Below are 72089 nucleotides of genomic sequence, written 5' to 3'. Positions count from 1 at the left end.
CAGTCAGTGGTGTCATTTCCAAGTGTGCCACCACTGAATCGCTTCACCACACTACCTACTTCTGCTGCATACCACTGCACAGCTACCTGCATTCCAAGCCAAGCTGGACACCACACCAAGTCTGAGTGCTGCTGGACACTCCCCCACAACCACCATGGTAAGCGCTGCTCCTGTCTGGAGCACCACCACCACCTCACCACCTGCTTGGAGCACCGCCACCGCACCACCTGCTTGGAGCACTGCCACCGCCACTGCTCCATCATCTTGGACCACCACCAACACTCCTGCTACTAGCACCGCCAGGGCTCCTCCACCTAGGAGCACCGCCACCGCTCCACCTGATTGGAGCACTGCCACCGCCACCGATCCACCTACTAGGACCACCGCCAACACTCCTAGGAGCGCCACCACCACTGCTCCACCTGTTTGGAGCACTGCCACCACTCTACCATCTTGGACCACCGCCAGCACTCCGGCTAGTAGCACTGCCAGCGCTCCTTCTGGTAGGAGCACCACCACCCGCCACCACCAAGCATCATCAGCAGAGGGGTGATCCCCATTCCCTCTTTGTGCAAAGCCAAAGTTCAACCCGGTTGAGACGGTCAAAAAGGTCACACAGTGCCAAAAGGCCCCGGCAGGAGACTCCAGTACAAAAAAAAGAAGAAAAAAACAAAAACTTTGTCCCTCCCCCCTCTCCTCCTTCTGTGTCTCAACCTGCCTCCAGTTCCATCCCTGAGCTCCCTTCCCCCACTACTTTCGTCGCCCCTTCCCCTAGAACCCCTTCCTCGCCTTCCAGCCGTTCCTCGTCTCTCCACACCCCCAAAGTGCCACCATCTTCCCCAAATGTCGTTCCCAATAACCCCTTTTTTTTAAATAAATGTAAAATTCTGGTTTACCATAATACTGTTTGGTTATTGTGTCTTTCGCCGCCTACACACACTGCGCCGTACACTTTGCATTTTTGCCACCACATAGCTCCATTACTGACACATGTTTTTTGTGTCATTCTTGGACATATGTGTAGTCAAAAACATAAATATATGACTTGTATTTTCACCACCATTAGTGTCTTCAGTCTGCTAATATTGCAGACTGAATAGAGGGTGGTGTTGATTGCAAGGCATATCTATTGTTACCTTGCCAGGTATCATAAAAAGTGAATTGAGGATGGTGTGTTTTTACCATCATCATTTCACTATTTGTGACACAAGGCCAGGGGATTCTAGATATACCTTGCAATTAACCACATCCTCTATTCAGTATATGGTGTCTAAACTGAGGAGATGATGGAGAAAATACACGTCATATGTATAATACTCTTGTATCATAACTATTTATCACACCTCGTCAGGTGAATACACATGAGTTAACCTGCAGCGTCGCTTCAGTCTGTATTATCTATTACACGCAGACTGGAGCGATGCTGCATTTTAACTCATATGTGTATTCACCTGCCCAAGTGTGATAACATTCTGAAGTCAGGATGCGTTATTTTGGGCGTCCTCACTTCAGCATGACACCAGAACTGGGGATTGTAGAAGTTGTATAAACTTTATTATCTCTCCAGTCTGCATTCATACTCAAGCCACAGTGGAGATCCTACAAAAAATATTATAGTCACATGGTCAGGTGTCATAAAGAGTGACGGATGCTAGTGCATCCCCAAATCACTATTTTTAACATCAGGCCAGGTGACAGAAATATTAGTTGTATTATCTCCACCGTCGCTGTAAATTGAACACAAGCTCAAGAGATGATAAAGGTCATACAACTTGTGTGTATGTATAGTCACCTGGTCAGGAGTGCTAGTAAATTCATGATGCACAAAACACAGCATCATGAATTCACTGGTACACCTGAGCAGTGGGTTATTGTATTGGAGTGTATAAAAACAGAGTGCACTCGGTACAGGTATCAAAACAGGTTTTTTTATTACCATACACACAAGAAAACATTTTTACAACATTTGATCTTGCCATTCCACCCGTCCTACATCAGATATAAAGTAGGCCGCAAATTGGTCCCTCATTTGGCCAACTTCAACGGATGACCTGAGAGGGTGCTGAATGAATTCAGGCTGTTATGAGTTCATTTTCCCCTTCACCATTGAGGTCTGATGAACTCCCTCTTCTGGTGAAGGAAGGTAGTGAGGCTGATTACCAAGCACTTGAGCTGGTAGAGGATGACTGGGCGACGGGGATCTCTGACTGGATATAAGGCAGCCGACGCCCTTCCTCCTCGCTGGTGATTTCTCTGTGGAATTCTAGGAGACCAGTCTGATTCCTGCTCCTCAAAAGCTAAGTTTTCTGCTTTGCCTTTTTGCATTTGTGCTTTGGTTTTAGTTTGCCTTGCTTTTCTGGATTCTGCCATTCCCTGCTGGGGTGAGCTGAATTCCTTTTTGTCGGTTGCTCTGTCTTCAGTACTGACATAGTCTTTTTGAAGCCTAGCGTCTTCGGGGCCTTTTTCCCTGTCAGTCTGTTGGCTTTTATTTTCATAGGGTTTTTCACGGATTGCAGACAGCAGCTTTCCTATCCTGTCCAGTCTAGTTAGCTTGGGCCCCATCATTTGCTCAGTCTATCTTTCTAGCTGTGTTAGTGTTTTTTCTTCTTGCTTCACCGTTATTATATGTTGGGGGCTGCCTATTGCTTTGGGGTCTGCTCTGGGGCAGTTTAGATTTCCCTTTCTGTCTTTAGGCTAGGCAGTTCTCCGGCTGTAATCGAGGGGTCTAGGGCTTCGTAGGAACCCCCCACGGCTACTGCTAGTTGTTGTTGATAGGTTCAGGGGTCTGCAATCCGATAGCTGCCAACTTCTCTGGTTTTCTGGACTTAGCTAGCATTTCTGTTTTTGCCTCCTACGGTGACTCATTCATAACAGAATCACCAGCCATACCGCAGATCCTAGGGTACTCAATAGCAGGAAAGAATTTAAAAAAAAAAAAGTGTGTATATTTTTTTCCTCTATATCTCTGAGGCCGTAGGGGGAATTTTTTTTCTCTCAATAGAGATAAAGCAATTGTCTGATCATGTGGAGCAGCTCGCTGCGGAAGTGCGGGGAATTTCCGCCTACCTTGCTCATTCACATGCTGCTGAACCAAAGATCCCTACTCCTGATGTGTTTTTTGGGGATCGGTCTAAATTTTTGAATTTCAAAAATAATTGTAAATTATTTTTTGCCTTGAGGCCTAACTCGTCAGGGAGCTCCGCGCAGCAGGTTAAAATTGTCATCTCTTTGCTGTGTGGCGATCCCCAGGATTGGGCATTTTCTTTAAAACCAGATGATCCTAGTCTGACTAATGTGAAAGCATTTTTTCAAGCCTTGCAGTTGTTGTATGACGAACCTAATGCTATTGATCAGGCTGAAAAGACCCTGTTGGCATTGAGCCAGGGTCGAGATTCTGCAGAATTGTACTGTCAAAAATTCCGAAACTGGGCGGTCCTTACTGCCTGGAATGATAATGCCTTGGCAGCTCTTTTTCGGAAGGGTTTGTCAGAAGCCGTAAAAGATACTATGGTGGGATTTCCTGTTCCCTCTGGTCTGGACGATTCTATGTCATTAGCCATTCAGGTTAATCGGCGTTTACGTGAACGCAGGACAGCACGAGAGATGTTGCCACCTGTTGAACAAGTGTCTGAACCTATGCAATGTGATAGAGTTTTGTCCAGGGAGCAACGCCAGGACTTCAGAAAGCGTAATAAGCTGTGCTTTTTTTGTGGAGATGCCTCGCATATTATTTCTGTCTGTCCTAAACGAGAGAAACGTTTTGCACACACGTTTTCTGTGGGTGGTGTTCAACCTAAGTTTCTTCTGGCAATTACTCTGATCTGCTCCCTGTCCACATTTTCCGCCAAGGCTTTTGTGGATTCGGGAGCAGCCCTGAACCTAATGGACTTGGATTTTGCTAAACGTTGTGGATTTCCGATGACACCTCTGCGGACGCCTATCCCTTTAAGGGGGATTGATCCTACTCCTTTGGCGAAAAATAAACCTCAGTTTTGGACCCAGGTGGTAATGCGGGTCGCCCCAAACCATCAAGAAAATTGCAGATTTTTGGTGTTGCATAATTTGCATGATACCATTGTTCTGGGGTTTCCCTGGCTGCAAATTCATAATCCAGTTTTGGACTGGAAATCTGTGTCTGTGGTAAGTTGGGGTTGTCGGTGTGCCCTTAGTGAGGCTCCGGTTTTTTCCACCTCTCCTCAGTCGCATGATGTTCCTGACTATTTGGCGGACTTTTATTATGTATTTAGTGAGAATGAGTCTGCGTCTTTGCCTCCTCATAGGAGTTATGACTGTGCAATTGAACTGAGCCCGGGGTGTAAATTTCCCAAGGGTCGGCTCTTCAATTTATCTGTACCCGAGCACGAGGCTATGCGATCCTATATTAAGGAGGCGTTGGAGAAGGGTCATATTAGACCATCCTCTTCACCATTAGGTGCTGGGTTTTTTTTCGTGGCCAAAAAGGATGGTTCATTAAGGCCTTGTATTGATTATCGTGCCCTCAACAAAATTACTATTAAATATCAGTATCCGTTACTCCTGATTTTGGATCTATTCTCCAGAGTTAAAGGTGCTTGCTGGTTTACCAAGCTTGACCTCAGGGGGGCGTATAATCTTATCCACATTAAGCATGGGGATGAATGGAAGACAGCGTTTAATACTCCAGAGGGACATTTTGAGTACCTGGTGATGCCTTTTGGGCTCACTAATGCCCCTTCTGTCTTCCAGTGCTTCATGAACGACATTTTCCGAGACTTTGTGGATAAATTTTTGATTATCTATCTGGATGATATTTTGATCTTCTCCAAGGATTGGGATTCTCATGTGGAACATGTTCGGACGGTGTTCCGGCTCTTGAGGGAGAATTCCCTGTATGTCAAAGGATCGAAATGCCTTTTTGGGGTACAGAGGATTTCATTTTTGGGATTTATTTTGTCTCCGTCAACTATTGAAATGGATCCGGCCAAGGTACAGGCCATTTATGATTGGGTTCAGCCCACTTCTTTGAAGGCCCTTCAGAAGTTTTTGGGTTTTGCTAATTTTTATCGGAAATTTATAGCAAAATTTTCTAGTATTGCCAAGCCATTGACTGATCTGACTAAGAAGGGTGCTGATGTGTTGAATTGGTCTCCGGAGGCTGTTTCTTCCTTTCAGGAGCTGAAGCGAAGATTCACTTCTGCCCCGGTTTTGCGGCAACCTGATGTCTCACTCCCGTTCCAGGTAGAGGTGGACGCTTCTGAGATTGGTGCAGGAGCTGTTTTGTCCCAAAAGGATCCTGTATAATCTAAAATGAATCCCTGTGCTTTCTTTTCCCGAAAGTTCTCCCCATCTGAATGTAACTATGATGTGGGGAATCGGGAACTGTTGGCCATGAAATGGGCATTTGACCACAAGAATTTGATTTACCTGGAGTCGGCCAAATGCTTGAACCCTAGCCAGGCTAGATGGGCCTTGTTTTTTTACACGTTTTGATTTTGTGGTCTCTTTTCTTCCTGGCACTAAGAATGTCAAGGCTGACGCTCTTTCTAGGAGCTTCTTTGCTGATGCTCCTGTGGTGACCAAGCCTGCTACCATCTTAGGCGAAGGGGTAGTTCTTTCTGCCATCTCGCCCGACTTGAGACGTGCTCTGGAAGAGTTCCAGGAGGACAAACCTGAGCGTTGTCCCAGTGGAAAGTTGTATGTTCCTGACCAGTGGAAGAAGAGAGTGATGTCTGAAGTTCATTGCTCTGCATTGGCTGGTCATCCAGGTATTTTTGGTACTAGAGATCTGGTGAATCAGTCCTTTTGGTGGCCCGCCTTATCTCGTGATGTCAGGAATTTTGTGCAGTCCTGTGGGACATGCTCCCGGTCTAAACCTTGTTCTCGCTCTAGTGGGTTGTTGATGCCTTTGCCGGTCCCCAGGAGGCCATGGACCCATATTTCAATGGATTTCATCTCTGATATGCCTGTCTCTCAGAGAATGACTGTTACTTGGGTGATTTGTGATAGGTTCTCTAAGATGGTTCATCTTGTACCACTCCCTAAGTTGCCATCTTCTTCTGAGTTGGTGGCCCTGCTTTTGCAACAGGTGGTTCGCTTGCACGGGATTCCTGAGAACATGACAGAGAAGTTCAGTTTGTGTCTAGATTTTGGAGGACGTTCTGTTTCAAGCTGGGAATTCAGTTGTCCTTCTCCTCTGCGTTTCACCCTCAGGCCAATGGGCAGACGGAGAGAACAAACAAGACCTTGGAGTCGTATTTGAGATGTTTTATTTCCGCTGATCAGGATGATTGGGTTTCATTTTTGCCCTTGGCCGAATTTGCTTTAAATAATAGAGCTAGTTCTGCCACTTTGATGTCACCTTTTTTTTGTAACTTTGGGTTTCATCCTCGATTTTCTTCAGGGCAGGTGGAGCCTTCTGCCTGCCCAGGTGTTGACACTGTGGTGGAGAGAATGCACCAGATCTGGGACCAAGTGGTGGATAAGTTATCTCTCTCCCAGGAAAAGGCCCAGCGGTTTTCCATCCGACATAGGACCGTTGGTCCCCAGTTTAAGGTGGGTGATATGGTTTGGTTATCATCAAAAAATATCGCTATGAAGGTAGCTTCTCCTAAGTTTAAGCCTAGATTTATTGGGCCTTACAAGATTTTGGAGATCATTAATCCGGTCTCTTTTCGGTTGGCTCTTCCTGTCACATTTAAAATCCATAATGTGTTTCATAAGTCCTTGTTGAAGAGGTTTGTTGAACCAGTAGTTCCTGGGGTGGCACCTCCGGACCCTGTATTGGTTGAAGGTAACATGCAATATGAGGTAGAGAAGATACTGGATTCCCGTCTGGCTAGACGGAGACTCCAGTATTTGGTTAAGTGGAAGGGTTATGGTCAGGAGGATAATTCCTGGGTCTCTGCCACTGATATTCATGCCAAAAGATTGGTGCGTGCCTTTCATCGGGCTCACCCTGATCGCCCTGGTGGCGTGGATGAGGGTTCGGTGACCCCTCCTCAAGGGGGAGGTACTGTTATGAGTTCATTTTCCCCTTCACCATTGAGGTCTGATGAACTCCCTCTTCTGGTGAAGGAAGGTAGTGAGGCTGATTACCAAGCACCTGAGCTGGGAGAGGATGACTGGGCGACGGGGATCTCTGACTGGATATAAGGCAGCTGACGCCCTTCCTCCTCGCTGGTGTTTTCTCTGTGGAATTCTAGGAGACCAGTCTGATTCCTGCTCCTCAAAAGCTAAGTTTTCTGCTTTGCCTTTTTGCATTTGTGTTTTGGTTTTAGTTTGCCTTGCTTTTCTGGATTCTGCCATTCCGCTGGGGTGAGCTGAATTCCTTTTGGTCGGTTGCTCTGTCTTCAGTACTGACATAGTCTTTTTGAAGCCTAGCGTCTTCAGGGCCTTTTTCCCTGTCAGTCTGTTGGCTCTTATTTTCATAGGGTTTTTTGCGGATTGCAGACAGCAGCTTTCCTATCCTGTCCTGTCTAGTTAGCTTGGGCCCCATCATTTACTCAGTCTATCTTTCTATCTGTGTTAGTGTTTTTTCTTCTTGCTTCACCGTCATTATATGTTGGGGGCTGCCTATTGCTTTGGGGTCTGCTCTGGGGCAGTTTAGATTTCCCTTTCTGTCTTTAGGCTAGGTAGTTCTCCGGCTGTGATCGAGGGGTCTAGGGCATCGTAGGAACCCCCCACGGCTACTGCTAGTTGTTGTTAATAGGTTCAGGGGTCTGCAATTCGATAGCTGCCAACTTCTCTGGTTTTCTGGATTTAGCTAGCATTTCTGTTTTTGCCTCCTATGGTGACTCATTCATAACATCAGGCAATGGGTTTACAGCAGATTCATCTAGTTCAAAGTTAGGGTGCTCTTTAGCCATCACAAAATTATGAAGAACCACACACGCCTTCACCACCTCATCCACTATTTCCAGTTTCAGATTAATGGCTGTGGCGAGAATGCGCCATCTGGAGACAAGTATACCAAAGGCACACTCTACAGTTCTTCAGGCCCTGGTCAGTCTGTAATTAAAGATTTTTTTCGTGTGGTCCAAGTCCCGGCTGGAGAAGGGTTTCAGCAGGTTTTGGCACATTTGAAAGGCCTGTCCCCAACCATTACAAATGGCTGTGGCCGACCTTCGGTGTTGGGAAGAGGCTGTGGCATGGGGAAATTTAAATGGTTGTCATGCATCCTCCGGCCCATGTCCAAGTTCTTAAAAGCCTGGGAGTCATTCCCACGGCCAAATGCCCTAATGTCCACTGCAACAAACATACAGTCTGCATCTGCAATGGCCATGAGTACTGTAGAAAAGTACTTTTTGTAGTTGTAGTACTATGATCCACTTCTTTTGGGTTTGATAATCCGGATGTGTTTCCCATCCACCGCTCCCAAACAGTTGGGGAAATTGCAGACTGTCCAGAATTTTTCAACTATTTCCATCCACTTTTCCACGGTGGGCAGGGGCATAAATTCTGGACAGAGAACGTCCCACAAAGCCCGGCAGGTGTCCACAAATATTCCCAACAAGGTGGAGATTCCAATCCGGTACTGGAAGTGGAGTGAAGATAGGCTCTCTCCAGTAGTCAGGAATCTGTGAAAGAAAAAAAATTAATATTTATGTATATGGTTTTTTAAAACAAAATAAAATTAAAAAAAAAAAATTAGTACATGGCATAACAATAATTCTGAAGGCTTTTGTAAACTACATGGCAGAACAATAATTCTGCATGCTTTAGAACAGTACATTGCAGAACAAAGAAAATTATGCAGGAATTGGTTTTTCAATATTACGTACCGTAATGTGACCAAGAGCCGTTTCTCAGGAGGAATCGCACGAGGGAGCTGTGTGTCCTGTCTCCGGATGGATTCTTGGACACGAGCAAGCAAATCCCTGAAGCTTTCTTGGGACATCCGGGTATAGTCAGTAAATTTCTCCGGGTTTGCCTGGAGCTCGCTGTAGAGGGTGTGGTACGCTCCACGGCTCTCCCAGAGTTCAATAATCGGATGTATCCACAAACGCCGCCGCTGCTGTCTTCGCTGTCTCTCTCTCTCCCTTTGTTGCTGGCAAGCAAATGCAAAAGCCTGAGCCAGCGCGATGCCCAGATCCAAGTTGAAGTGAAAACTCTTCCAGCGCAGATCCATGTTGACAAAGGAAAAAGCAAGCAAATGTGAAGAATTCAGCTGTAAACAGGGTCTACTGTATATAAAGAATTCACATGACACACGCCCACTGATGTAACATTGGTGGAGTCTGTTTCAAGAATTTTGCAAGGATTTTCCTCCTATAAAATGTGACACCTAGACAACCCATACGCATAAAAAACGCAAACGCATGTAAAAACGCATAAAAACGCATACAAATTCTGCGTTTTTTTGTCATCATGCGCACGCTGATGCTTAAAAAAAAAAATCGCTGCGCTGATATGCGTTTGCAAGCGTTTTTTCATTGCGTTTCATGTACGCACAAAACGTTGAGCAAAACGGCGCAAATGTGAAACTAGCCTTACAGCCAATGAAAACCCAAAAGTATCTCAGAAATTAGAATAATTAAAAAAATCTGGAAAAGGCTTCCTAAGGGCTAATTTCACATTAGCATTTTTTTGCGCAGCACTTCGTGCGCAATAGAAACGCATGCAAAAACGCATCATGCATTTTTGCATGCGTTTGCGTTTTTATGCGCATGCGTTTTAACCAGTTTGTAGCCATGTTTACTCTTAAAATGCATGAGTATGCAAATGCAAGCATATGTATGTCCATGCGCATGCCTGCGTTCCCATAGACTGTAATGCTTTTTTTAAGCATTCCGTGTGCAAGCGAACGCATGCGTTTTTTTAACGCCGTTGGACAGACCCAAAAATGCAACAGGTTGCGTCTAGCGCGTCTAGACGCACACTTGAAAAAAATGCATGTGCACGATAACGCAGCCGAACGCATGCAAACGCAAGACCATGCGCACACCATGTTAAACATAGGTGCGCATGACGCATGCACACGGATGCGCAAAAATCGCTAATGTGAAACCAGCCTTAGTCTGTTTCAGTAGGCTCCACAATCATGCGGAAGACTGCTGACTTGACAGATGTCCAGAAGGAAGTGATTGACACACTCCACAAGGAGGGTAAGCCACAAAAGGTCATTGCTAAAGAAGCTGGCTGTTCACAGAGTGCTGTATCCAAGCATATTAATGGAAAGTTGAATGGAAGGAAAAAGTGTGGTAGAAAAAGTGCGCAAGCAACCGGGATAACCGCAGCCTTCAAAGGATTGTTAAGAAAAGGCCATTCAAAAATTTGGGGGAGATTCACAAGGAGTGGACTGCTGCTGGAGTCATTGCTTCAAGAGCCACTACACACAGACGTAATCATGACATGGGCTACAAGTGTCGCATTCCTTGTGTCAAGCCACTCATGACCAATAAACAACGTCAGAAGCATCTTATCTGGGCCAAGGAGAAAAAGAACTGGACTGTTGCTCAGCGGTCCAAGGTGTTTTTTCAGATGAAAGTGCATTTTGCATTTCATTTGGAAATCAAGGTCCCAGAGTCTGGAGGAAGAGGGGAGAGGCCACAATCCAAGCTGCTTGAGGTCTAGTGTGAAGTTTCCACAATCAGTGATGGTTTGGGGAGCCATGTCATTTGCTGGTGAAGGTCCACTGTGTTTTATCAAGACCAAAGTCAGCGCAGCCGTCTACCAGGAAATATTAGAGCACTTCATGCTTCCCTCTGCCTACAAGCTTTTTGGAGATGAAAATTTTATTCTCCAGCAGTACTTGGCACCTGTCCACACTGCCAAAAGTACCAATATTTGATTTAAAAGCAACAGTATCATGATGCTTGATTGGCCACCAAACTAGCCTGACCTTAACCCCATAGAGCAGCTATGGGGCATTGTCATAGGACGATGAGAGACACCAGTCCCAACAATGCAGACGAGCTGAAGGCTGCTATCAAAGCAACGTGGGTTTCCATAACACCTCAGCAGTGCCACAGGCTGATCGCCTCCATGCAGTAATTGATGCAAAAGGAGCCCTGACCAAATATTAAGTGCATTTACTGAACATACATTTCAGTAGACCAACATTTCGGCTTTTAAAATCATTTTTCAAGCTGTTGTTAAAAAAAGTATTCTAATTTACTGAGATAATAACTTTTGGGTTTTCATTGGCTGTAAGCAATAATCATCAACAGTAACAGAAATAAACACTTGAAATAGATCACTCTGTTTGTAAAGACTCTATATAATATATGAGTTTCACTCTTTGCATTGAAGAACTGAAATGAACTTTTTGATGATATTCTAATTTTGTGAGAAGCACCTGTATACTTAGCTCAGAAAGAGTAAATTGATCACATCAGATGTTCCTACAAAGAAGAAATGGATCGTAGATGTAACTAGTAATGTGTGATATGGACATGTTTATTATTGTAGTGTAAAGAAGTTAGAGACTTTTTTGGACATGGAGACTGTGATCTGAAAGGAACTGTAATAAATAGCACAGGGAGGAGGACATTTTGGATATTTTTTGGAAGGTGGGGGAGAGCGCTGCAATATTTGTCGATATAGTGTATATACAGAGGTGTGAAAAAGTGTTTGCCTCCTTCCTGATTTCCTATTCTTTTGCATATTTGTCACACTTAAATGTTTCAAATCACAAAACAAACTTACCGTATTTTTTGGACTATAAGACACACTTTTTTCTCCCAAAATTTTTTTGGGGAAATGGAGGTGCGTCTTATAGTTAGAATGTTCTTAAAGTTAGCGTGGTGGCAGCAGGAGTCGAGCGATTCTTCCAGGGTTGGACGCTGCAGGGCAATGATCTCACTCCCATTCCAGCCTGGTGCGGCAGTTTCAGTGGTGCTCGGTGCAGCGGGGGGCTCCGGAGACATTATGTGAAAGCTTGAAGCCCCCCTGCAGTTCTATTGCTTCGATGCTGTGGCCTCCGGTAAAATGGCCACTGGAGGCAGTGCATGTGCAAATTGAGATCTCGGCCCTGGGATCTAGCCACCCAAGATCTCCGGTCGAGATCTCGTTGACGAGATCTCAATCTGCGCTTGGAGAATCAATTTGGCCTTCGGAAAAATGGTCGCCGATGCATGCGCAGATTGAGATTTCGGCTATGAGATCTCGTTGCTGAGATCTCAATCTGTGCATACGCCGCCTCCGGCGGCCATTTTCCTGGAGGCCACAGGATCAAGGCAATAGAACTGCAGGGCTTCAGGCTTTCACAAAATGTCACCAGAGCCCCTTGCAGCACTGTGCACCACTGAAATTGCCACAACATGTTGCCAGAGCCCCCGCAGCACCAAGCGCCACCAAAACTGCGGCACCATGTCGCCGGAGCCCCCCGCAGCACTGAGCACCACCAAAACTGCGGCACCATGTCACCGGAGCCCCACGCAGCACTGAGCACCGCTGAAACTGTCGCACCAGGCTGGGATGGGAGCGAGATCATCGCCCTGCAGCGTCGGATCACCGTAAGAATCGCCCGAATCCTGCTGCCACCAGCGCTGCCGATCCCCTGGGTAAGATGAATTCAGGACTGTAGGACGGACCCCCATTTGACGCATTAATTTTTTCCCCCATTTTCTTTCTGAAAATTTGTTTTGTGTCTCATGGTCTGGCGCATCTTAAAGTTCGAATAATACGGTAAGTATTAGACAAAGATAACACAAGTAAACAAAATGCAATTTTTAAAAGAAGGTCTTTATCATTAAGGGAAAAAGAAATCCAAACCTACCATGCCCTATAAGAGATACTTATTAACAAGACTTTTTTGTGTTAAAATGGCATCTAATAGTCCAAGAAATACAGTAAGTTCTGAAATAATTTCCCTTCTCATTTAATTATACAACTGTCTGTTATTTAGAGTAAGGTGGCTGTTAGACACATAGTGGAGGGAAGTAAACCTGAAGTAATGCTTTAGTGCACACTGGACTAAAAGGGGTTAGATCAGCCATGACAGCTTGATTATGAGCAGCTGCTTACCACATCTCCACTCATGGGTGTGGTTCACTGGGTAAAATGAGATCTGTTTTGTCTCACAGATAGGCTGTGTATATGGAGGCTTGTAGATCTCCTTGATTGAGTGTCGTTGTGGACTGTCCACCGAGCCATGGGCCCCAAGCTACACCTGATAAAACTTATCGGTCTGCAAATGACTAGACTACTAGACTTAGGGAGATTGGTGACCCTCGTGAGGTCCACACTCAAGTGAACCCCTGGAAAGAAGGTGCCCATCAGTTGAATTGACAGGGATGCTAAAGACTATCCCATGGCCAGAGTGGTAATTGAGAGTCTCAAGAAGTCGGCATGGTTCAGGATTTATTGCATCCAATTTTCATTGGCCCGGACTTTGTGTTGTTTAGGGACACGTGAGGGAGGGTTGGAGACTTTAATTACTCGGGTAAGAGACAGGTTGGCCCTAAAGAAGTCTCACCTAGCCCAAAGCCTGAAGGGTTTCACTTTTGTTTAATGGTGGGAGATGAGGAGGCAATATCCCCAGAAGACAGCATTCCTAAGATGGGGGTGACCAGAGAAAATTTTGGGTCCGCCCTACATAGGGACCTAACTGTAAAAAGAAGCATTTAATAAAGTAATTGTTAGAAACGGCATAACATAGGAGCCAGGGGCCAATACCAGATTTCCTTATTTTATGATGACTAAGACCTTATAAATGGCGGGTGTTGGATAGGGCCCATTCACATGTCTTGGATGGCCATCTGGGTGTCGCCACAACCCAAGAACAGGTCAAGTAGAGGTTCTATTGGCCCAGCTGTAACCAGGAAATCCTAAGGTATTGCAAGCCCTGTCACGATTGCCAACTAACCGCTCCCACTTCAGACTTGTGTAAACCCCTTCATGTCCTTGATGCAAAACCTGATGCAGATTGTATAATGGAGATTGTATTATCATTATCGGAAGCTGAACGAAATCTCCAAGTTCGACGCATATCAGATGTCGCGTGTTACTGAGCTGATCAAGTCTTGGGCCAGCAAGGTGCATAACCATCTTGGATTAAACAAAGAGATATTGGCAAATCCCCATGTCACAAGAAGCCAAGGAAAACAGGGCTTTCTCTACGCCCGACAGTTGTTTTCAATATGTCCGGTTGCCATTCAGACTAAGGAACTCCGCTCACCGTCCAGAGGGCCATGGACCGAATCCTTGCACCCCATAAAAATTACGCTGAGGCATAGCTGGACGATATTGTGATCTTCAGCCCACATTGGGGATGTCATCTGGAACAATTTCAGGCGGTATTTAATGCTCTCCGGAAGGCGGGGTTCTTTATAAATAAAAAAAATGTGCCATGGGAAAAAGGAGGCCAAATACCTTGGATATGTGGAAGGTAGAAGCAAAGTAAAACCCAAGAACGCAATCCAGAACTGGCCAAAACCACTCTCAAAAAATCAAGTTAGGGCATTTCTGGGAAACATGAGATACTACAGGAGTTTAATTCCAAACTTTATCATGGTTGCTGCACCCGAGTGAGCTCCTTAAGGGAACAAAATTAGTCATGGCCAAATAGACGTCGGAGGCGGAGTCGGCCTTTCAAGAACTAAAAGTTGCTCTGTGTAAGCAGCCAGTCATGATAACCTACAAGTTTAAAGAAGGAATTTGTACTCCAATTGGATTAGGAACAGTCCTCTCTCAAGAGATAAATGCACATGAGCATACTGTTCTCTACCGGAGTAGAAAATGGTGGGCATGCGAGAAAAATCAGGTTACCTGCTGGTTTCTAGCCTTGCAGGATTTCTGCATCCATGTAAAACATAGAGCCAGGAGTCACATGGTAATGTCTATGCCCTCTCGAGAATCCCATGTCTAGTACTAAAAGGTGCCAAGTCCATGGCTTTAGGCAGAGTGGGGAGGTATGTAAGTTGGCTGTTAGACACATAGTGGATGCGAGATAAACCTGAAGTAATGCTTTAGTGCATATAAGACTAAAAGGGATTAAATCGGCCATGACATTTTGATTATGAGCAGCTGAACACCCCTAGCTATGGTTCACTGCTTAAAATGAGACCCATTTTTCCTCACAGATGGGCTGTGTATATAGAGGTGTGTAGATGTCCTGGATTGGGTGCCTTTGCAAAAGGACTAAGAAGCTGGACACTAAGGCAGGTGGGCTAAACAGCACTATTGTATGGACTTGGTGCTTTATGCTTCATTTTATGCTGGACAAGGGCTGTTTTTGAGTTTCCTGTGATGTGGTTTATGAGGAGTGAAATAAACCAGCCAGACTTTAAGTAGAAACTGTTCCACTTATACCACAGATCGCTCCAAATTGAGTAGCATTGTTACAATGGTTTTGTACAATTTGTCCATAACATATATTATATCTCCATGTGTGCATTATTTTTAATCATCAACAACATATATTTTCCAGCAATTAAGTTTTCACATTCCAGGTATCATAATGCATTCCCCGTGTGGGATTTTAGATGTTCAAGAAGGTGCCTTTTTTGGGTAAAACATTTCCCACATTCTGAACAGGAAAAGGGCTTCTCCCCAGTGTGAGTTCTCTGGTGTCTAACAAGATATAATTTAAGTACAAAACATTTCCCACATTCTGAACAGGAAAAAGGCTTCTCTCCTGTGTGAATTTTCTGATGTCTATCAAGATTTGATTTAAATGAAAAACATTTCCCGCATTCTGAACATGAATATGGTTTTTCCCCTGTGTGAATTATTTGATGTGCAACAAGAAATGATTTACGAGCAAAACATTTTCCACATTCTGAACATGAAAAAAGCTTTTCCCCTTTGTGAGTTCTTTGGTGAATAACAAGGTATGCTTTATCTACAAAACATTTCCCACATTCTGAACAGGAAAAAGGCTTCTCACCTGTGTGATATTTCTGATGTCTATGAAGATATGATTTAAATGCAAAACATTTCCCACATTCTGAACATGAATATGGTTTCTCCCCTGTGTGAATTCTTTGATGTGCACCAAGAAGTGATTTATGAGCAAAACATTTTCCACATTCTGAACATGAAAAAAGCTTTTCTCCTTTGTGAGTTCTTTGGTGAATAACAAGGCATGCTTTATCTACAAAACATTTCCCACATTCTAAACATGAAAAAGGCTTCTCCCCAGTGTGAGTTCTCTGGTGTCTAACAAGATGTAATTTAAGGACAAAACATTTCCCACATTCTGAACAGGAAAAAGGCTTCTCCCCTGTGTGAATTTTCTAATGTCTATCAAGATTTGATTTAAATGAAAAACATTTCCCACATTCTGGACATGAATATGGTTTCTCCCCTGTGTGAATTATTTGATGTTCAACAAGAAATGATTTACGAGTAAAACATTTTCCACATTCTGAACATGAAACAAGCTTTTCCGCTTTGTGAGTTCTTTGGTGAATAACAAGGTATGCTTTATCTGCAAAACATTTCCCACATTCTAAACATGAAAAAGGCTTCTCCCCAGTGTGAGCTCTCTCGTGTCTATCAAGATATGATTTAAATGAAAAACATTTCCCACATTCTGAACATGAATATGGTTTCTCCCCTGTGTGAATTCTTTGATGTACAACAAGAAATGATTTATCTGTAAAACATTTCCCACATTCTGAACATGAATACGGTTTCTTCTCTGTGTGAATTCTTTGATGTGCAACAAGAAATGATTTTTGAGTAAAACATTTCCCACATTCTGAACATGAATATGGTTTCTCCCCTGTGTGAATTCTTTGATGTGCAACAAGGATTGATTTCTGAGTAAAACATTTCTCACATTCTGAACATGAAAAAAGGTTTTCCCCTGTGTGAGTTCTCTGGTGAATAACAAGACAAGATTTCATCTTAAAACATTTTCCACATTCTAAACATAAAATAGACTTCTCCCCTGTGTGAGTTCTCTGGTGTCTAACAAGGTGTGACCTCTGTCCATAACATTTTCCACATTCTGAACATGAAAAAGGCTTTTCCCCTTTGTGAGATCTCTTGTGTGCAACAAGATGTGATCTCTGTCCGTAACATTTTCCACATTCTGAACATGAATGTGGCTTCTCCCCTGTGTGAGTTCTCTGGTGAATAACAAGAGAATATTTCCGGTTAAAACATTTATGACATTCTGAACATAGATATGGTTTCTCCCCTGTGTGAATTCTCTGATGTCTGATAAGTTTTGATTTAACTTTAAAACATTTATCACATTCTGAACATGAATATGGCTTTTCCCCAGCATGAATTCTCTTATGTCTAACAATATCTGATTCCTTGTTAAAATCCCTCCCACATTTTGAACAAGAAAATCTCTTTTCCTCTGTGTGAACTTTTTGATGTTTAAAAAAAGATGTTTTGAGGGGAAAACTATTTCCATATTCTGAACCTGGATTTGGCTTCTTTGCTTTAAGAGCATTTCTTTTTTTACTGCCTCTTTTCTGACTTTTATTTCTATTAGAAGTCTTTATTGAATCAGAAGAAAGGACCTTTTCCAAAGGATCAGATGATAGATCTTCGCTGTGAAGGGATGATGGTGTACCTGGAGTAATTGCATCCACTTCAATTGTATGATGTGTGATCTGAAGTTCATCTGATTTAAAAATTAAAGATGTCATTTGTCCCTCTGATCTTATGGTACAGTCATCTGCCAAGAATAAATCAAATTATTTTTTAATAAAATATCATTGAAATTAATATTTTTTTTAACATTTTTCTTATCAGCCCCTGCAGCTGTTCTGCTATACTTGAGGGACACAAGGTACTTCTACCTTACGTTAATTACAATTCTCTGATTGATAGCCTCATTCAATTTTTATATCCTTGAGGGACAAAGGTGAAGGTTAATTGAACAATCGATGTTTGTTAATTTGGTAAATAGTTAGTCATCAGGCATTCATCAGTCCTTGCAGCTTGTTGTTCTTCAAACATTGAAGGACAAAATATGCAGGTTAATTGAACACTCGAACAATGAGAGATGTACTCCTCTCTCCTCTCCCAAAACTGTGGATAATGCCCTAAAGTACAGCTGTGGGTACTAAAAGTACCCCTCTCCTGCTACAGTGAGACTCTAGAGAACAGCAGTCAGGGCACCATGGTTCCAACAGTAGGAACACAGATTTGATTCACTACCCATCACTGAACGTATGAACCCAGGTTGAGATAATCATGTCACTTTGCCACATACCTCAATGGACTGTCAGTTTCGTATGCTTGCCGCTAACTCCTCTCTGTGGGTGTCTGCCAAAAGCAGGGTGACACTGGTTGAGATAGTTGGCCCTGGAAGCCCTAAACTCACAGAGGTTCAAATTCCTGGCAAGCCAACTTAACGGTGAAACTCTATCATTTGCACTATCTTATGTACTTGCTGGGACTGTACTACATGTTATGCATTCCTGGAATGAATCCAAGATGTTAGGTCTTGAACTGACAGGGTAAAAATAGGTTTTTTTTAAATTTATAACCAGAGTTTAAATTTTTGATGGATTCACTCTCAAGGGTCCTCATATCACTAATGGAGTCCCTATTTTATCCAGTGTGGTCAAGTTCTGATAAACATCATGATCAGATTTTTCCTTGAAAAAATGACATTTTAAAGTCAGATTTCAAACAAATTTATTCACATCTAGTAATGTTCTGTACATATCAAATTCATTTGTGGGGGAAAAAGTGAGATCTTTAGATAGAATCTCCATTTGGGTCTCACTAATTAGATAGCTGGACAAGTTGATTATCAATTTTTTCTTGCCTTCTTTCGCCTCTGTGGATATCTTCTTATTGTTATGCTTCATCCACCCCTTTTAATGTAATTACCGTCTCTAAAACCGAGTGTAATGGTTCAAAGGGACTTTCTACTAAGACTGACAAAACCAAATTTATATCCCAAGGAGGAGGTATAGGCGACGGTATAGAATTTGATCTGCTACAGGCTCTGATGAACCTGGCCACCCATCTATCGTTAGCCAGGTCATAGTTGTATAACGCGGCCAGGGCTGAGACCTGCACCTTGAGGGTACTGACTGCAAAACCCAGTTCTAACCCCTTTTGTAGAAACTCTAATATAGCCACTACCGGAACCTCCCCTCCTTGTACTGGCCCAGAAAATGATAAGAATTTTCTCCAGACTCTCTCATAGATCTTAGTGGTTATCAGCTTTCTACTACTGAGCAGTGTAGACCTTGCCCCTACTGAAAAGCCCTTCCGTTCTAAAAGTGACCTTTCAAATTCCAGGCTGTCAAATGCAGCCCAGACATTTGAGGATGAAGGACAGGTCCCTGAGTCAAAAGGTCTTGATCCTCAGGGAGGATCCATGGGTCTGTCACTGACATTGTCCTTAGCCAATAGAACCATGACCTTTTTGGCCAAAATGGAGCTATCAAAATTATCCTGGCTTTGTCTTCTCTGATCTTTCTTAAGACCACTGGTATTAGGCATATTGGAGGGAAGGCGTACAGGAGCCCTGATGTCCATTCTACCCTGAAGGCATCTATTGCATATGGATTGTCCGCTGGACTTAATGAATAAAACCTCTGGACTTTCCTGTTGTTCCTTTAAGCAAAAAGATTTATCGTGGGCTGACCTCACATGTGAACGATCTGGCTGAACACTGATTTCTTGAGAGATCACTCTCCTTGCCTTAAGTGATTGCGACTTAAGAAGTCCGCCTTCAGGTTGTCTACTCCTCTGATATGCAGGACCGACAATGAGAGGAAATGATATTCTGCTAGGCTTAGGATCCTGTCTGTTATTTGCATTAACGGTCGGAAGCGAGTGCCTCCCTGATGATTTATGTACGCTACTGCTGCCTGATTGTCTGACAGGATTCTAACATGTTGTCTCCGCAGATGCGGTAGCAGTCACTTCAGCTCCTTCTCAATAGCCAGAAGCTCCCATTCGTTTGAAGATAGGCCCCTTTCCTCTTAAGACCAGGGATTCTGGAGCCACACGGTGTCTAGATGAGCTCCCCACCCCCAGGAACTGGCATCCGTTGTGACTATCCTGGATGCCCTGTATACCCAGCGAACCCCTCTTGGTGCTGACTCGATCTGTAGCCACCATCTGAGTGACTGGACTACTGTGTTTGGGAGTGTGAGTTTCCCTTCTAAGTGACCCTGTAGCGCTAGGTCGTTCTGCAGTACACATCACTGTAGTTCTCTTGAGTGGAATTGAGCCCACTTTACCGCTGGTATGCAGGCGGTTAGAGATCCCAACAGTGACATCGCTTTCCTGAGTGTCATATCTATTTTTTTTATTGACGCTAGGACTAATTGTTTGATTTTTTTCTTCCTTTTCTTCGGGGAGCCGGCACTCCTGTACCACTGAGTCTAACACTAGCCCCAAGAAAATCTGTACTGTTGCTGGTTCCAACCTGGATTTTTTTTAGATTGAACTGCCACCCCAGAGTTTTTAAGGTCTCCATGACTATCCTGGTTTGTTCCTGACAAGTGAAGGAAACTTTTGCCGACAATCAGAAAGTCGTCTTGATATGGTATTATGAGAACATTCTTCTCTTTGAGATGGGTCGTGACTTCTGAAATCAACTTGGTGAAAACTCGAGGGGCTATTGCTAAATCGAAAGGTAGAACCCTGTACTGCAGATGGGTTATGTGCGAATCTATCTGTACCGCCACTCTGAGGAACTTGCGATCCTGTTCCCAGATAGGGACATAGCAGTATGCGTCCTTGAGGTCTAGGACCATATGTAACACTGTGGGAAGAGGAGTTTTACCGCTGACCTCACTGTCTCCATCTTGAATGAGGGAACTACCAGGTAACTGTTGAGCCCTTTCAGGTTTATGATAGTCCTCCAAGAATTGTCCGTTTTTTTATCAAGAAAAGGGGGGAATAGAATCCCCTCCTTCTTTCCTCTACTGGAACTTCTTCCAGTATGTTCTTTTGAAGCAGTAACACTACTTCCTCTTCCAGACCCCGTTGTTTCTCTTGAGAGGGCTGTACCACGGTATATCTTTGTGGCGGCCGACTGTGGAAAGATAATTTTAGACCTGACCCTATGATCTGCCGAATCCAGGTTCTGGATGAAATCTTTTCCCAGACTAGGAGGAAGTGAGAGAGCCTCCCTCCCACCTGGGAAAAGAAGTCACTGGGCGGACTTCTTGACAAAAAGCCCTCTCTTGACCCATCCTCTGTATCTAGCTATCGCCCTATATCACTTCTCCCCTATGCCTCAAAACTACTGGAACAACACGTCCATCTTGAACTGTCCTCCCTCCTCTCTTCTTGCTCCCTTCTTGACCGATTACAATCTGGCTACCGGCCACACCACTCCACTGAAACTGCCCTAACTAAGGTCACCAATGACCTACTAGCTACTAAGGCCAAGCGACACTACTCTGTCCTCCTCCTCCTGGACCTGTCCTCTGCCTTTGACACAGTGGACCATTCCCTATTACTACAGACCCTCTCATCTCTTGGTATCACAGACTTGGCCCTATCTTGGATTGCGTCATACCTAACAGACCAGACATTCAGCGTCTCCCACTCACACATCACATCCTCACCGCGCCCCCTATCCGTCGGAGTCCCGCAAGGTTCAGTCCTAGGGCCCCTGCTCTTCTCCATTTACACCTTCGGCCTCGGACAGCTCATAGAATCTCATGGCTTTCAGTATCACCTCTATGCTGATGACACACAGATCTACATCTCTGGACCAGATATCACCTCCCTACTAAACAGAATCCCTCAATGTCTGTCTGCTATTTCATCCTTCTCCGCTAGATTTCTAAAACTTAATATGGACAAAACAGAATTAATCATCTTTCCCCCATCTCACGTGACCCCCCAACGGACCTATCCATTAAAGTTAACGGCTGCCCACTCTCTCCAGTCCCACAAGCTCGCTGCCTCGGGGTTATCCTTGACAATGATCTCTCTTTCAAACCACATATCCAAGCCCTTTCCACTTCTTGCCGACTTCAACTCAAAAATATTTCACGGATCCGTACATTCCTCAACCAAGAATCTGCAAAAACCCTAGTCCATGCCTTCATCATCTACCGCCTTGACTACTGCATCCTCCTGCTCTGTGGCCTCCCCTCTAACACTCGCAATCCTGCAATCTATTATGAACTCTGCTGCCCGACTAATCCACCTGTCCCCCGCTATTCCCCGGCCTCTCCCCTCTGTCAATCCCTGCACTGGCTCCCCATTACCCAAAGACTCCAGTTCAAAACCCTAACCATGACATACAAAGCCATCCACAACCTGAGTCCTCCATACATCTGTGACCTCGTCTCCCAGTACTTACCTGCACGAAACCTCCGATCCTCACAAGATCTCCTTCTGTACTCTCCTCTTATCTCCTCTTCCCACAATCGCGTACAAGACTTCTCCAGGGCATCCCCCCTACTCTGGAACTCTCTACCACAACATATCAGACTCTCGCCCCCTATGGAAACGTTCAAAAAGAACCTGAAGACCTACCTCTTCCGACAAGCCTACAACCTGCAGTAACCACCGATCCACCAAACCGCTGCACGACCAGCTCTACCCTTGCCTACTGTATCCTCAACCATCCCTTGTAGATTGTGAGCCCTCGCGGGCAGGGTCCTCTCTCATCCTGTACCAGTCGTGACTTGTATTGTTTAAGATTACTGTACTTGTATGTATTATGTGTACCCCTCCTCACATGTAAAGCGCCATGGAATAAATGGTGCTATAATAATAATAATAAATAATAATAATCTCTGGAGGGCTTGCCGAAGTAGAATCCTCTCCCTCCTCTGGACCGCTTGTCGAACTAGTCTCTGTTATGGTCTCCAAATTGCTGTCTCTTGGCTCCACGGTTCTTGCGAAAGGAGCACCGAAAGAATCGAAATGTCCGGAACACCGCACTGCACTTGCTCACTGAGCCAGTGCGCGTGTCCTGAGTACAAAGACTGTGCACAAAGATACCTGCGGAGCGGGGTCTCAGTGGTGACGATGCATGCTCCAAGCTCACAGGACCTGAAGCACGTGACTGCTGGGGGCGTAGCCTCAGCTCCACAGAGCCAGGAGCTGCAGGGAAACTCCTAGAAAGGTAACTACAGGGCAATGCTGCCAAGGGGCATAGACAGAGACAGAAACCAGATCAAGCCAGGTCAAAGCACGAGATAGCAATACAGTACCAAAGGGTTAGACAGAATGGATAGTCAGGACGTAGCAATAGATCAGAAAAATAGAATGGGCAATAGACGGTACAATAGGGACAAACTGTAACAGAGTAACGATAGCCAAGCCAGGAGGTCAGAACCAGAAAAGACAATAGTACCAAAACGAGAGACGGAGTACAGAGTGAGGGAACAAACCGGGTCATACACGGGAAGCAAACAAGCAATGCAGAATACACGCACACCAGGGGGGTCAGACACACCAGAACAACAGTATAGCTGACAGAGAACCCTGGTAAAGAGTGAGTATAAATACCCCTCCCAGATCCAGAAAGAGGCCACGAACACTTAACCCTGTGAGTGCAGGGCAAGAAACCTGTTCAAACCATGACAGGAAATGGCTGTTTGGGAAAGCCTTTCTTCTTGTCTCCAACTTTTTCCAGTACTTAGTCTAGTGCTAGCCCAAACAAGAAGTTACCTTCACAAGGCAGGGAGCAGAGCTTAAAGTTTTGCCTGCATGTCTCCCGGCCAGCATTTGAGTCATACCGCGCAACATCCCGCATTGGCCAGTGCCGCAGATCTGGCTGCTAGTCTAGCCGAATCAGCTGAGGCGTCCGCCAAAAACACAGCTGCTGCTTTGATGGTAGGAACCGCCTCTAGGATGGCTTCTCTAGAAACCCGCTGCTCCAGCTGATCTTCCAGATTATCTATCCACACCTTCAGAGACCTAGTCACACAAGTGTCCGCAATGGATGGCCTTAATGCCCCCGCCGAGGCTTCCAAAGCTGTTTTGAGAAATCTGTCTGTCTTCCTGTCCAATGGTTCTTTTAAGGATCTCATATCCTCCAACGGGAGGGAAGATTTCCTAGAGGCTTTTGAGAGTGTCACGTCCAGTCTTGGTGTCTTGTTCCAGGACGAAGAAGCTTCTTCATCAAACGGATATGTCTTTTTTAAAGAAATAATTGTCTGTGTTCTATTTTCTGGTCTCTCCCACTCTTTTTTAATGAGACATTGTAACTGCTGATTAATGGGAAAGTCTCTCCGTTTTTTTCTTTGCAAGCCACTGAACATAAGATCCTGGGATGATTTTTTAGTCTTCTCCTCTACCAGACCCATAGTAGAACAGACTGCCTTTATCAGATTGTCCGTCGCCTCTACCGGGAAAGTAACATCCTCTTCTGAACTACTTTCAGAATATTGTGACCGATCTGAGTCCTCTGGCTCTTACCCTGTGGACTAGTCTTGAGATTCAAAAGAGGGGCTAAATCTGTCACTCCCCTTACTGTCCGTGTGTGCTGGTGCCTGAAACGCACTAATTGATCTACAAACTTCCGACTGTATCAGAGATCTTAGGTTCTCAGAAAAAGTGGGAGATTCTTCTGCAATTGTCCTGTCAATACAGTTCTGACATCGCTTCTTATCCCAGGAGACTCCTATCTGTCTTCCGCATAGGGGACACTCCCTATTCTTAAGCTTGGTCTTGCTCTTTTTAGGGACCCCCTATACTCCACCCCACCAATGTGTAGAAAAAAGAGGAGAGCGTAGGAGACAAGAGAGAGAGAAAGAGAACAGGCATTAGTGTACTGTACTTTCTCGGAGCTCACTCACCACTCCGCGCTGAACGGGTACCGGATTCGGAGGTTGCCTGGTGTTCTCAATGTCTCCCCCAGACTAAGGACCCCTCCTTTCTGGAATCCCAGCGACCTGCCCGTGTGCTATCTGAACAGCCCCACTGCTGCTACAGCGTGGTTTTTTCTCTTGTGAGTGTGCTCGGTGCCTCTCTGGCTCCAGCTGCTAATGAGGCTGTAAATGCTTAGGTGAAAAGACCTCCATGGTTGCCAGCATTCACCTGCCAGCTGCCCCTTAAATATCTTCAGGCTTCATTAAGAAGGGTGCCACCCCTTCCTTTCACACACCTGGTTCATTTGCCCGCGGTGTGTCTGGCGGTGTCTCTTTTTTTTTATATATATGTGTATAGACGGCTGCTCGTTCCCTAGGGGTACGCTCGCGCATTTCACTTGGCCTCCAACCCCGCGCGCACCCAGCATCCCACTTCCAATGCACGCCAGGGTAACTTCCCTCACCCCGGCCGCTCACGCATACCCTCTTCTAACCCCACGCGCGCCCGGCACTCCACTTCTGGTGCGCGCTGGGGTAACTTCCGGTGCACGGTCCCAGCTTCTAACCCCACGCGCACCCGGCACTTCACTTCCGGTGTGCGCTGGGGTAAGTTCCGGTGAACGCTCCCGGCCTTTTCAGCTGCCACCAGACCCTGCGCCCCACATGCTGCCACCATGACACTCCACAGCCGCCTCCTACCTGGACCCAGGAATGGAGCGCTGCAGGAGGGAGTGGACCTTACCCAACTCAGGTACACCAGGCACAGCGGAACGTAATCCTGCTTTCACCCGCTTCATGTGGGCTGCAGGCTATTCCCTCAGGGAGCTTCTTTGTAAATACCATTTAGGATGGCTGACGAGGGCACTCCCTTTTTCTCTTTCTTCATCCGGGCATCACCTCATGGGCTGCAGGCATCAGGGAGGGCACAGTAAATGTGGCCCCTGAGGCTTGCTATATATCGCCCGGGCACCGATGTGCCTCACGGGCCGCATAGCCACCATGTGCAACAGGCAGGGCACCGTAAATTTGGCCTCCGAGGCTTTTCCCCACCTGGGCACCAATGTGTCTCACGGGCTGTATGCACCAGGGAGGGTACACCAAAATGTGTCCTCTGAGGCTCCTATCTTCACCCGGGCATTTGCCTCACGGGCTTTGGCCATGCTTCACTCAGGGAGGGCAAGGCAAGTGTGGCCTCCGAGGCTTTGTAGTTTACAGGTCTGGGCAGGTAAGGGTCAGCAATTTCTAATTCCAGGGGGCAGGTAGATACTCCAGGTTGTAAACTCTATAGAAGAAGGGCGTTCAATGCCCCAAATAATTTGAACAGTGTCAGGTGAAGAAGAATGTGGTGGTTTAGCGGTAAAATGTGGATCATACAATCATAGAATGTTAAGTTGGAAGGGACCTTAAGGGTCATCATGTCCAACCCCCTACTCAAGAATTCATTAAACCATCTCAGACAGATGTCTGTCCAGCCACTGTTTGAAGACTTCTATTGAAGGAGAACTTACCAACTCTCATGGCAGTCTGTTCCACTCATTGATCACCCTCAATGTCAAAAAGCTTTTTCTAATATCTATTCTGTATCTTCTCCTTTCAGTTTCATTCCAGTGCTTCTCATGTTTCCATGTGCAAATGAGGATAAGGATGATCCCGCTACACTGACATCCCTTCAGATATTTGTAGACAGCTATTCAGTCTACTCTTAGCTTTCTTTTTTGTAGGCTAAACATTTCCAGATCTTTTAACCGTTCCTCCTAGGACGTAGTTTGCATTCAACTCACCATCTTGGTAGCTCTTCTCTGAACTTGCTCCAGTTTTTCAATGTACTTTTTAAAATGTGGTGCCCATAACTGGACACAGTATTCCAGATGAGGCCTGACCAAGGAGGAGTAGAGGGTGATAAATACTTCACGTGATCTAGACTCTATGCTTCTCTTAAAACATCCTACAACTGTGTTTGCCATTTTTGCTGCTGCATCACACTGTTGACTTGTGTGCAGTCTGTGATCTATTAGCATAACTACCGTATTTTTCGCTTTATAAGACGCTCCGGATTATAAGACGCACCACAATTTTTGAGGAGAAAAATAAGAAAAAAATATTTTTTAATAAAATGGTGGTGCCTCTTATAATCCTTGCATCTTATTGCTTACCGGGGTTGGTGGCTGCGGTGTAGCGGGGTCCCAGGCTCGCTGCTGGAGGAGGCAGGCGTGGAGTGATGCTGCAGGCCGCATCCAGGGATGAGGGGGGGCTCCGATGTGTGCCGTTGCTGCTGCAGAGTCTTGTGCTGGTGTCAGGTTTCTCCACTTGTCCGGCTGTTGCAGGCCTGTGCTGCGGGTGCCTCCGGTGCGGCGTTGTGTGCCCATCGATGCCCGGGGCTCTGCCGACATTGTTCGACAGACCAGAGCCCCAGCATTTCCTCGGTTCCCTGTATACGTGCGCTGAAGTGCCGGTAAAAAAAAAAAATGGCCGCCGGCGCATGCGCAGATGGGATCTCGGGACCCAGTTCTCGAGAGATGAGATCTGAAATCTCATCTCTCGAGAGCTGGGTCCCGAGATCCCATCTGCGCACGCGCGGCGGCCATTTTTTTACAGGCACCACCGCGCGCACACAGGGAACCCAGGGAAAATGGCCGCCGGCGCGTGCGCAGATGGGATCTCGGGACCCAGCTCTCGAGAGATGAGATTTCAAATCTCATCTCTCGAGAACTGGGTCCCGAGATCCCATCTGCGCACGCGCCGGCGGCCATCTTTTTACCGACACACAGGGAACCGAGGAAATGCCGGGGCTCTGGCCTGTCGCACAATGTTGGCAGAGCCCCGGGCATCGACGGGCACACAACGCGGCACCGGACACACCCGCAGCAGAGGCCAGCAACCGCCGGACGCCCCCGATCACAGCCTAGGTAAGGCATGTCCGCTTTGTAAGACGCACCCCTGTTTTCCCCCCAAATTTTGGGGAAAAAAAGTGCGTCTTACAAAGCGTAAAATACGGTAAGTCTTTATCACACGTGCTGTTGCTTAGTTCTATTCCTCCCATTCTGTAGATGTAATTTTCGCTTTTCTTGCCAGATGTAGACTCTTGCATTTTTCCCTGTTATATACCATTCTATTAGTTGCTGCCCATTATTCAAGCTTAAGTAGATCATTCTGAATAGTTTCTCTGTGTTCTCAAGCATTAACTATCCCACCTAGCTTTGCAATATCTGCAAGTTTGATTTGTTTACATATCTAGATTATTTAGAAAAATGTTAAACAACACTGGGGCCAGGATAGAGATTTGTGGCATCCCACTTGAAACACTCTTGTGCAACCATTTATTACCACTCTTTGAGTACGATCACTGAGCCACTTATAAATCCACCTAACCGTAGTCTTGTCAATCCCATACTTAGTCAGTTTTTCAATAAGGATAGTATGAGATAATTTATCAAATGCTTTGCTAAAGTCGAGATATACTATATCTACAGCATTTCCCTGATTCACCCAGTCAGTGATTCCATCGTAGAAGGAAATTAGATTAGTCTGGCATGACTTGCTTGCTACAAACCCATTCTGGCTCTGGGGCCGGTGTCAGAATTCTGTAGTCTTTCTGTGGATTGTCCACTATTCGCTGCTATTATTCATTCATGTCTTGAGTATTTGGATTGTCCACTATTCGCTGCTATTATTCATTCATGTCTTGAGTATTGTCTAGCCTTAAGTCTAGATCCAGTCTCCAGCGCCTGAGAATTGTCTTAGTCCATGTTCACATGTGCAGTACTTTACATAAGTATTTGTAAGCCCAAACCAGAAATGGAAGAATCAGAGGAAAAAGTAAAATACAATCACGTGCAGCACTTTAGCAGATTTCACCCACTCCTGGTTTTGGCTTACAAATACTGATACACCAAAAAAGTCCAAAAATTTGGAAACTTTAAAATAATTTTATTCATCACAATATTAAAAACAAAGGAGACACTGACAAAATAGACATAAAAAATATCATAGTACAAGGAGATAATAATTAGATAAGATATCTAGGAGCCATGACCAAATAACATAATCATAAACAATTTTGGGGAGCCATTGATCATTGTTAACTGGTATTTAAAATCCTTCTTATACCTTCTATGCACTTTATTTCAGACTTTGATTTAGTCTGCTTACTTTTTGTACTTTATAAAGATTATTTAGGGATTGTGTATAATTATGTTATTTAGTTATGGATCCTAAATATGTTATCTAATTATTATCTCCTTGTACTATGGCATTTTTGATGTCTATTTTGTCAGTGTATCCTTTGTTTTTAATAATGTGATGAATAAAATTATTTTAAAGTTTCCAAATTTGTGGACGTTTTTGGTATATTCACGTCTTTGAGTAGGTGTTGCATTATTCTCAGTGAATATTCTTGACACATTTTTTTATATAAGTGAGTTAATCTCACTACTTTGTTGGTTTGTTTACAAGTACTGATGTAAAACACTGAACGTGTGAACGTGGCCTTATTCAGACTGTTCCCAATACTTTCTTCTCCCTAGGATTCCTAGCGCTAATTCCAACAACTAGAACTACCGCTCGCTGTTCCCCGTTCATGCTCCTCTGGCCATTGGATTGCAGCCATACTCAACCATTATCACGACAGCCAGTGACTGAGAAGAATCTGTGACTTCTCTGCAATTAGTGGTTACTACTCACCTGGGTAGTCATATGTAGGAATCTCCTCTTTACACCGCTCATCACCCCTCACATATGTCTCTGTAGTATTAATATGGGTCAGATCATTACCCTGAAACAAATATTGTAAAAGTCACAAACAGATTGAGCAGTCACATCTATGATCAGCTCTAATCCTGCCATCTCCACCGTTCTCATTACACAAGTATAAATCATATTATACTGGTGGATAAAACAAGACTGAGCACAAGACCTTCACAGCCGTCTACACATCATAGGGGAGATCTCATGACACCTTCTCTCCATCTACCTGATGATCCTGAGAAACATCGGGATCTTCTAGTTTACAGTCCTGTGGAAGAAGAGGACGGGGACATCTCTCTGGTGTTGTCCTCTTACTGGATAGAACTAGAGGAAACACATACAAGGATTGAATGCATTTTTTACATACAAATATAGCCATATGTGTATTTAGTCCTGTCTATTACCTGGTGATGTGAGATGCTGGGGAACCTCCATCATGACGTCCTTATACAGATCTCTGTGTCCTTCTAAATACTCCCACTCCTCCATGGAGAAATAGACAGCGACATCCTGACACCTTATAGGAACCTGACATATACAATGATACCGTTAAGCAAGAGGTTTCCCGACATAAATAAAAGAAATAGCAGGTTCAAACTCAAAAGGCAGTATAAACACAAAAGACCTCAATGGTCATAAATAAAGCAACAAGGGATCAAAGAGCTTATTCAACCACAGAAATAATTTTATTAGCATAAATTAACACAAAAATTAAAGGCCCTTTTACATTTAGCGATGCACCAGCGATCCGACCAGCGATCCGACCCGGTCAGGATCGCTGGTGCATCGCTAAATGATCGCTAGTGAGCTTTCATACAGAAAGATCTCACAACGATGCAGCAGCGACGCAGCGCACGATACTCACCTTTCACACACAGCGATCCTGACGTCCTCCCGCCCGCGTCCAGCGTCGCTCGTCGTCACAGCAGGAAGTCTCAGCAGGAAGCGCCCGACGAGAAATGGAGCCGGACATTCTCGCGCGATCAGCGATGGACAGCGGGGGAGCCGGTCGCTGGTAAGTATCACACATAGCGATATCGCTAGCAATATCGCTATAACGTCACAAAACCAGTGACGTTTTAGCGATATTGCTAGCGATATCGCTTAGTGTAAAACCCCCTTAAGTCTGAGCAGAGTATCTCTACCAAAGCAGGAAAATAGGGGATCAATAATAAAAAGTATGGCCAAAAGTACAAATGTATAATGTAAGTATGTTTAAGCAAAGCCTGAGGCCCTGCACAAATAGAAATAATTTTGACTGAAATAAGTGATCAGCAAACAGTTAATCAATGTGCAAAGGCAGAGCCGCAATAAAGGGTTAATGTAAACACCGAGGTCCTAATGAAATCTGGCACCCACTCATAGAACCCAAGCATAGGGTATTGTCCTCATGTGAGGTGGAGGGTGTTAGAGAACGATTGGATACATTGTGTCATAATAAGAATAAAGTGCATGTTGTGCAAAACAAAAGAATTGTAAGGTGCATATTGTTAGGCTGATACTTACAAAGATATACAGTAAAAGGATCCCAGCCTGCAGCCCCTACGCGCGTTTCGCTATGTTTTCGTCAGGAGCACCGCCTGATGAAGACAAGGCAAAACACACTTTTGGGATCCTTTTACTCTATATCTTTTTAAGTATCAGCCTAAAAATATGCACCTTACCTCTCCTTTGTTTTGCACAACATGCACTTTGTTCTTATTATGACACAATGTATCCAATCGTTCTCTAACACCTTCCTCCTAACATGAGGACAATACCCTGTGCTTGGGTTCTATGAGTGGGTGCCAGATTTCATTAAGACCTCAATGTTTACATTAACCCTTTATTGCGGCTCTGCCTATGCACATTGATTAACTGTTTGCAGACCACTTTATTCAGTCAAAATTATTTTTATTTGTGCACTTTGTGCAGGGCCTCAGGCTCTGCATAAACTTATTCACATTATACATTTGTACTTTTGGCTCTATTTTTTGTATTGATCCCCTATTTTCCTGCTTTGGTAGTGATACTTGGCTCAGACTTATTTTTTGTGTTAATTTATGCTAAAAAAATTCTATGGTTGAATATACTCTTTGATCTCCTGTTGCTTTCATTATGTCCACTGGGGTTCTTTGTGTTTATAACATACAATGATACCGTCATCCCCTCCATCACTTCATAGCGTTACTGTATAATATCCCAGAATTCCCATCAGTGTCACCTCTCCAGTCAGCAGCACAATCATCTTGTAGGAGAGTTCAAGGATCTTCTGGTCATTGATGTCCTCATGCATCAGAGGGTGAAGTGAAGGTGTTGTGATTGGGCTCAGGGGTCTCATCCATCCCACAGACACAGGGACCTGACAGCGCTCACTAGAGGTCTTCTTCACTACTGTGTAATCCTGGTTATGGAGAGACACATTAATAAATCTCACTACAGACATTTCCAGAGTCCTCACCTCTCCAGTTCTGTCCATCTGTTATTCCCATAGATAAGAATGATGTAATGTGACGTCATCAGAATCTCTCACCTCTCCAGTAAGCCGGAAGAGGATCTCTAGGGTGAGGTGTAATATCTTCTCCACCATCTTGTCACTGTCCATGTTCATCCCTGATGGGCAAATCTGAAAAATCCACTTATACAGAAGATCTACACTGAGAGGATCCGATATTGTAGGAATCTGAATGGGAGAAGATGACAATGTAACATCATAAAGAATCCCGAGTAACAATACAATTACTGGAGATAATAAGGGAAATATATGAGGTTTATTATTTTACAGTATTTAGTTTCCTATATAGTTAGGTCACACACAACAAGCAGTTTCCTCCTCAAAGTCGGCAGTTCCTCATAGACTCATCTCCCATAACGCTAATTCTCGTCTCATTTACGGACACTGGAATCGGCATTAGCAATACTGCAGGAGATATTCATTACATGTGACAGGAGGAATAACTACTTCATGATAAGGACGACATCTTCATCTTCTACTACGGCTCCAGAAACATATCTGGCCAGAGTCCATCACTGACTCCATCACCACCGGCCGTCTATATGAATGTTCTACGTATCTTTTATCCTGTTAGATATCATATCTAATACACACAGAATAGTTTGAGGCATTTATAAAAGCTGTTTGTGTTTTATGTTTTTTTTTTTCCCTGGGATTTTCAGCTTAGATTTCCCTAGGCGCCATTCCATAGTTACAGGTGTTACATTCACAGAGCTTAAAATATATAAATAAATTATAAGGAAATATATCACATTTGTTTTCATGGTAGAAACAGATATGTCTGAGTATGTATTTTCAAATTATGTGGTGAAATTACAGTTTCAACCAGTGACAAAATGTTAAACTATGTTACCAAAAATTGACCTAGAGTTTAGTACAGAGTAAGGAAAGCGCCAAACTCTGATCTGGACAATAATTATGTTTAGGTTTATTTATTGGTTGCAGTTAGAATCCAATGTTCTAATATTAGATATTTATTATTATTTCATAATTATTTTTTACAGGTGATACAGGAATGTTCAGTTTGGATGGAATGGCCCCTAAATTACATGAAAAACACCAGAAATAAACAGGTGCTAATAAGTTACAAAATACAATTGGCTCCAACAACGCTTGTAAAACACCATACAAGAAGCGTGAGACACATGGTGCACCTTATATGCCAAATGGTAGACATTATATAGGGATCACAGGAAAGCTCGGCCGAGTAGGACAGTTATGTGGGGGAGTCGGGAGAAATAGAAATCAGCCGAATGATTGTACGGCCAACAGTTATCTCATGTGTATGGGGCCATTAGTATCACACTGACAGGCAGGGATAATAGCCCGCACTACAGTAGTACAGGGCATCACCGGAGCAATCACAGGCTTGTATGTTGTATGATCTCACTAATGAGAGTTGTGGAAAAAAAGCTGAAAAACTTCTTAAAGAAAGAAAAAAATATCACAGTTTTAGCCAGAGAGAAAGAGACCATTCTCCATTCTTGATGAGGACAGAGAGAAGACATCTTCTTTATATCTGAGGTAACTGAGAGACAACATCCATTATTGTATCTGAGGCAGAAAGACAGAGGCAGAGAGCCTCCTCCATTATATCTGGGGCACAGAGAGGGGGCGTCCTGTGTTCCCCATAGACACCTCCCAATATATCGCCATGACAGCCGGGGCCTAACAATGGGGTCCGAGAACGAGGTCATTAAATTATAAAGAGAAAACAACAAGGTAAAATCCAGCTCCATTCACTAAAGATAAGAAGTTCTACTTCTTGGATAATCTGTCCCCAGAATGTCTCCATTCCATGTACAGCTCATACCGCAGATAACAGCCCCTCATACATCTATAGCACCGGCCCGGGGCCACATCTCCAGACCTGGGAACCTGACCCAGGAGGGCGGTACTGTGTCCCGGGGTCATCTGTATCTGCACCAGGAGTGGGGGAAGGGAGGATTTATTTATTAGGAGGAGGGTGGGTGGTGCCATATTGTGGGGGGCAACTTGTACTATCATAATGTGTGTGGGGGGGGATGGCGGTACTGGGGGAACATTATACTGTGTGTGGGGGATGGCGGTACTGGGGGGAATATTATACTGTGTGTGGGGGATGGCGGTACTGTGGGAACATTATACTGTGTGTGGGGGGATGGCGGTACTGGGGGAACATTATACTGTGTGGGGGGATGGCGGTACTGGGGGAGCATTATACTATGTGTGGGAGGGATGGCGGTACTGGGGGAACATTATACTGTGTGTGGGGGATGGCAGTACTGTGGGAACATTATACTGTGTGTGGGGGTATGGCGGTACTGGGGGAACATTATACTGTGTGGGGGGATGGCGGTACTGGGGGAGCATTATACTGTGTGTGGGAGGGATGGCGGTACTGGGGGAACATTATACTGTGTGTGGGGGATGGCGGTACTGGGGGAACATTATACTGTGTGTGGGGGGATGGCGGTACTGGGGGAACATTATACTGTGTGTGGGGGATGGCGGTACTGGGGGAACATTATACTGTGTGTGGGGGGATGGCGGTACTGTGGGAACATTATACTGTGTATGGGGGATGGCAGTACTGTGGGAACATTATACTGTGTGTGGGGGGATGGCGGTACTGGGGGAACATTATGCTGTGTCTGGGAAGCTCCCACAAAGGGGCAATGTACTGTATGAGTAATATGTTTCCTTACTTCCTGTTTTCCATAGCGGGGTATGGTGTATCTATCACAGAAAGAGGAACAAAAACGTCATGATTTTTAAAAAGTGTCAACACAAAAGGACCAAAATAGTGTCAGCGCTGAAGGGGAAACTGCCCCCAGCGCCCAGTAATGGGGAATCTCTACATACCTTCACCTGCAGAGCCGCTCACCACATACACAGGTGCTTCTCACAAAATTAGATCATCAAAAAGTTAATTTATTTCAGTTCTTCAAAACAAAAAAGTGAAACTAATATATTATATAGAGTACTTACAAACAGAGTGATCTATTTCTGGTGTTTATTTCTGTTAATGTTGATGATTATGGCTTACAGCCAATGAAAACCCAAAAGTTAATTAGAATACTTTATAACACCAGCTTGAAAAATTATTGTAAAATCTGAAATGTTGGCCTACTGAAATGTATGTTCAGTAAATGCACTCAATACTTGGTCGGGGCTCCTTTTGCATCAAATACTTCATCAATGCGGCGTGGCATGGAGGCGATCAGCTGAGGTGATCCGCTGAGATGTTATGGAAGTCCAGGTTGCTTTGATAGTAACCTTCAGCTCATCTGCATTGTTGGGTCTGGTGTCTCTCACCTTCCTCTTGACAATACCCCATAGATTTTCTATGGGGTTAAGGTCAGGCGAGTTAGCTGGCCAATCCAGCACAGTGAAACTGTTGTTTTTAAACCAGGTATTAGTACTTTTGTCAGTGTGGACAGGTGCCAAGTACTGCTGGAGAATGAAATTTCCATCTTCAATAAGCTTGTAGGCAGAGGGAAGCATGAAGTGCTCTAAAATTTCTGGTAGATGGCTGCGCTGACTTTGGTCTTGATAAAACACAGTGGACCTACACCAGCAGATGACATGGCTCCCCAAACCATCACTGATTGTGGAAACTTCACACTAGACCTCAAGCAGCTTGGATTGTGGCCTCTCCACTCTTCCTCCACACTCTGATTTGCAAATGAAATGCAAAATTTACTTTCATCTGAAAACGACACCTTGGACCACGGAGCAACAGTCCAGTTCTTTTTCTCCTTGGCCCAGGTAAGACGCTTCTGGTGTTGTCTATTGGTCATGAGTGGCTTGACACAAGGAATCCGACACTTGTAGCCCATGTCCTGGATACATCTCTGTGTGGTGGCTCTTGAAGCAATGACTCCAGCAGCAGTCCACTCCCTGTGAATCTCCCCAAATTTTTGAATGGCCTTTTCGTAACAATCCTTTCAAGGCTGCAGTTATCCCGCTTACTTGTGCACCTTTTTCTACCACACTTTTTCCTTCTACTCCACTTTCCATTAATATGCTTGGATACAGCACTCTGAACAGCCAGCTTCTTTAGCAATGACCTTTTGTGGCTTACCCTCCTTGTGGAGTGTGTCAATCACTTCCTTCTGGACATCTATCAGGTCAGCAGTCTTCCCCATGATTGTGGAGCCTACTGAAACAGACTAAGGGACCTTTTTAAACGCTTAGGAAGCCTTTGCAGGTGTTTTTTTTAATTATTCTAATTTGCTGAGATAATGAATTTTGGGTCTTCATTGGCTGTAAGCCATAATCATCAACATTAACAGAAACAAACACATGAAATAGATCCCTCTGTTTGTAATGACTCTATATAATATATGAGTTTCACTTTTTGTATTGAAGAACTGAAATAGATTAACTTTTTGATGATATTCTAATTTTGTGAGAAGCACTTGCATGGCTGTTCAGTGTGCACAGGACTTGTGATGAGGTCACAGGAAGGGAGGAGTCAGGGGTCACATGATCAGGGGCCTCAGTGTATACAGGACTCTGCTGTGCTGGTTGTCATGGTGCTGGATGAGGGGAAGTTTCTGTGTGGGGTCAGGTGGGGTTTACAGGGGGGATGTAGCAGAGCCGTGTGTGTACGATGCGTACGGAGCGGAGCCGTGTGTGTATGAAGTGTATGGAGCAGAGCCGTGTGTGTACGAGGTGTACGAAGCGGAGCCGCATGTGTACGAGGTGTACGGAGCGAAGCCGCATGTGTACGGAGCGGAGCCGCGTGTGTACGAGGTGTACGGAGTGGAGCCGCGTGTGTACGAGGTGTACGGAGCGGAGCCGAGTGTGTACAAGGTGTATGGAGCCGAGCCGTGTGTCTACGAGGTGTACGGAGTGGAGCCGTGTGTGTACGGGGGTGTACGGAGCGGAGCTCTGTGTGTGTAGCACGTGTGCCGACTGGGCGGTGGCCTCTTTCGGCTGCGGAACAGACTAAAGACAGACGCAGAAGCACGTTCAACCAGGTCCACTTTATTGGGTAACTTCTTGGACATCTACAGCAATGTGACACTTCAGCACCTTGGTCCGGGTACCTATGACGTCCTCCTACTCCTGTCGGCGATGACCTGCCGGGTTCTTTTACCGAGGCTGTGTACAAGGTCATGTACATGTGTACAAGGTCATACTTGCAAACTTTTTAAGAATAGAAAGAAGGACTAATTAAGCAGTGCGCCTTGGCACATTTTGGCCACGCCCCTGACCACACCTCTTTGTTGCCCATTTCCCATTTCTTTCTCTCCTGGCAGGAGGAGTTGTCAGAGGGGCGCTGGCAGTGAGAGATATACAGCAGATGCCTGAGACTGCCGGCCGTAGACAGATATCCAGGACTGGAGATGAGCCGATGGATTCACAGGACTCCGGACCAGCGTCTAGATCAGTGCTACCTGGCAGCTGGACAGGAGGCCATGAATCTCTAACCTTCCAGTGTTCCAGATGCGGCTTTTCATTATCCAAGACTGGGATAAAGTCCTCTGTGCGTTCTGCTCATCTTTAGTTGGGACCTGAGGATTATTTTTTGTTCTCCATAGCAGCCAGAACTTTTTTGTAGCTTCATTATATGACATCTGGCTTCTGGGATCTCATCATCATTTTTCCCCTTTACCTCTAGTTGTTAACTATAAGGCTATGTGCACACGTTGTGATTTTTTTAGCGTTTTTGCGTTTTTCCGCTGCGAAAACGCATCCCATGCAATCCTATGAGATTCCGCATTGCTGTGCTAATGCTGCGGATTTTTCCGCAAGTCCTACCACCACCGAGGATTGCTGGATGTTTCTCCGTCCATGTTGCCTTCTACTACGCTTCCTCCACCACCTCCTCATCCAATCAGCATAACAACTGCACAACTAACTTCAGTACAGCAAGGGTAAATGACAGCCACTGAACCTCAAGCCCGACCTGGTGCTGTGCGATAACAGAAGAAATCTCATAGCAGAACTGGTCCTAGCCAGTTTGACGCACATCACTCACCTGGTGCTTGTCCTGAATTTGGTGGTGCGTAGCTTCCTGAAAAATTACCCCGAGATGCAGTGCCGGACAGGGACAAAAAAGCAGCCGTGCCCCACAAACCCCACCAGCCCACAAAATATAACACTCCCCCACACCCGATCAGTGGATTTTCCTATACTTTGTTGTGCCACTCAACACTCCTCTTACAGGCGTTATTTGAAGAGCCATGTGTGAATGGCACGGCAGTGCACATGATCGACCACTGGTCCATTTTACATGGTGCTCTTTAGGGTGCCAGTTCTAGGGATCATGGGGGTCCCAGCGGTGGGACCCCCAGCGACTGCAAAGTTCTTGGGATAGTGGATTACTTGGCATAATCCATTTATATGGGTTTTCCATTTTTTTTAATTTTCCCATAAGAATACTGAAAATAATAAACCAATATTAACCCACCCAAAGACCAATGTCGCCTTTCCTACAACAAGACAGGAGTGGTACTGTGCAGTGTATATATACACAGGACAGGAGGAGTGGTACTGTGCAGTGTATATATACACAGGACAGGAGGAGTGGTACTGTGCAGTGTATATACACAGAACAGGAGGAGTGGTACTGTGCAGTGAATATATACACAGGACAGGAGGAGTGGTACTGTGCAGTGTATATATACAGGACAGGAGGAGTGGTACTGTGCAGTGTATATACAGTTGTGGCCAAAAGTATTGACACCCCTGCAATTCTGTCAGATAATACTCTTCCTGGAAACGATTACAAACACAAATTCTTTGGTATTATTATCTTCATTTAATTTGTCTTACATGCAAAAAACACAAAAGAGAATGAAGCAAAAAGCAAAACATTGATCATTTCACACAAAACTCCAAAAATGGGCCAGACAAAAGTATTGGTACCCTCAGCCTAATACTTGGTTGCACAACCTTTAGCCAAAATAACTGCGACCAACTGCTTCCGGTAACCATCAATGAGTTTCTTACAATGCTGTGTTGGAATTTTAGACCATTCTTCTTTGGCAAACTGCTCCAGGTCCCTGATATTTGAAGGGTGCCTTCTCCAAACTGCCATTTTTAGATCTCTCCACAGGTGTTCTATGGGATTCAGGTCTGGACTCATTGCTGGCCACCTTAGAAGTCTCCAGTGCTTTCTCTCAAACCATTTTCTAGTGCTTTTTGAAGTGTGTTTTGGGTCATTGTCCTGCTGGAAGACCCATGACCTCTGAGGGAGACCCAGCTTTCTCACACTGGGCCCTACATTATGCTGCAAAATTTGTTGGTAGTCTTCAGACTTCATAATGCCATGCACACGGTTAAGCAGTCCAGTGCCAGAAGCAGCAAAGCAACCCCAAAACATCAGGGAACCTCCGCCATGTTTGACTGTAGGGACCGTGTTCTTTTCTTTGAATGCCTCTTTTTTTTTTCTGTAAACTCTATGTTGATGCCTTTGCCCAAAAAGCTCTACTTTTGTCTCATCTGACCAGAGAACATTCTTCCAAAACGTTTTAGGCTTTTTCAGGTAAGTTTTGGCAAACTCCAGCCTGGCTTTTTTATGTCTCGGGGTAAGAAGTGGGGTCTTCCTGTGTCTCCTACCATACAGTCCCTTTTCATTCAGATGCCGACGGATAGTACGGGTTGACACTAGTGTACCCATGGACTGCAGGGCAGCTTGAACTTGTTTGGATGTTAGTCGAGGTTCTTTATCCAACATCCGCACAATCTTGCGTTGAAATCTCTTGTCAATTTTTCTTTTCCGTCCACATCTAGGGAGGTTAGCCACAGTGCCATGGGCTTTAAACTTCTTGATGACACTGCGCACGGTAGACACAGGAACATTCAGGTCTTTGGAGATGGACTTGTAGCCTTGAGATTGCTCATGCTTCCTCACAATTTGGTTTCTCAAGTCCTCAGACAGTTCTTTGGTCGTCTTTCTTTTCTCCACGCTCAATGTGGTACACACAAGGACACAGGTTGAGTCAACTTTAATCCATGTCAACTGGCTGCAAGTGTGATTTAGTTATTGCCAACACCTGTTAGGTGCCACAGGTAAGTTACAGGTGCTGTTAATTACACAAATTAGAGAAGCATCACATGATTTTTCGAACAGTGCCAATACTATTGTCCACCCTCTTTTTTATGTTTGGTGTGGAATTATGTCCAGTTTGGCTTTAGGACAATTCTTTTTGTGTTTTTTCATTTAAGACAAATTAAATGAAGATAATACTATCAAAGAATTTGTGTTTGCAATCATTTTCAGGAAGAAAAGGAGTATTATCTGACAGAATTGCAGGGGTGTCAATACTTTTGGCCACAACTGTAGGCTCTCACCGAGGACAGCTTGCTTTTGCCTTTGGGCAGTCTGGCACACACGAGCCAACCCATGCTGCTGTGCCTGCGTAACCACCACAGAGTTACCCAGAATTTTATTAGTGCTAATTACTAGGTGGCTACCCTGATGGATTCCCGCTACAAGGACAACGTACTGTTGTGAGTTCATTTTCCCCTTCACTACTGAGGCCCGAGGAACTCCCTCTTCTGGTAAAGAAAGGTAGTGAGCCTGATTATCAAACACCTGAGTCTGATGATGATGACTGGCTGAGTGGACTTACTGACTGGATATAAGGCTGCCGACGCCCTTCTGCCCTGCGGGTGATTTCTCTGTGGGATCCTTGGAGACAAGTCTGAATTTCTGCTCTTCTAAAGCTAAGTTTTCTGCTCGGCTTTTTGCATTTGTGCTTTGACTTTGTTTTGCTTTGTTTTTCTGGATTTCTGCCATTCCCTGCTGGGGTGTGCTGAATTCCTTTAGCTCTGTCTTCTGAAAATACCTGAGTGCTGATTTAGTTTTTGAAGCCTAGCTGCTTCAGGGTCTTTTTCCATATCAGCTTGTTGGCTTATGTCTTTGATAGGGTTTTGGCAGATTGCAGACAGCAACCTTCCTTTCCTGTTCTGTTTAGTTAGCTTGGGCCCCATCGTTTGCTCAGCCTATCTTTCTATCTGTGTGTGTGTTTTTTCATCTTGCTTCACCGTCATTATATGTTGGGGGCTGCCTTTTACTTTGGGGTCTGCTCTGGGGCAGTTTAGATTTCCTTTTCTGTCTTTAGGCTATTTAGCTCTCCGGCTGTGATCGAGGGGTCTAGGGCATCGTAGGAACCCCCCACGGCTACTGCTAGTTGTGTTGATAGGTTCAGGGGTCTGCAATCTGATAGTTGCCAACTTCTCTGGTTTTCTGGACGTAGCTTCTATTTTTGTGTCTGCCTCCTACGGTGACTCAATCATAACAATGTACCATCCTTACTTCCATAACTGAAGAGGGATTGGAAAACATGGGAATACAAGTGCACGCTGGCAGTTCTTTGGAACAACAAGACAAAGGAGGAGGAGGAAGTTGCACACACAACTGGGGCACTGGCACCACCTCAGGAGGGATACCCTTTGCGAAACATGGAAAACCTTCCTCAGCACGCCACAACATCCAGTATCACCATCTGATACGTTCCGTATTGGTAGGATGCAGCATTTCATCAACATGGTGGAAGAGTATGTCTCCACGTACTGAGTGATGGGTCCGCCCCATTTAACTTCTGTGTGTCCACATTGAACACATGGCCTGAGCTTGCCCTTAATGCCCTGAAGGTGCTGGCCTGCCTTGTGGAAAGTGTACCGTCAAAATGTGTATTTAGCAAGCTAATATGTGTGATCACAGATAGGCACATCCGCTTGCACACAGCCAACATGGGCAAGTTCACGTTTATTAAAATGAACCATTAGTGGGTCCCACAAGAGTACTTAGTACCTTTCACTGAATAGAATATACCAACTGCACCCACCCATTGCTATACTCCACTGCAGTTTGTTCATTTTATTTGCCATTCCCAATGTTTTGGGGCCTCTCTAAATTGAAACAAAAAAAAGCACAAGAGGCTGTTTCGAAGTGTACCCCCCAGAGGCTGTTTTGATGAGGACACCGACACAGGCTTTTTGACAGGGTACAAACACAGAACCTAATACTGCTCCTCACTCGAGTTGTGTCCTGTCCCTATGTTAATTAGAGCAGAAAGGCTGTGCCACAGGCCGGGTCATGTAATCTAACAGCCAATTACAACCCTAACTTTACAGTTTGGATTCGCTCATCTCTATTCATTTCCTTCAGATGATACTGACATTTGACTAGAAATACAACAAGATGGGACAAAGCAAGAACTTGATTGTGATTTGGATTGGAAAAAGCCGGATTACTTACCGGTAATGCTCTTTTAATGAGTCCAAGACAGCACCCACTTGGAGAGAGGGATCCGCCCATAGGAACAGGAAACCTACAGAGATAAAAGAGGGCGGTCCGCCTCTCCTCCTCAGTTGGATTTCAGAGTACCCGGAGGACCGCCATTATTAGGCCATTTCAATATTTTAGTTTATCAATTTTTACATCTAAGAAGGTGTATATACATTATGTTAACTTCTATGGAGGGTAGTGAGCGGGTGCTGTCGTGGACTCATTAAAAGAGCATTACCGGTAAGTAATCCGGCTTTTTACTCTTCGCCACGACAGCACCCACTTGGAGAGACTTTCAGAGACCTTCACCTGGGAGGGACCACTGTGCCGAGGACCGCTCTACCAAAGGCTAGGTCAGATGAGCATGATAAATCAAGCCTATAGTGGTTATAAAAGGTAGAGGGCGTTGACCAAGTTGCGGCCTTACATATAGACTCGATTGCGACGTCTCCCCTCTCTGCCCATGAGGAAGCCATAGCTCTGGCGAAATGTGCCCTGATACCCTCCGGAGGATCTTCATTACTCACGGAGTATGCCAAACCGATCGCGTCTCTGATCCACCGAGACAGAGTACCCCTTGTGACCTCATATCCCTTCTTTTGGCCCTGGAAGGAAATAAATAGAGCCCTACTCTTCCTCCAGCTGCTAGACCTCTCGATGTATTGTAATACTGCTCTTCTAACGTCTAGTGTATGGAATTTTTCTTCCTCTGGAGTAGAAGGGTTACTAAAAAATGAAGGGAGGTGGATCTCTTGCGACCTATGAAACTTCCCTGCTACTTTTGGTAGGTATGAGGGGTCTGGTTTTAATATTAGCTGATCCTGGAATGTTAACAGGAAAGGGGTTCTATTGAGAGTGCTTGTATGTCGCTAACTCTTCTGGCTGAAGTTAGTGCAACTAGTAGTACTGTCTTGAGATAGGTGCTTAAGGGATATTGAGTCTAACGGTTCAAACGGGGGACGTGTTAGGGCATCTATTACCAAATTCAAGTCCCAAGGAGGAACTCTGGGTATGTGTACCGGTTTGCTCCGCTCACAGGCCGAGATGAATCTGGCTATCCATCTATTGCCTGCCACGTTATAACTATAGAGGGCCCCTAGAGCAGACACTTGGACTTTTAGTGTGTTAACAGATAGTCCTAAATCTTTTCCTTTTTGTAGAAACTCTAGGATCGGTGTTATCGGGATTTCTCTAGAGTTGGGAGCTGTGTGAAACTCTAGGAACTTCCTCCATACCCTGGTGTAAAATTTCATAGTAGCCAATTTTCGACTCTGCAGGAGAGTATTGACTAACCCTTCCGTGAACCCCCTTGCTCTCAACATTTCCCTTTCAAGTTCCAAGCCGTCAAGTGGATATTGTCCACTTGAGGATGGAAGAATGGCCCCTGAGAGAGGAGCTTAGGGGTTGAAGGAAGCACCCAAGGGTCTGTCACGGACATTGCTTGCAGGCATGAAAACCATGGCCTCCTGGGCCAGAATGGCGCTATTAAGATTATTCGTGCCTTCTCTGCCCTGATCTTCCTGATGACCTGCGATAGTAGTATGATTGGGGGAAATGCATATGCTAGTTTGAACTGCCAAGGGGCTTGGAGGGCATCCAGAATTTCCGGACGGTCTGTCACGTTCAAAGAGGCGAACCTTTGCACCTGCCTGCTTTTCCTGGTGGCGAAGAGATCTATTTGGGGAAGACCCCATAGTGACACAATGCGTGTGAATATTTGCCAGCTCAGGCACCACTCTCCTTGCCGTAGTGTATGGCGGCTTAGAAAGTCTGCTTCCGAATTGTCTCTTCCTCTTATGTGGAGGGCCTAGAGAGACAAAAATTGTTTTTCGGCTAAGGATAAGATCTTTCTTGCGGAAGACATTAAGGCGACTGATCGAGTTCCGCCTTGCCTGTTCAGATATGCGACCACTGTAGTGTTGTCTGAAAGGATTCTCACGTGTTCCCCTTGTAACTGCGGAAGAAAATTATATAATGCATGACTAACCGCATTTAGTTCTTTTAAGTTTGAAGAATCCTGATCCTCACTTATATCCCACAGGCCTTGGGAGAAGGCGCCTGCCATATGAGCCCCCCATCCTGTGGGGCTGGCGTCGGTAGTAATTATATGGGAAGGCATTATCACCCATGGTACTCCTCCCGATAGATTATCATCCTCTAGCCACCACGCTAACTAAGTTAGGACCGTCTGGGATAAAGTAATTTTATTTGCCAAAATCCCTCGGTCATGGGTTTCCTCTAAGAGAATTTGATGTTGTAGCTCCCTCGTGTGGAACTGGGCCCACTGAACTGCCGGGATGCAGGAAGTAAGGGACCCCAGGAGAGACATTGCATCTCTCAAGGACATGCACAGTCTGTCTATTGCTAACCTGATCTTCATTTTAATCGTTGCAATTTTTACCTGTGGCAGCAGACATTTTTGGTTTATGGAGTCTAGTTGGAGACCCAGGAAGGACTGGACGGATTGTGGCTTGATTCTGGACTTCTTGAAGTTTATTATCCATTCTAGAGCCTGTAGAGACAAGATTGCGTCAGCAACTCATCTATTACATTGTCCAGTTGAGTTCCCTATTATTAAAAAGTCATCCAGATAGGGTATTATCAATGTGTCCTTCTGGCGTAAGAAAGCCATCACTTCCAGCATCACCTTTGTAAAGACTTGTGGTGTGATGGAAAGGCCGAATGGCATGGCTGTGAACTGGAGATGCTGCCATCGAGGGAGACTGCCACTCTGAGGTACTCCTGATATCTGTAATGGATGGGAAGATGATAATAAGCATCTTTCAGATCCAAGCCTGCCATCATGCAATTGAGGAAGAGGAGCTTAACTGTAGATCTAATAGATTCCACCTTAAATTTATGATTTATTATAAATGAATTTAGCTTCCTCAGGTTGATTATAGTCCTGAATGAGCCATCTGGTTTAGGTACCAGAAAAAGAGGGGAGTAAAATCCTCTCCCTTCCTGTCCTTTAGGCACATAGACCAATACTTTTTTGTCCAGCAGACTCAGAATCTCAGTTTCTAGGGCCCGCTGTTGGATTGGCGAGCTGAGAGATGTTATGATAACTGAGTTACGGGGAACGTGGTGGAACTCTATTTTTAACCCTTCTCTAACAATGCCCAGAACCCAAGGGCTGGCTGTGACTTTTTCCCATTCCTGAAGAAAAAATTTTAGTCTTCCTCCTACTGAAGGGACTGGCTCTGTTAGGAGTGGCGGAAGGCACTAAAAAAAAAAAAATAATTAAAGTGCCTTCGCCACTCGGGGTCCACCATGCGGCAGGTGATATGACCGCTGCTAGAGAGGCAGAGCACTGTGGCGTTAATGTGCACGGGGTTAACTGCACCCAGAGTGCACCAAAGCAAGCTCTGTTGAGGACACAGAGCTGCAACCTTAAAGCACACAAAAACACTGTGTCTGTTTAACTCACAGAACAACAGCGATAAAAACACGGTATTACAAAGTCACAGGAGTAGCCTTAAACGTCAAGACTACTCCCAAAAGGACCTACCGTGAAAAAGAGGTGCGTGGCGTCGCAACTGCGAACGCTCAGAGAACTGCAATCGCAGTGCTGTGTGAACGAAGCCAAAGAAGAGACTCCACAATATCGCTGGCGCGATGCAGGACGCTAGCTGCTGAGACTGATATAGCTGGAGCACGCTGGCGCAAGCGCTGCTACTGGCGGCTGCCCAATCACTCACACATTCGTATTATCTGAGGAAAGGGGTTTCATAATAAGTCAGCCACCAGTCCAAGCATCCGTCACCATATATACAGCAGCAGTATGAAATACTAGCGCATGGCAGAACAGTCATGCGCGCTTTTTATACCAAACGGGACCTTCCGGAGATCTCCCAAACTCCAGGAGGAGCCAATAGGATTAGACACAGGACATGAGCATGTGACTCCCGAACTCCAATGGGAGCTCGTCCCATGAGCATGCTCAGTGGAGGGAACAGAGGACTTAGCCTCTGGAGAGCGTTGCCGCAAAGCAGTCTCCTCTGCAATCTCCTTTACTGCAGATGAACCGCAGGAGACTGCAGCATGTAAGGGGCTAGATTTCACCATAGAGAAGGGAGAAATCAGACTCCTAACAGGCTCCTTAGCTCCTGTCTCTGCGGAAGGAGGATCCTTTAAACATGGCACCTTCGCTCTTTTCTTCCTTCGTGGCCCAGCGATTTTGATTTTCCGCTGGCCTTCCTCTGCCAAATGGTCGTCTCCTAAACGCCCTCCTATAAAATGGGAGAGAGGGGTTAGGGAACCCTTTTTTCCTTTCCTTTGCCTTGGTAAGGATTTCATCTATGGTTTTTCCGAACAAAAACTCACCCTCGCAAGGAATGGCACAAAGCTTTGCCTTGGATTGGGTGTCACCTCTCCAGCTTTTAAGCCACAGGCTACGCCTTGCGTTATTAAGTAAGCCTGCTGTTCTGGCTGCCAGGCGTAATGAATCAGCAGAAGCATCCGCAAAATACGCAGCCGTGCCACGGATCAATGGAAAAGCGGCTCGTAGTTTGTCTCTGGAGATTTTTTGGTCTAGTTGATCAATCCAGACCAGCATAGAATAAGCTGTACAAGTACTAGCTATTGCCGGTTTAAACGTGCCGGTAGCTGTCTCCCATGCCCTTTTTAGTGAGGCATCAGCTTTACGGTCAAGTGGGTCTTTTAGAACCCCTGCGTCCTCCACTGGTAAGGCTGATTGCTTTGAGGTGGAGGCGACCGCCGCGTCCACTTTCGGGACTTTAGACCATGTTGACAATTCCTTGTCGCTGAAGGGGTACCTTCTTTTTGAGGTTGAGGGGAGATAACCTCTCTGGTCCTGCTTCTCCCATTCCTTCTTAACCAGAGCTTTTATAGCTGGTATAACAGGAAAGGCTCTCCTCTTCCTATCTGTTAGTCCTGCAAACATAATTTCTTGTGTTGTTTGCGGCTCCCTTGTCTCTGTGCACCCCATGGTGTTCCTGACAGATTTAACCAAGTTGTCCATGTTCTCTAAGGGGAAACACGAACTCCCCTCCATATCTGAGGAAGATGATGATGTGGATGCATTGGAACTATCAGAGACTATTGCTTCGTCCTCATCTGAGTCTAAGCTAACCGCAGTTGGTTTGTTAGTCTTAGTACTTATGGGTGTACTGCTAGGCTGGGTTAGGGCCTGTAACTCTTCCCTTATTATGGCCCTTATGTCTGTGGCTCATTTTGATGCTTGTTTTGCTGTTTCATTAATGCATTTTTTGCATAGCCTTTTTGTGTAAGAGTCCGGTAGGGGACGTGTACAAAGGGCACATTCTTTATTTTTTGATTTCTCTTTTTTCTTAGCCTGAGGTGGAGACGTAGCGAAGGAGAGAGGGAGAGAGGGAGAAAGAGAAAATTATTTATCAGCTTGATAGGCAGAGATTCGTCCACTCACCCAGTGAAGCTGTAGGTACCGTATCAGGAGGCTGAGAAGGAGGCTTGTTGGCGTGGCTTCTGTGGCTTCTGTCCGAGGAACCTCGGCGCGAGTGATCCTTGGATGCCGCTGTATCACCTGCCTGGGGATGCGTGTCTTGTCCTGGGGAAGACATGCTTGAACGCAATAATCATATCCCCGAGGTTTTTTGTAAGCCCCTTCATTACACCGGTACCTCCCTCTCCAGGTGCGCCTGCTTGTCTTAGGCGCGGCTAATTAGTATGCGTCCGGCCTGGAATACAGCCGCCGGGCCGCTCTGTAAATTAGCAACGTTTTTTTTTTTTTTCTTTAGGAGGGGGCAGGGAGCGCTCCTACATGCCCGCGTGTGGTCTCGTGATACTTCCCCTGGAGCCGCGCGTGCGTCCTGTGCTGAGGAACCTCCGGTAACCCGGAAGTTCCTCCTTACCCGTTCCTGTCGGCGCTGCATGTGCGTCCCCTCCTGGACGCTGAAGCCTTTAGGAACGCCGGAGGCTACCACAATCTCCTCCGGTTCCGTGCTCCCACACCGACCGGGATGGTTCCTCCCAAATCCCGGTGGCATGTAGCTCTGCAGGGGAACCCCGGTCGGCCTCACCCTGAACCGGCGTTTCTGCCCGCGCTGCTGCGGCATCATTTGAGGAGGGAGCCGCATCACAGCACTCCCCCGTCGCTGCTTCTGGACCGGAACCCCTGCCGTTCCCGCAGAGACTGCACAGGCGGTTCCTTGGCCCAGGTATGAGCTGTAGGAGAATCCTGCGGTTTCCCATAGGAACAGGAAACCAACTGAGGAGGAGAGGCGGACCGCCCTCTTATCTCTGTAGGTTTCCTGTTCCTATGGGCGGATCCCTCTCTCCAAGTGGGTGCTGTCGTGGCGAAGAGTAAAAAGATTGGAACATGAGGCCTTCTCATATGACTTCAGCGTACACACGGATGGTATAGTGAAACTGCGAATGGTCAATAAATCAGTTAATTTTGCCTTCTTTTGGGAATTTCTGTCTACAGATGACCAAAAACAGTCTGAATCTGTCAAAGAAGCCAGCATGTTGTGGACTGTGTTGTATGTGACCTGAAGGAACACTCATTTCCAGGTGTAAGGTGTTACTAGCATATGGATGTAGCCAGGCCCTGTGCCTTTGATTGTCTAACATCCCCTGGTGTGCTAGGCAATTGGTAATTTATTCCAAATCAGTTCCCACAATCCCTCTCACCTGATCCTCAACTCAGTCCTATATATTCAGAAGCCGCCTAGGGGGGCACGTGTGTGGGTCAGGCACGTGTCTCCCTGCAGCATAAGTATCACTGCAGCAAAAGTATCGTGAAGATGCAGTTATTACTACGGCAGTTAGTCACGGCAGGAGTCAGGACCCCACACTATGTACCTGTCTCTTTTGGGTATGTCTTCTGAGTAAGCCCTTCTTATTACTTGGACTTAGCTTTTCTTTTAACCTATCTTATTTCTTCACCATGTTTACATATGCCCTTACAGTGTTTACTCCTTTAGTCCTCAATCTCCTTCACTATCCCCAAACCCCAGCACCCTCTAACCAAATAATCATCTCCCCTTCCCTCTTTCCTTCCCACCTGACCTCCTCTGCTGAACTGCTCCTCAACCTCAAATCTGTCAGAATGAAACATAAAACAAGCTGCCCACTCTCCTTCTCCCATCTGCTCTCCCTTTCTCTGCTTCTCCTCACTGCTGGCGACATATCTCCCAATCCTGAACCCCCACAGCTCATACCCCCCATTACTTCCCCTTCCTACCGCTCCCTATCTAATAAGAACTACCGCAATCTTTCCAACTTAAAACCTGTGCCATTGACACCCAACCCCCTGCTCCCTCTCTCAGGAGCACTTTGGAATGCCCGCTCCATCTGCAATAAGCTCCATGTGATTCATGACATCTTTCTCTCTCACAATCTTGCCTTCCTCGGCCTCACAGAAACATGGCTGACACTCTCTGACACCGCCTCCCCTGCTGCACTGTGTTACGGCGGCCTCCACTTCACCCACACTCCTCGCCCTGGCAACAGACACGGTGGAGGAGTGTGTCTTATCCTTTCTTTCAACTGCACCTTCAACCCAATCCCACCTCTTCCCTCCCTAATCCTCCCCTCTTTTGAAGTCCACTCTGTCCGCATCTACTCTCCCTCCAACCTCCAAGTGGCCGTCATATACCGACCTCCAGGCCCGACCACTGCCATCATTGACCAATTCTCTACCTGGCTTCTTCATTTTCTTTCAACTGACACCCCCACTATCATCATGGGTGATTTCAACATCCCCAATGATACCCTTCAGTCAGCAGCCTCCAAACTCCTGTTCCTTACTTCATCCTTTGGACTTACTCAGTGGTCCTCCTCAGCCACCCACACTGACGGACACACATTAGACCTGGTGTTTACCCGTCTCTGCTCTCTTTCTAACTTCACCAACTCCCCTCCCCCTCTATCTGACCACCATCTACTCACTTTCACATCCCTGTCCTCCTCACCTGGCACCCATGTCCAGCAACACGCGCACCCCCGCAGAAACCTTGCACACCTAGACACCCACGTGCTCTCTGACTCTATTTTACCACTGGCATACATATCCTCACTCCATGACACAGACGGTGCCACTGCTTTCTACAATGCTACTCTCGCATCAGCTATTGACGCGGTTCCCCCTCTCGTTCATGGTAGAATGTGACGTATCAACAGACAACCCTGGCACAATAACACCACTAAAAAGCTCCGGCAAGTGTCCAGGATTGCAGAGCGGCGCTGGAAGAAAACAAATTTGCAAGATGACTTCACCACATTCAAACAGGCAACACTCGATTTAAAATCTGACCTCACCACTGCTAAACAGGCCTACTTCACAACCCTCGTATCTTCCCTATCTTACAACCCCAAACAGTTATTCAAAACTTTTAATTCCCTCCTCCGCCCACCACTGCCTCTTCCAACCTCCCTCATCTCTGCCGAGGACTTTGCCACACACTTCAAAAACAAGATTGACCAAACAAGGCAAGTCTTCATCACTCAACCACCACAACCCCTTTGTATACCAGACCAATGTCCAAACCCCATAACCTCACTCTCCAACATCACTGAAGGGGAGCTTAATCGACTCTTCTCCAAATCGCACCTCACAACCTGTGCACTCGACCCCATCCCATCCCACCTCCTCTCCAACCTCACCACCACACTTATCCCATCCCTAACCCACCTCTTCAACCTATCACTAACGTCCGGTACCTTCCCTTCTGCTTTCAAACATGCCACAATCACGCCTATCCTTAAAAAGCCAACCCTCGACCCAACCGCTATGTCCAGCTATCGCCCAATATCGTTGCTTCCATTCGCTTCCAAACTCCTGGAACAGCATGTCCACGCTGAACTTTCCTCCCACCTATCATCTAACTTGCTCTTTGACAAACTACAATCTAGTTTCCACCCCCATCACTCCACTGAGACAGCCCTGACCAAAATTACTAACGACCTACTTACAGCCAAATCAAATGGACAATACTCTATACTCCTGCTTATAGACCTGTCCTCTGCATTCGACACAGTGGACCAGTGCCTCCTACTACAGATCCTCTCCTCCTTTGGCATCAAAGGTCTTGCCCTATCCTGGATCTCCTCATACCCTTCCAACCGCACATTCGGCGTCTCCCACTCCCACACTACCTACTCATCCCACCCTCTCTCTGTTGGAGTCCCCCAAGGCTCTGTTTTAGGACCCCTACTCTTCTCAATCTATACACTTGGTCTGGGGCAAATCATAAAGTCCCACGGATTCCACTACCACCTTTATGCTGATGACACTCAGATCTACCTCTCTGGCCCAGACGTCACCTCTCTGCTGTCCAGAATCCCAGAGTGTCTATCAGCCATATCCTCCTTCTTCTCCTCTCGCTTCCTCAAGCTCAATGTGGACAAACCTGAACTCATCATCTTTCCTCCATCTCACAGATCTTCCTTACCCGACCGAGCTATAACTATTAATGACATCACACTTTCCCCAGTAACGGAAGTCCGCTGCCTCGGAGTAACCTTTGACTCTGCCCTGTCCTTCAAACCGCACATCCAAGCTCTTTCTACCTCCTGTCGCCTCCAGCTCAAAAATATTTCCAATATCCGTCCTTTCCTAAACCATCAATCTACTAAAATGCTTGTGCATGCCCTCATCATCTCCCGCCTCGACTACTGCAACATCCTTTTCTGTGGTCTCCCTGCTCACACCCTCGCACCTCTCCAGTCCATCCATAACTCTGCCGCCCGACTAATTCATCTCTCTCCTCGCTACTCCTCTGCTTCTCCCCTCTGCAAATCTCTTCATTGGCTCCCATTCCCTCAGCGTATCCAGTTCAAATTACTAATACTGACCTACAAGGCCATCTATAACCTGTCTCCCCCATATATCTCTGAACTAATCTCCCGATACCTTCCCTCACGTAATCTCCGGTCCTCCCAAGACCTCCTTCTCTCCTCCACACTTATTCACTCCTCACCCAACTGCCTCCAAGATTTCTCCCAAATAGCCCCTATTCTCTGGAATTCTTTGCCCCAACAAGTCCGACTATCAACCACATTTGGATCCTTCAGACGAAAAACCTGAAAACCCACCTCTTCAAGAAAGCCTACAGCCTGCAATGACCCCGCTACTTCCTTCTCTCTCACCACTACCGGTGATATCACCTCAACCAACACCGGAACTGCTGCAACCCACCAACCTACTGTCTCCTTCCCCACCATCCTGTAGCATGTAAGCCCGAAAGGGCAGAGTTCTCTCTCCCCTCTATATCAGTCTGTCATTGTTAGTTTGTTTACTGTAAGTGATATGTGTAATTTGTATGTAACCCCTTCTTATCTACAGCACCATGGAATCAATGGCGCTATATAAATAATAATAATAATAATAATAGTAATAATAATAATAATTTCCAGCAGATAATACTCATACGAGAAAATTATGATATTAAATTATGTCAGAGACATGTGCAAAATATACACACAGGTTTTTGGCAGAGTCCTCTAACAGAAACTGGTGCATAGTACTCCCACAGAGATCGGTACAGAGGGGGAAAAAGTGTTTTTAGGTACAATACTACCACAGACATGGTTGCACAGTAAAAAAAAAAAAAAAAGTATTTTTTAGGCACAGTATTCCCACAGACACAGCTGCAGAGTACACACTGAGGCTTTTTTTGACACAATAGAAGGAAAAGAAAAGGGAGAGCGGCATTTCCAGAAGCTCAATAAAACAAGGATTTTTATTTAGCTAGCCATAAAAAAGACAAACAGGGATAAAAAAACTGATGGGTTCCTTAATCATAGTACTACTACTAATCATATTAATAATTACTATGACTAAGGGAGTCCTGAATGCGAGAATGCATCAGTTTTTTAACCCTGTGTCTTTTTTATGGCTAGCTAAATAAAATCCTTGTTTTATTGAGCCGCTGGAAGTGCCGCTCATCCTCTTTTCTCCTTCTGTTGTTGCTGTGCTGCACCCACAGGAGACACAGCACCCACTGGTTTTGTCTCCCTTGGACACTAATCTTACAAGCATGGTAAACTCCAACCACCTGCTGTTTCTCACAGTACTCCCCCAGACATGGCTGCAGAGTACACAGAGTAAAAAGAGCTTTTTTAGGCACAGAACTCCCACAAACAGGTGCTGTAATCTATGATCCATGTCATGATGTCATGTCATCTATGTCATGATCTATGGTCAGCTCTAATCCTGTTATCTTCACAAGTATAAAACATAGAATCATAGAGTTGGAAGGGACCTCCTGGGCCATCTGGTCCAACTCCCTGCTCAAAGCAGGATTCGCTTAATCATCCCAGACAGATGTCTGTCCAGCCTCTGTTTAATAATGGTGAATAAAAGAAGACTGAACACAAGATCTTTTAAACATCATAGCAGAGATCTCATGACACCTTCTCTCCACCTACCTGATGATCCTGAGGAACATTGGGATTTTCTTGCTTACAGTCTTGTGGACGAAGAGGACGTGGACATCTCTCTGGTGTTGTCCTCTTACTGGATATAACTGGAGGAAACACATACAGGGACTGAATTCATTCTCTACATACAGATATTTATAGGCTGTGTGTATTTAGTTCTGACAATTACCTGGTAATGTGAGGGGCTGGGGAACCTCCATCATAACGTCCTTGTAAAGATCTTTGTGTCCTTCTAAATACTCCCACTCCTCCATGGAGAAATAGATGGTGACATCCTGACACCTCATAGGAACCTGACACATACAATGATACCATCATACTCCTGATCCCTTCATAGCATTACTGTATAATGTCCCAGCATTCCCAGCAGTGTCACCTCTCCAGCCAGGAGCTCAATCATCTTGTAGGTGAGTTCTAGGATCTTCTGGTCATTGGTATCCTTATGTATCAGGGGGTGAGGTGGAGGCCCCATGATTGGACGCAGGGGTCTTTCCCATCCCTCAGACACAGGGGCCTGACAGCACTCACTAGAGGTCTTCTTCACCACTGTGTAATCCTGGTTATGGAGAGACACATTAATAAATCTCACTACAGACATTTCCAGAGTCCTCACCTCTCCAGTTCTGTCCATCTGTTATTCCCATAGATAAGAATGATGTAATGTGACGTCATCAGAATCTCTCACCTCTCCAGTAAGCCGGAAGAGGACCTCTAGGGTGAGGTGTAATATCCTCTCCGCCATGTTGTCCTTGTCCTTATCCATTCTTGATCGGCAAATCAGAAAAAATCCTCTAATATTGAAAATCTCCACTGACAGGATCTGATATTGTAGGAATCTGATTGGGAAGAAGATGAGCCGATGTAACATCATAAAGAATCCTGTGTAATAATACAATTACTGTAGATAATAAGAATCATATGAGATTTATTTTTATACAGTATTCATTTTTCTTTACATCTACTAATAAACCCCATATATATTAGGCCACAGATGAATACATTTCTCAAACCTCATCTTCCATAGCGCTAATTATCGTCTCACTTAGGCCTCTTTCTCACGTCCGTGTCTCCGATACACGTGGTGACAGTTTTCACGCATAGACAGATTCAAGAGAATGGGTCTGTGCACAAGTCAGTTTGTTTCCATGGACCGTGTGTCCGGTGTTTGTGGGCAAAATACGTTGACATGTCCATTTTTTAACATAGGGATGACATCCATGTGACATGTACTGGCACCTGTAAAGCAGCAGTACAGTTAGCGATCAGCGTGAGCAGGAGTGAATGATGAGAGTTATATTCAGCTGATAACAGTGACAGCAGGGGACGGCTACAGGGCAAGTGGCAAGAGCCGGGCAAAGTGCCAGAAATGGTGCACGGTGCACTTAATAAATGTGCCTTTCCTGGGCGTCTGCAGGCTGCTATTTTTAGACTGGGGGGGGGGGGGGGGGGCTATAGCAATAACCCCTTACCAGCCTGAGAATACCAGTCCCCAGCTGTCTGCTTTAACAAGGCTGGGGACCCCTTGCCTTTTTTAAATTATTTATATAAATAATTTAAAAAACTGTGTGGGGACCCCTCTATTCTTGATAACCAGCCTTGCTGAAGCTGACAGCTGAGGGTTTCAGTCCCCAGCTGTGAGTTTTGCCTGGCTGGTTATGTAAAGGGAAAGTCACAGTTTTTTTTTTAATTTATTTATTTATAGCACAGCCGGCACCAGCTCTCACCGTTTTAGCGTCAGCAGGTGTAGGCTGATGGGAGTAATATACCGTATTTTTCGGATTATAAGACAGACTTTTTTTCCACCAAATTTGGGGGGGGGAAGGGGGTGCGTCTTGTAATGCATATATACCTTACCGGTACCGTTGCTGCAGGCCGCAGGCTTGGATGAAGGGGTGTCTGGCGGTGCTACGGGGGTGTCTGGCGCTGTGGGGGTGTCTGGGGTGCTGATGCAGGTGTCTCAGTTTTCGACATATTGTGAAAGGCCAGAGCCCCCCGCAGTTCCATGGTTTCCACCTGTGCGGTAGACTCCGGGAAAATGGCCGCCAGGAGCGGCTCATGTGCAGATGGAGAACTTGGCACCAAGATCTCGGGAGATGAGATGTCAGCGCTGAAATCTAATCTCCCGAGATCTTGCCCCCCGGAAGAAGCTGATGGCAAAACACGCGTCGGGGTGAGGGATGCTGTGCTGGACACCGTGACCACCCAAACATTCATTTAAGGTAATGCGACATTAGATAGAATCTTTGTCTGACTATTGGAGCTGGGACCCTTTATCTTTAAAGATTACTTAGCACTAGAGCACTTTATTAACTTATAATTGGGATCGTATCTATCAACTCGCAGGGTTAGCATGCATTTTTTTTCGCTGTATTATATACTGTACCATATACCGCTTACCTTTCTAATATACTGACGGGGAGGAAGTATAATACTGGTGTTGAGAATTCAATCTAAGGACAGGTTTTATTGCCCTTTCTTTTTTGGGCAACTATATCATTCTAATAATTTACTGTGCACTTGAGCATCTTATTTATTTATAACTGTGTATCTGGTCCTCCTATTGACCGGGCTTTTGTGTGGGTTTTTACTGCATGATATGCCATATACCTGCTATTTTCTGTAATACTGCAATATTTTGAAAGGGAGGAATTTTATCACTGTTGAGAAGTTTACCTTTATATATGATTTATTGTTCTTTCCTCTACCAGCCACTATACAAAGGATTTTGTAGTGTCCTCCTCTATCGGTGTCCCCTACATGACATTTTGTTCATTTAATTGTTTTTAATTCTTGAAATAATAAACATCAATTTTATTATGGATCTCTTCTTGGAACTGGACCTCTATTTAAATTGAGACCCACAGTTCATTGTTGTGTATTGTTACCGTATGGAAGCGCCTGTCTTTAATTTTTCGGAACTTTTGTGATTAATAAAGTGCACATCAAGCCTGAAGAATAGAAGGAGAGACACCGGAACAGGTTCCATCCACCTGAGTATACGATTCAATTATTTCTCATTGTGTCTGGGTGTGGAGGGGGCAACCAATAAAATAAAACTTCCGACGAAAAAAAAGAAGAAAATGTTACCGTAGTTTGTGATATGAAACAGCGCGTAATGAATACCAGAGCGCTCTGGGAGAAGAAGGATGAAAACGAAAATAAAAGGGTGGAAAGGATTTTTTGTGGTACCGACTAACAAAAAAACTGAAGTCTACAATTTCAAGGTCACATATTGGCATTAGGAGGATTTTCAAAATAAGTGGATATTTAACTAACATGAATGAAGAAGGGTAATGGGGATTTGGTGATACTGTGAGAACAAAGTGAAAAAGAGTTAACAAACAAAAGTAGGAAAATGTTGAAAATTTAAATGAAAATAAATAATATATAGAGAAATAGTCAGAGATAGAAATGGCTATAAAAAACATCTGTTCTTCGGAGTCAGAGTGTTCAGCTTATAAATCCAGAAGATTTCTTTATGGTTTAATTATTCCATTCGGATGTGGACCTGTGGGGGAATCTCCTCAATTCTTGATTTGGCATGTTGGTACAATGACGTGAGAGACCATGTCTAAGGAAACCCTTTTGGATGTTAGAACAATGTGATTTCAAAATTTGTGAAGGGGTTGGGTGGTCCTGCCAACATAGAATTTCGGACATGTACAAACGATCACATATATCACAAAGCTACAACTACAAGACATGGGACTTTTGATGGGGAAAATTTCACCAGTTGATTTAAGGGTGAATTCAGACAGACCATGGCAAATCACATGGCAACAGAGACAATTCCCAGAAGAACATGATTTTGTTCACATGACAGACCATTGTTATTACACCTTCCTTTTTCTCTTTACTTGGGGCTAAAACATTTTTTATTGTAGGGGCTCCTCCAAAGGTTAAAGGGGTTGTCCACTACTTTTTAGTAACCCTCCATTGTATCCCCCCCGGGGCCCATAATGAATATTGTCATTACCTTGTGCTGCCAATACTGCCTGTGAGCGGCGCTCTGCAGGCAGCTGAGTCCGGGTTACGTGACCCCCAGGCTGCAGCCGCCGCTCATATCCGCCGACGTCACGTCAATTTGCCGACTCTGAAAATTGCCGTGACGTCAATAGCAGGCGTGCTCCAGCCTCTGTACACTGCTGTCACTCATCAATAGTGACAGCGGTCTGTGGGCGAGCTGCGCCGCACGTCACAGGCAGCCCCATCGCTCTGGCTGCACTCTGCAGCGTCTGTCTCCTCTGCATCCAGAGTGGCGGGGCTGTGTGTGCGGGCGGTGGAGGGGGTCTGTGTGACGGGGGGCTGTGTGTTTGGGGCTGTTTGCGGGGGAGCTGTGCTGTCTACGAGGGAGGGCTCTGCTGGCTGTGTGGGCTGTCTGCTGGTCTGTGCGGGGCTGTGTGTGCGCATGTGTCTCTGTCTGTATGCAGGCATGGTCTGATGGGACTACAAGTCCCGTCGGGCTATGCCTGCTACCCTGACAGTGAGTGACACATTAGCCAATGATGAGACAGTAGTAGTCCCATCATCCAGCTAATGTGTTGAATGTAAAAAAAAAACACATACAGGACACATAACATACAGAACATTCAACATAACATACAACATATAACATACAACATACAACATAGAACATACAACATATAACATACAATATAGAACATATAATATACAGAACATACAACATATAACTTCCAGAACATACAACATATACAGAACATACAACATACAGAACATACAACATATAACGTACAACATATAACATACAGAACATACAACATAGAACATACAACATACAGAACATACAACATAGAACATATAACATACAGAACATACAACATACAGAACATACAACATATAACATACAACATAAAACATACAGAACATACATATAACATACAGAACATATACAGAACATACATATAACATACAGAACATACAACATACAGAACATACATATAACATACAGAACATATAACACACAGAACATACATATAACATACATATAGCATACAGAACATATAACATACAGAACATACATATAGCATACAGAACATATAACATACAGAACATACATATAAAATACAGAACATATAACATACAGAACATACATATAAAATACAGAACATATAACATACAGAACATACATATAACATACAACATACAGAACATACATATAACATACAGAACATATACAGAAGATGTAACATACAGAACATATAACATACAGAACATACATTACAGAACATAAACAGAACATACATATAATATACAGAACATACAACATACAGAACATATACAGAAAATACATATAACATACAGAACATACAACACATAACAGAGTACATACCGCACACACCTAATTCCCCGAAGCCCTCGATCACCTGTAATAAACATAAAATAATAAACCAACCTATATTTACCTTTCCGTCGTAGTCCAATTAATATCGAGGGTCCCACGACGATCTCCCATGGAGAACAGCCGCATCAGCTGATGGGACCACTCTTCAGGGGCTCCAGCACTGAAATGACAGGAGAAGGTAATCCTCCACTGTGTATCCCTCCACCGGGAAAGAGGTCCCATAACCCTAGCCCTAACCCTAATTCTCACGCAGCAGTGCTGTAAAGTGAGACTCTGAACTCAGGTAACCTCAGTGATGGACTACTGTCAGTTCATCACTGGGAGGCCCCATAGAGCAGTGTCATCACCTGATGTCACTGTTCTATAGGGGAGATCGTCGTGGGACCCTTCTTATTAATTGGACTGCGTCGGACAGGGAGTATATGGTTGGTTTATTATTTTTCGTTTTTTTCTAGAAGATGAGGGCGTCGCTTGGATCTCGGAGTTAAATAAAAAGATGAAAACCGTGTTGTGTTTTATTTCATTAAAATACTTTATTCTTATTTCTGTGTTTTTTTTAAACCCTTTATTAATATAATATTAATAATGGATCGGTGTCTTATTGACGCCTCTCCATTATTAACCGGGCTTAATGTCACCTTCCAATAGCAAGGTGACATTAACTCCTTATATTACCCCATATCCCACCGCTACACGGGAGTGGGAAGACAGGGGCTAAGTGCCAGAATTGGCGCATATTAGAGATGCGCCATTTCTGAGGCCGCAGTGGGCTGGCATTTGTAGCCGGGGTGGCAAAATCCATAGCCCCTTCCTAGGCTATGAATATCAGCCCGCAGCTGTCTGCGTAGCCTTTCTGGCTATAAAATATAGGGGGACCCCACATCATTTTTTTTTTGGGGGGGGCCCTCCTATATTTATCTATCATCCATCTATCTATCTATCTATCTATCTATCTATCCCATAATTATCTATCATCTATCTATCCCATATTTATATATCTATCATCTATCTATTATCTATCCATCTATGCCATATTTAACTATCCTATCTATCCATCCTTCTATCTATCCATCTATCTATCTATCCATCCTTCTACCTATGTATCATTCTATCTATCCTTCTATCCATCTATCTATCTATCTATCTATCTATCTATCTGTGTGTAATGGAGTGTGGGATGGACAAATGTAAAAGAGGAGGTTGGACAGAAATGACATCACAAATCTTTTTTTTTCTGTTAACTAACATATCCATATTTAGCTTACAAAAATGCATCAAATCCGCGGCAATAAACGCACCTGCGTTTTCTGCCAAGAGCTGCGGTTTTCTGCGGAAAAATCCACGGGAGCATCCACAACGTGTGCACATAGCCTTATGCTGCGGATTCACTGCGGATTTCCTGCAGATTTTGTGCGGATTTCATCTGCGGAATCCAAACAAAGAATTGACATGCTGCAGAAATAAACCTGCAGCGTTTATACTGCGGATTTTTCTGCAGCGTGTGCACAGCGTTTTTTGTTTTACATTGAAATGATGGTACTGTACAACGCAGGAGAATCGGCTGCGGATCCACAGGGCCAAATCCGCTGCGGAACCGCAGCAGAATCCACAACGTGTGCACAGAGCCTTACAATAAGATGCTTCAGATTGAAGATAGAGGAGGGAGGGGTTTGGGTGTGTTTAGGAGTGGACATGTAAGCCAGCAGTGCAATGCATCATGGAACTTGTAGTATTAGAGCACAATAAGTCAGGAGAAAGGAAGTTGTTGATTAACCCCATGAGAGCTGGAGCCAGCACTGAAAATGTGCTTCGAGAGGATGATAAAAGGTAATATAGCTAAAATAAACACAGTGGATGTTTTTAGTGGCACATAATAGCAAAATTTATAAAAAAAAAAAAAGTTATAGTAGTGGACAACTTCTTTAAAAGGGGGTTATTGGATAATGTTTTCCCTGACACTCGGTCATTCAACAAGACATGCCAATGATCCTGGACAATTTTACATATATTTTATGCTGGCTGCTATAAGTAGTAGTGTAGGGAAGGTGGACTGACGGGCGGACCTGTTTGCAGTGGGAAGGCAGAGGTGCAGTGTTTTGTGTGTGGACTGTTAGAGGGAAAGATGGGAAACAGCTGGAGATAAAGAAGAAGAGTGCAATATTGGAGTTTGACCATTAGAGGGCAGTGGAGAGCATGAGGATTAGACTGAACAACTGCCATTGGCTAAAGAAACTGTCAAGTCGTGGGGGGCGGGGTTACCTGAGCGGGATGGATAAAAGGCTGAGAGAAGTTTCTGGAAGGGTCAGTCGGTGAGAGGAGCGCAGTAGACAGGAAGGTCTGTTGAGGAGAGAGGACAGACAAGAAACTCCGGAGGGGACTGACAGTGGAAACAGGTCACGGGGGGGTGTCCCTGACAGGAGGGGCCGCAGATAGAGACAGCCTGAGGTACCATAAAACGAGCGGACTCGGCCTGGTGAAACGCTGTGGTGGTAGGCCTAGGGCAACCACAGTGGAAGAGCCGCGAGGGACGTTAATTAGCGAAAGGAAGAAAGTGAAGGTACCCGGGCCTGTGTGTCCAGTCGACCAGCTGCTGGGTGGAGCTGCGGAGTCTGTCGAGCAGCTGCTGGGTGGAGCTGCGGAGTCTGTCGAGCAGCTGCTGGGTGGAGCTGCGGAGTCTGTCGAGCAGCTGCTGGGTGGAGCTGCGGAGTCTGTCGAGCAGCTGCTGGGTGGAGCTGCGGAGTCTGTCGAGCAGCTGCTGGGTGGAGCTGCGGAGTCTGCCGAGCAGCTGCTGGGTGGAGCTGCGGAGTCTGTCGAGCAGCTGCTGGGTGGAGCTGCGGAGTCTGTCGAGCAGCTGCTGGGTGGAGCTGCGGAGTCTGCCGAGCAGCTGCTGGGTGGAGCTGCGGAGTCTGTCGAGCAGCTGCTGGGTGGAGCTGCGGAGTCTGTCGAGCAGCTGCTGGGTGGAGCTGCGGAGTCTGTCGAGCAGCTGCTGGGTGGAGCTGCGGAGTCTGTTGAGCAGCTGCTGGGTGGAGCTGCGGAGTCTGTCGAGCAGCTGCTGGGTGGAGCTGTGGAGTCTGTCAAGCAGCTGTTGTGTGGAGCTGCGGGTTGTGGAAAGTACGATCAATAAAGAAGACCTGTTGGACATGATCCTGTCTCTGTCTTGAGTCTGTCTGCGGCCAGTAACGGACCACTCCCCTGTCGGTCACCCTACCTACAGTAACAAAACTGAAATCAAAGTTATTACTATTCCTTTTCTCAACCTTTTTAGCAGTGTTTATTGATCATTGTTTTTTGCATTATTGAAAGCGCAAGTGATAAGATCTTTGGGATATTTCTGTTCAATGAATCTTTAATGGTGTTGGCTTGATCTAAAAAAATCGGAGTTCAAAATACAATTTTTCCTTATCCTTTTGAATTGGTCAAGAGGTGTGGGACCAGACCACTTAACATCTCAATTATAGCCACAGGTATACATCTCTGCACTAACTGTAACGCTGATACGTGTGCCACAAGTATTACAAAAATGGACACGGGCATCTCCGGTCCCGGAAAAAAACTGACATGTGAAACCGGCCTTCCTGACCCTGGAATCGGCATTAGCAATACTACAGGAGATATTCATTACACGTGACATGAGGAATAACTACTTCATGATGAGGACGACATCTTTATCTCCTACTACGGCTCCAGAAACATATCTGTCCAGAGTCTGTCACTGGCTCCATCACCACCGGCCGCCTGTATGAATGTTTCTGTGTGGGGAGTCGGGAGAAATAGACATCAGCCACATGGTCATTATCTAACAGTTATCTCATGTGTATGGGGCCATTAGTATCACACTGACAGGCAGGGAGAATACCCCGCACTACAGTAGTACAGGGCATCACCGGAGCAATAACAGGCTTGTATAATCACACTAATGAGGGGTGTGGAGAAAAGCTTAAAGAGAAAAAAAATATCACAGAGAGAAAGAACGTTCTCCATTCTTGATGAGGACAGAGAGACGACATCTTCTATATATCTGAGGTAACTGAGAGACGACATCCATTATTGTGTCTGAGGCAGAAAGACAGAGGCAGAGAGACTCCTCCATTATATCTGGGGCACAGAGAGGGGGAGTCCTGTGTTCCCCATAGACACCTCCCAATATATCGCCATGACAGCCGGGGCCTAACAATGGGGTCCGAGAACGAGGTCATTAAATTATAAGGAGAAAACAACAAGGTAAAATCCAGCTCCATTCACTAAAGATAAGAAGTTCTACTTCTTGGATAATCTGTCCCCAGAATGTCTCCATTCCATGTACAGCTCACACCGCAGATAACAGCCCCTCATACATCTATAGCACCGGCCCGGGGCCACATCTCCACACCTGGGAACCTGATCCAGGAGGGCGGTGCTGTGTCCCGGGGTCATCTGTATCTGCACCAGGAGTGGGGGAAGGGGGGATTTATTTATTAGGTGGGTTGGTGGTGCGGGTTGGTGGTGCCATATTGTGGGGGGCAACTTGTACTATCATAATGTGTGTGGGGGGATGGTGGTACTGGGGGAACATTATACTGTGTGTGGGGGGATGGCGGTACTGTGGGAACATTATACTGTGTGGGGGGTGGCGGTACTGTGGGAACATTATACTGTGTGGGGAATGGCGGTACTGTGGGAACATTATACTGTGTGGGGGGAGCGTTATACTGTGTGGGGGGGAAGGCAGTACTGTGGGAACATCATACTGTATGTGGGGGATGGCAGTACTGTCGGAACATTATACTGTGTTGGGGATGGCGGTACTGGGGGAACATTATACTGTGTGGGGGGGATGGCAGTACTGGGGGAACACTATGCTGTGTGTGGGGGGATGGCGGTACTGTGGGAACATTATACTGTGTGGGGGGTGGCAGTAGTGGGGGAACATTATACTGTGTGGGGGGATGGCGGTACAGGGGGAACATTATACTGTGTGTGGAGGGATGGCGGTACTGGGGGAACATTATACTGTGTGTGGGGGGATGGTGGTACTGTGGGAACATTATACTATGTGTGGGGGGATGGCGGTACTGTGGGAACATTATACTGTGTGGGGGGTGGCGGTACTGTGGGAACATTATACTGTGTGGGGAATGGCGGTACTGTGGGAACATTATACTGTGTGGGGGGAGCGTTATACTGTGTGGGGGGGAAGGCAGTACTGTGGGAACATCATACTGTATGTGGGGGATGGCAGTACTGTCGGAACATTATACTGTGTTGGGGATGGCGGTACTGTGGGAACATTATACTGTGTGGGGGGGATGGCAGTACTGGGGGAACATTATGCTGTGTGTGGGGGGATGGCGGTACTGTGGGAACATTATACTGTGTGGGGGGTGGCAGTAGTGGGGGAACATTATACTGTGTGGGGGGATGGTGGTTTTGAGAAAGAACAAGCTATTGTTCGAAATGCATAATCTACTACTTGTTACTCATGTGAACACACCATTTTTTGCTCTGTCTTGGACTTGTTTTTAACAATAAATTGGACTTGAATTTACAAAGCTGGACCTTTCTTTTTCTTTTTCCTTGGTCATTCCGTGAAAGCTGGTCCGGGTTATCCACTGCACATGCCTTCAGGTGAGCTGGCTTTTATTCTTCTTTTGGAACATTATACTGTGTGGGGGGATGGTGGTACTGTGGGAACATTATACTGTGTGGGGAATGGCGGTACTGTGGGAAGATTATACTGTGTGGGGGATGGCGGTAGTGGGGGAACATTATACTGTGTGTGGGGGGGATGGTGGTATTGGGGGAACATTATACTGTGTGTGGGGGGATGGTGGTACTGGGGGAACATTATACTGTGTGTGGGGAGAAAGGGGCAATGTACTGTGTGAACAATATATTTCCTTACTTCCTGTTTTCCCTACTTGGGTCAAATGTATCAATCAGAAGAAAAGGAATAAAAACGTTATCTATATATATAAAATTGAATGTATGTACTGTATGTGTGTATCACCAACCAATCATGAAGCATCTTTCATTTCACCAGAGCTGTTTAACCCCTTTCTGCCATGTGACGTACTATCCCGTCCATGTGCCCTGGGACTTAATTCCCAGGGACGGGATAGTACGTCACAGCGATCAGCGGCGCCCACGTGGTGAGCGCCGCTAATCGCGGCCGGGTGTCAGCTGATGATCACAGCTGACACCCGAAACGTTAACCCCTTGCACACCGCGATCAAACATGATCGCGGTGTACCGGGGGTTAAAGGGAAGCATCGGCAGGGAGGGGGCTCCCTCCGTGCTTCCCTGAGCCCCCCACAGCAGCGCAATGTGCAGCGCTGCTGCGGGGGGCTCCTTCTCTGCAGGTCCCCGGATCCAAGATGGCGACAGGGACCTTCGGGGGCCTGCAGGGAGATCTCTGATCTGTCACAGGATAGTGATGTCCCCCCTGGGACAACCTAATAAAGTTTAAAAAAAAGTAAAAATAATTGTAAAAAAAATCGCTAAATAAATTTAAAAAAAAAATATTCCCTAATAAATTCATTTTTTGGAAATAAAAAAAAAAACAATAAAAGTACACATATTTGGTATCGCCGCGTCCGTAACGACCTGCCCTATAAAACTGTCCCATTAGTTAACCCCTTAAAAAATAAAAATAAAAAACGAAACAAAAAATAATGCTTTATTATCATACCGCCGAATAAAAAGTGCAATAACTCGCGATCAAAAAGACGCATATAAATATCCATGGTACCGCTGAAAACATCTTGTCCCGCAAAAATGAGCCACCACACAGCATCATCAGAGAAAAAATAAAAAAGTTATAGCTCGCAGAATAAAGCGATGCAAAAATAATTATTTTTTATATAAAATTGTTTTTATTGCATAAAAGCGCCAAAACATAAAAAAATGACATCGCTGTAACCGTACTGACCCGAAGAATAAAACCACTTTATCAATTTTACCGCATTCAGAACGGTGTAAACGCACCACCCAAAAGAAATTCATGAAACGCTGGTTTTTGTTCATTCTGCGTCACAAAAATCAGAATAAAAAGCGATCAAAAAATGTCACGTGCCCGAACATAATACCAATAGAAACTTCAACTCATCCAGCAAAAAATAAGACCTCACATGATGCGGTGGGTCAAAATATGGAAAAATTGTAGCTGTCCATATGTGGTGATGCAAAAACTATTTTTACAAAAAAAAGCGTCTTTTAGCGTGCGACAGCCGCCAAACATAAAAACCGCCATAAATAGTAAATCAAACCCCCCGTTATCACCCCCTTAGTTAGGGAAAAATAATAAAATTTAAAAAATGTATTTATTTCCATTTTCCCGTTAGGGTTAGGGCTAGGGTTAGGGCTGAGATTAGGGTTAGGGGTGTGTTGGGGTTAGGGTTGGAGTTAGAATTGGGGGGTTTCCACTGTTTGGGCACATCAGGGGCTCTCCAAACGCAACATGGAGTCTGATCTCAATTCCAGCCAATTCTGTGTTGAAAAAGTCAAATGGTGCTCCTTCCCTTCCAAGCTCTACCATGTGCCCAAATAGTGTTTTACCCCCACATATGGGGTATCAGCCTACTCAGGACAAATTGCAAAACAACTTTTGGGGCCCAATTTCCCTGTTGCCCTTAGGAAAATAAAAAATTGGGGGCAAAAATATCATTTTTGTGGAAAAAAAATATGATTTTTTTATTTTCACGCCTGTGCGTTATAAACTTCTGTGAAGCACTTGGGGGTTCAAAGTGCTCACCACACATCTAGATAAGTTCCGTGGGGGGGGTCTAGTTTCCAAAATGCGGTCACTTTTGGGGAGTTTCAATAGTTTAGGCACATCAGAGGCTCTCCAAACGCGCATGACACCCGCAGACCATTCCATCAAAGTCTGAATTCCAAAACGTCACTACTTCCCTTCCGAGCCCCGACGTGTCCCCATACAGTAGTTTTCTCCCACATATTAGGTATCAGCGTACTCAGGACAAATTGGACAACAACTTTTGGGGTCCAACTTCTCCTGGTACCATAACATAACATAGTAACATAGCATAGTTTTGAAGGCTGAAGGAAGACCTTATGTCCATCTAGTTCAGCCTATTTTTAGTGCAGCTGTCCTGCATTGTTAATCCTGGGGAAGGCAAAAAACCCACAGAGTAGAAGCCAATTTTCTCCATAGGGAAAAAAATTCCTTCCCCTAAGCTGGGTCAACCATCTACCTATAATATTATGTTATTTGTAACCTTCTATACTGTTACTCACAAGAAAAGCATCCATTCCTTTCTTAAATTCTTTCAGTGAATTGGCCATCAAGTGACCCCATTGGTGAGTCACCCAAGGGTAACAGTGAGTTGGTTACCCTTGGGAAAATAAAAAAATTGGGGACTAAATGATCATGTTTGTGTAAAACTACGATTTTTTGATTTTCACGCCCGGGCGTTATAAACTTTTGTGAAGCACTGGGGGGTTCAAAGTGCTCACCACACATCTAGATAAGTCCCTTAGGGGGTCTAGTTTCCAAAATGATGTCATTTGTGGGGGGTTTCCATTGTTTAGGTACATCAGGGGCTCTCCAAAGGCAACATGACACCCGCAGACTATTCCATCAAAGTCTGCATTCCAAAACGTCACTACTTCCCTTCCGAGCACCGACGTGTGCCCATACAGTAGTTTTCTCCCACATATGGGGTATCAGTGTACTCAGCAACTTTCGGGGTCCATTTTCTCCTGGTACCCTTGGGAAAATTAAAAAATTGGGGACTAAATGATCATGTTTGTGGATAAAATAAGATTTTTTTATTTTTACGCCCGGGCATTATAAACTTCTGTGAAGCACTGGGGGGGGTTCAAAGTGCTCACTAAACATCTAGATAAGTTCCTTAGGGGGTCTAGTTTCCAAAATGAGGTCACTTGTGGGGGGAATCCACTGTTTAGGTACATCAGGGGCTTTCCAAACGCAACATGGTGTCCGATCTCAATTCCAGCCAAAAACATCAAATGGCGCTGCTAGCCTTCCGAGCTCTGCCATGCGTCCAAATCCCTCAGCGCTCTGATTCTGACCCCAGGCTTCTATTAAAGGGATCATTGGTGTGGAAGTCAGGGCAAATCCATCCAGTGCTTTGGTTTTGACCCCAGGCCTCTCTTAAAGGGATCTCTGGTATGGAAGTTAAAGCAGTTCCACTCAGTGTTCTGGTTCTGATCCCAGGCTCTCTTAAAGGGATCTCCTGTATGGAAGTTAGGGCAAATCCCTCAGCGCTCTGATTCTGACCCCAGGATTCTATTAAAGGGATCATTGGTATGGAAGTCAGGGCAGATCGACTCAGCGCTCTGGTTCTGATCCCAGGCTCTCTTAAAGGGATTATTGGTATGGAAGTTAGGGCAATTCCACTCAGCGCTCTGGTACTGACCCCAGGCCTCTCTTAAAGGGATCATTGGTATGGAAGTTAGGCCTGTTCCACTCAGCGCTCTGGTTCTCACTCAAGGCTGACAGGATGATGTGGGATATTAGTGGTAGTAGTCCTGTGGCTCTGGCTGACGGGATGTGGGATATTATAGTTAATGTGGCTATGCGGAGTGGGCGGGGCTATACACTCAGCTATATATATATATATAGATGTCATTATAATTTGTTATAACTAACCATAGTTAGTTACTATGCCCAGGCAGCGCCGGGCTCTTCAGCTAGTAATTCTTATAAAGTACAACAGAAAAACACCAAAATTGTCTCAGCGCTGAAGGGGTTACTGCCCCCTGTGCCCAGTAATGGGGAATCTCCAGCACCTACCTCCACCTGCAGAGCCGCCCTCCACATATATGGCTGCTCTGTGCGCACAGGACCTGGGATGAGGTCACAGGAGGGGAGGAGTCAGGGGTCACATGATCAGGGGCCTCAGTGTATGCAGGACTCTGCTGTGCTGGTTGTCATGGTGCTGGATGAGGGGAAGTTTATGTCTGGGGTCAGGAGGGGTTTACAGGGGGGATGTAGCAGAGCTGTGTGTGTGTGTGTGTGTGTGTGTGTATACAAGGTGTACGGAGCGGAGCTGTGTGTACGAGGTGTATGGAGCAGAGCCATGTGTGTATGAGGTGTATGGAGCAGAGCCGTGTGTGTGTGCGGTCTACAGAGCGGAGCCGCACATGTACGAGGTGTACGGAGCGGAGTCGTGTGTGTACGAGGTGTACGGAGCGGAGCCGTGTGTGTACGAGGTCTACAGAGCGGAGCCGTGTGTGTACGAGGTGTACGGAGCGGAGCCGTGTGTGTACGAGGTCTACAGAGCGGAGCCGTGTGTGTACGAGGTGTACGGAGCGGAGCCGTGTGTGTACGAGGTGTACGGAGCAGAGCCGTGTGTGTACGAGGTGTACGGAGCGGAGCCGTGTGTGTACGAGGTGTACGGAGCGGAGCCGTGTGTGTACGAGGTGTACGGAGCGGAGCCGTATGTGTACGAGGTGTACGGAGCGGAGCCGTGTGTGTACGAGGTGTATGGAGCAGAGCCGTGTGTGTACGAGGTGTACGAAGCGGAGCCGTGTGTGTACGAGGTGTACGGAGCGGAGCCGTGTGTGTACGAGGTGTACGGAGCGGAGCCGTGTGTGTACGAGGTGTACGGAGCGGAGCCTTGTGTGTGTGAGGTGTACGGAGCAGAGCCATGTGGGTACGAGGTGTATGGAGCAGAGCCGTGTGTGTACGAGGTGTACGGAGCGGAGCCGTGTGTGTATGAGGTGTACGGAGCGGAGCCACGTGTGTACGAGGTGTACGGAGCGGAGCCGTGTGTGTACGAGGTGTACGGAGCGGAGCCGTGTGTGTACGAGGTGTACGGAGCGGAGCCTTGTGTGTGTGAGGTGTACGGAGCAGAGCCATGTGGGTACGAGGTGTATGGAGCAGAGCCGTGTGTGTACGAGGTGTACGGAGCGGAGCCGTGTGTGTATGAGGTGTACGGAGCGGAGCCACGTGTGTACGAGGTGTGCGGAGCGGAGCCGCGTGTATATTATTGTGTCTCCCCTTAGCACACCCAGTTTCCCCTTACAGCCCTGTTTCTCTGCCCTGAGCTCAGTCCCGGGGGTCCAGCGCTCTCTCTTACACAGATTTGGGGCATCTTGGTAGAGCCTCTCCCGGTCTCTTCCTTAGGCCAGAGTCATACTACCTTAGAACATGTCTGAGTGCTATCCGAGAGAAACTCGCATCACAATTTTTTTACTCAGGTGTATTTGACGTGTGTAAAATTGCAGCAGGCTGCAATTGGCGCAGATACTCGCCAATGCAAGCCTAAGGGTGCAAGAGAAAAATTGCACAGCACTCGGATCATGCAAGTGCTGTCAGATTTTTACGCAACAATCTTTTTTGAAAAAAAACGGCAATTCATCTACCGTGTATAGTAATATCACAGGGTGACAGGTTAGAATAGAGTACATAGATATATAAATGTCAGTGTCACACACACACATATATATGTACATACAGGTGCTTCTCACAAAATTAGAATATCATCAAAAAGTGAATTTATTTCAGTTCTTCAATACAAAAAGTGAAACTCATATATTATATAGAGTCATTACAGACAGAATGATCTATTTCACGTGTTTATCTCTGTTAATGTTGATGATTATGGCTTACAGCCAATGAAAACCCAAAAGTCATTATCTCAGTAAATCAGAAATTTTAACAGAAAGCACCTGCAAAGGCTTCCTAAGCATTTAAAAAGGTCTCTTGGTCTGTTTCAGTAGGCTCCACAATCATGGGGAAGACTGCTGACCTGACAGATGTCCAGAAGGCTGTCACTGACACACTCCACAAGGAGGGTAAGCCACAAAAGGTCACTGCTGAAGAAGCATGCTGATCACAGAGTGCTGTATCCAAGCATATTAATGACCTTGTAGGGGGGCATAGAGAGTAGAATTTCAATATTTGGAGATGACACTAAACTCTGCAGGGTAATCAACACAGATTTTATATTACAGGAGGATCTATGTAAACTAGAAGCTTGGGCTGATAAATGGCAAATTAGGTTTAATGGGGATAAATGTAAGGTCATGCCATTGGGTAGAACAAACAAGATGTATAACTTTGTGGTTAATTGTAAAACACTGGGCAAAACTGTCACTGAAAAAGACAGAGCAAATACAGCTCTAGCAAAAATTAAGAGACCATCACATCAAATCCCTGCCATGGGCAGCCCAATCTCCAGACCTGAACCCCATTGAAAACCTCTGGAATGTAATCAAGAGGATGATGGATAGTCACAAGCCATCAAACAAAGAAGAACTGCTTACATTTTTGCGTCAGAAGCAGTGTGAAAGACTGGTGGTAAGCATGCCAAGACGCATAAAAGCTGTGATTAAAAATCAAGGTTATTCCACAAAATATTGATTTCAGAACTCTTCCTGAGTTAAAACATTAGTATTATTGTTTTTAAATTATTGTAAACTTGTTTTCTTTGCATTATTTGAGGTCTGAAAGCAGTTTTTTTTTCATTTTGACCATTTTTCTTTGACAGAAAAAAAATACAAAATTTTTTGCTTGGAAATTTGGAGACATGTTGCTAGAAGTTTATAGACTAAAAGAACAATTTACATTTTACTTAAAAATATACCTATAAAGAGAAAAATCAGACAAACTGAACATTTTGCAGTTGTCTCTTAATTTTTGACAGAGCTGTATATTGTAAACTATACGTCTGCAAGATGTCAGTCTGCAGCTTGCATCATATAAGTGCATCATGCAAGTGTGAGATATGAATTAATCCAGAAGGGAACTGAAGGTAACTGGATACATAGTCACTGTAAACAATGTCTGTTTGTTTTCACTCTCACCCCTATAATCCTTCATTTTCTACTACCTAGTCCCTACACCTAGCAAAGAACTGGTCATCTCTCCCTCCATCCTCCCCATCCATCTCACCTCCTCAGATCTGTTCCTCAACATCCCAAACCTCATCACAGTCTTTATCCCAACCCTAACCCATCTCTTCAACCTATCACTAACAACTGGTGTTTTCCCCTCATGCATCAAACATGCCTCAATCACACCCATCCTCAAAAAACCCTCTCTTGACTCATCTTCTGTATCCAGCTATCGCCCCATATCACTTCTCCCCTATGCTTCAAAACTACTGGAACAACACGTACATCTTAAACTGTCCTCCCTCCTCTCTTCTTGCTCCCTCTTCGACGGCTTAGAATCTGGCTTCCGGCCGCATCACTCCACCGAAACTGCCCTAACCAAAGTCACCAATGACCTACTCACAGCCAAAGCCAAGCGACACTACTCTGTCCTCT

At 45.3% G+C, this 72089-nt stretch overlaps 1 protein-coding gene across 1 annotated transcript; it reads right to left on the bottom strand.

Annotated features, from left to right (window-relative positions):
* Positions 1–15307: 15307 nt before the first annotated feature.
* Positions 15308–68664, bottom strand: LOC141052922 (uncharacterized). Its single transcript, XM_073550243.1, is given in 12 exon segments — positions 15308–15392; positions 15395–17560; positions 29319–29409; positions 29608–29705; positions 29786–29909; positions 31585–31764; positions 31894–32043; positions 53480–53577; positions 53661–53784; positions 53868–54047; positions 54177–54327; positions 68608–68664. Coding segments are annotated over 11 exon segments (3321 nt in total). The 5' UTR covers positions 54255–54327; positions 68608–68664; the 3' UTR covers positions 15308–15360.
* Between the last annotated feature and the right edge of the window lie 3425 nt (positions 68665–72089).

This window comes from Dendrobates tinctorius, unplaced genomic scaffold, assembly GCF_039654945.1.
Source record: "Dendrobates tinctorius isolate UK_male_01 unplaced genomic scaffold, ASM3965494v1 ptg000164l, whole genome shotgun sequence".
NCBI lineage: Eukaryota > Metazoa > Chordata > Amphibia > Anura > Dendrobatidae > Dendrobates > Dendrobates tinctorius.
The sequence above is the reverse complement of the archived record's forward strand: the minus strand, read 5'-3'. Positions and strand labels throughout refer to the sequence as shown.